Raw genomic sequence first — 53,440 nt, forward strand, 5'->3', positions numbered from 1 at the left:
TTATTGTTCAATTCTTTGTACTTCATTTTGCCTAATTCTGTATTTATATTCTTCCATTTTCGCCGCTCATCCATTTTTGTAATCATCTCATCCGTGATCCATGGTTTCCTAGTCCTTTTAGCGTTAACGGTTCCAATAGTGTCTTTTGCGGCTTTAGACAACCCTTTCTTCATCATTTCCCATTTTTTTTCTATAGTACTAAGCCCTTTACCATCCTCCATGATTTTCTCTACCGCCTGTTTGTATTCCTTCCTTTTCAACCCATTTAATGCTTCTACATTCCATTTTCTAATTCGCCGCCCCTGCCTTATCTTTTTGAAACGTACGCTACATTTCATAACAACTAAATTGTGGTCTGAGTCCGCATCCGCTCCCGGGAAGCTGTGGGAATTTATCACACTGTTCCTAAACCTGTGTCTAACCAGGATATAATCTAGCTGATATCTTCCTGAGTCACCTGGCATTTTCCATGTATACCTGCGTCTTTTGTGGTGTCTAAACCAAGTGTTGGTGATGACTAACCCCTGTCTTCTGCAGAACTCAACTGCTCTCTCACCGCGGTCATTCCTCGTGCCTAAACCGTAGTCACCCACCTCATCACCATCTCTTCCTTCGCCTATCGTCGCATTCCAATCCCCCATCACTATCAAATGTTTCCCTGCAGGAACACACGCGATCATGTCCTTTAACTGATCGTATATCCTATCGACCTCTTCTTCCTTATGGTTGCTCGGTGGCATGTATACCTGAATAATAACTAAGTTAGTCGGTTCTGCTTTTATCTCCACTAGTAGTATTCTATCCGTTACCTACTCTATGTTGACTACGCTTCTTCCTACCTCTTCATTTAATACTATGGCAACCCCTCGGTGGCTCTCGTCCCCACCGCTGTATATTATTCTGTACTTATCACTCCAGTAGTCCCCGCTATCTTTCCATCTCACCTCGCATAGACCTAAAATATCTATATTTCCCCTTTCCATCTCTCGCTTAACATTCTCCAATTTCCCTGTCCTCATCATTGTCCTAACATTCCACGTTCCTATTCTAACTAATTTGGTCTTCTTCTCCTGAATCTTCTGTCCTGCTGCTGCTGGTTTTCCCTTGCAAGGGTTTCGTGGGATGACGACCGCGGAAGCCTTGCCTCCCCCGCTGCCGGGCACGACACACGGCCGATTGGGCCGAGCCCCGTGGTTGCCAGGACTCAAAATATCTCTATTGTCCATCATATTTTCTTGGGAATGATAATTGAGGTGGTTTCCCGTTGCCTTCCTCAATAGTGTTTTTAACGTGACACCAATACTTACTGGCCGCCCTACTGGGGTCAGACGCCATTGCAGCCGCCTCACTGAGGAACAGACGCTGCGTGGACTACCTTTCGTCTGGCTCCTAACCTTCGACCTATCTGGCATGGGTGACCCTACCAGGAGCAATTATTATTACTCCCGCCAGTACAGCTCTAGGGGTCATCGGAACGCACAAGCCCTTCCACCACGTCAAGGTTGTAGTCTGGGGAGGCATACATATAAGCAATGGAAAAGCTACTCGTGGTAAAATCAATTGTCACTTCCGTGCCTTGGTGTATATAGGATTGAACTTTTATATATTTCCAATTTTTTACCCTACACATGAATTTTTTTATTTTCCACCGACTGACAGCGCACGCATTTCATCATTGGCCTTTCCATCTATTGCATACTCAATGTAAATGATTTGCGGATATCATCAAGAAACAACGTTCCGCTCTACACTGTCCAATGTCTTTTCAAACTAAGTTCACAATACTCTTTCTTGAACTTTCCAAGTACGAGTAGTTGCTGCAATGCTAATTGATGATGTGCACACCCTACGTCAATGAACAATTATCTTATCTGGCTCAAAACCATGTGAACTCCAATGTTTTCCGTCCTCTTGCTATTAATTTTGTAATTTGTTATTGCATTATTTCAGTCTTTTGGTACCACTAATGTTTGCAAACAGCGGTTAAACCATCCACAGCTCAGAATAATGGTAACTTTTACCCGCACTGCCGTACATCACTGAAAATGCCATATACGCCTACATCTTTCTTTGTTTACATTTTCACTATTTCTGCAATCTCATACTGATATAAAGCCCAGCATGGATTTCGGTCGCCTAATTCATTTAGAGTAATTTCATACTCAGAGCCACTATTATAGAAATACACGATATCTTTCATCAGTCTCCTACCCCGCAGTCATCCAAGGAATTTCATGCCTTCGTTCAGTTCAGTAATTCTTTCTTTGATTTGTTATTTTTATTTTTATGTATGTTATTCAAATTAATAATTAAATAAGACGCTTTGATCTTATAAAGAAATCGTTTTAGTTAGACTAGGAGTATTTTTAAGCAAATCTAATCGACTTTTTGTGAATTACTAGTGAAACTTCTGGCGGTCAAAGGAATGAATTCCAGCAGTTAATGTAATCTTAATTTCGATGGCTATTTCTTGCATTTTTTTCGTGCATACTCTCCTGTTCCAGGGACGTATCGGAAGCAACACGATGGAATTCTTTGCCCTTGATGATATCCTTAGTTTATGAACTCCTCTGGAAAAAAATATGCTTTAATATTGGACGCCTCTACTTTCCACCATCCTCTTTGCATGACCAAGCCAGTGTGGCACACTTCTTTCATAATTGTCTTTTACCGGTGACCCACTCATTCCTCATTTTATTTCCAATTTTTACCGGAAAGTCTTCAAAGTTTCTCAACTCGCGTCATTTAATCGATGGAAATGCTATTTAATAAATGACTGATAGGGAACTGTTCATACTAAAACATCATCATTGTGGACTTCTTGGTAAATCAAAAAAAATATATATGAGGAAGATTAAGTCATTTTTATTCTGCTGATCGACGACAAATCTTCCAGTTTTCTTTGGAATCCTGAAACTTTTTTGGAGTTCAGTCTTTTTACAGTAAAATATCGTATTGCATGCATTTCTTTCACTTAGAGTTAGGTTTAACAGGTTGAGTTAGCCGTTCCACTTTAAAGAAAACACCCAATTTTCGTGTGAGCAAATTTTGTTACTTCTCTTAAACTATCAGTCCTTATCAAGAAGAAGAAGCTTTCATTAAGAAAATCATGAGAATTCATAAGAGGCTTTACAGAGGATGCACTTGGTCTGGATTTATATATTAGAATAATTAGCCTACCTTGAATCGAATTCTTAGCACTAAAATTGTTCAACCCTATGCCTGCGAACTTGTCTTCAAATCATGCCTATAATTCGAGTACCTGTACTCCAATGAGCCTTTAGAAAATATGAAATCAGTTCATCCCAATGGAAATTTTCTTTTTACCTAATTCCAGTTTTAGCATTTGTACTAGCATAATAAAAAACATTACATCATGTGTCAAATTGTATCGTAATACATTAAATGTTTACTCTACCTCAGTATTGGTACTAAGCGGGCATTGCATCATGAAATGATATATTTGTGTTGTTATTTTTTCCATTGCATTACAATATTTTTATGACGAAATTAGCAGTCAGTAGCAGGTGAATGAAATAATTCCATTAATCCTAATTAGTTTTATTTACACAAGTTAATTAAGATTTTTTGAAAAATCGGCAATGCACCGGCAGTTGTGTGCCTGCTGTGTTTTTTTTATCCAGAAATGTCAAAGAGAAATGTTATTTGTATGTGATTGGGACTCATTTATAATATGCTGCAAGCATATAGGATACTCACAAAGATGGATTAATTGCCGAATTTGATCGCGTGCAGCGTAGAGGAGCTAGGTTTGTAAAACGTTATGGTAAACGTAGTAACGTATCCAAAAAGTTACAAGCAGCACAGCTAGGCAGGGAATCACTCGCGGAGCGAAGTTTAAATTACAGATTTAATATCTTGCAGGAGGAGATCATGTTAGTAAAATTAGAGAGATTAAGTGTAGAAAAGATTAGAGAGATTTAAGATGTAATTTTTTCCCCGAAAGATAGGGGATCATAATAGCTTTGTTCGACCGCGTTAGAGTCATGTTTGGGTAAAATTATTCTGGTGTCTATCCACCCCCTGCCACACCCCCAAGGGGGTGGCTTGCAGAGTATACAAATAAATAAAAAAAACCTTAAATGGGACACTCGGCAAATATCTGAGTGTAAATATCGTTTGCCTTGACCGGGGTGCAGGACAGGGGGAATATTTTTTACACTCTGAAATTGTTGCGTTGTCATGCACATTTAGCGGATAACTCCGTTAAAATGTACTGTCACGGCGTCTTCCCCAGTTTCTTGGATATTCGGTTATAGTTTCCCTTACCTCCTCTCTTTGAAACGTGTTGTGTAGCGGGAGAGAATTTACGTTGAAGTTTTCACACCACATAAAACCTTACAGCATATTAATTGCACCATTAATTATTTTCCCATCCATGGATTTCTAACTATTTTTGCACATCTTGATTTACATTTTGTCTTCAACTATGGATCAAAGGGAAGTGATTATTGGGTAATTCGTTATTGTCTGATGTACTGTGAACTTCGAAATTTTTCGAAAACCAACTCTGCGTTTATAATTATACATTTTCAAGAGTAGTAGTTACGCATCGTCCACAGTCGTAGAAGAAAATTAGAAGAATAAAATGCCTATATGGCAAATAAATCATGTGGAGCTCAAGTTCCAATAAAATATGAAATAAGAATAAGAATTTGCGAATCATCAATTTGACAAGAGAAATTAAACAAAGAAATAAGTGCATTATCGACTGCTTATTGCGACTAACACGTCTTTCAAATCAAGTTTCCTTTGACAAATTCCGAAGAAACTGCGGGAGATGCCGCAACAGTAACTTTTAACGGAGTCATCCGCTAATGTGCATTTTAATGCAACAATTTCAGAGCGTAAAAATCATTCGCCTTGACTGGGACTCGAACCCAGATCCCTCAATATCCGGTCGAGTGCTTTAGCCACTTAAGCTACCGAGGCGTCCTCTTAAACTCTGAAATTTTGGGGCTTTTAAAGGAACTAGATGTTATGACGAAATACCGTACATACAATGTCACATGCATTCGTAGTCGTGCGCGAGGCGCCACTGTCCACGAGGTTAAAAGCCAACTTTAAACACGTATGGTGTTTTCCCTTTGACAAATTCCGAAGAAACTGCGGGAGATGCCGCAACAGTAACTTTTAACGGAGTCATCCGCTAATGTGCATTTTAATGCAACAATTTCAGAGCGTAAAAATCATTCGCCTTGACTGGGACTCGAACCCAGATCCCTCAATATCCGGTCGAGTGCTTTAGCCACTTAAGCTACCGAGGCGTCCTCTTAAACTCTGAAATTTTGGGGCTTTTAAAGGAACTAGATGTTATGACGAAATACCGTACATACAATGTCACATGCATTCGTAGTCGTGCGCGAGGCGCCACTGTCCACGAGGTTAAAAGCCAACTTTAAACACGTATGGTGTTTTCCCGGAATTTGTCAAAGGGAAAACACCATACGTGTTTAAAGTTGGCTTTTAACCTCGTGGACAATGGCGCCTCGCGCACGACTACGAATGCATGTGACATTGTATGTACGGTATTTCGTCATAACATCTAGTTCCTTTAAAAGCCCCAAAATTTCAGAGTTTAAGAGGACGCCTCGGTAGCTTAAGTGGCTAAAGCACTCGACCGGATATTGAGGGATCTGGGTTCGAGTCCCAGTCAAGGCGAATGATTTTTACGCTCTGAAATTGTTGCATTAAAATGCACATTAGCGGATGACTCCGTTAAAAGTTACTGTTGCGGCATCTCCCGCAGTTTCTTCGGAATTTGTCAAAGGGAAAACACCATACGTGTTTAAAGTTGGCTTTTAACCTCGTGGACAGTGGCGCCTCGCGCACGACTACGAATGCATGTGACATTGTATGTACGGTATTTCGTCATAACATCTAGTTCCTTTAAAAGCCCCAAAATTTCAGAGTTTAAGAGGACGCCTCGGTAGCTTAAGTGGCTAAAGCACTCGACCGGATATTGAGGGATCTGGGTTCGAGTCCCAGTCAAGGCGAATGATTTTTACGCTCTGAAATTGTTGCAAGTTTCCTTTGTTTAATGGTCAAAGATGGTCTACCATGGTATTTCATGTGGTTCAAAATGTCATGCGAACTTCATGTCATGCCTCTCCATAATCGACTTTCTAAAATCTCGTCACATCTTAGCAGTAAAATGAAGGAAACGATGTGCTTTTAGGTTTAAATGGATTTTATTGACATATTTACAATAAATAATTTCCAAAATACACTTAATGGACGCTGTGGTTCACGTTTCTGGGCGCTCAACCGATGATTTTGGTGTGGAAGGGTGAGGCGTAGGCTAGGGGCTGGTGGTAGGCTAGGGGCTGGTGGTAGGCGATGGGCTGGTGGTAGGCGACGGGGTGCGCGACGGCGACCGGGGCGGCCACCTTGGCGACCACGGTCTTGGCGGCGGCTTCGTTGCGGACGACGGCGTTGAATCCGTTGAGTGGGTCGGCGGTGTAGTCGACCACTCGGCGGGTGCCGTCGGCCTCCACGAAGTTGTAGCTTCCCTTGACGACGTCTCCGTCGCGGGTCTCGGACGCTCCCTTGGAGTCTCCGGTCAGGGCGTCCTGGACGTCATAGGAGTAGCTGTATTGAGGGTTGGGGTCGTAGTCGGTGTCGATGACTGTGCCGATGGCACCAGCGCTGGCGACGGCCACCAAAGCGGCGAGGATGAAGAGCTGCAAAAAAATTACCATTAATGGTACCGCATTAATGATTGAAATGTCTGAAGATGGAAATCAGTGTTTGGCGTTGTCGTTTGGGATAATAAAATTTGATTGGAAGTGACAATAGGATGTTAATAAATCTATATGTGTATGTCATGTTGCAAAGATATGCCATGTAAGTTTCGATAATTGTTAGTAGATATCAATTCCTGTGTCAACTAGTGCTGTGCTCTGGGTGATGCTGCTTGTTCGAATGTCGTGAGTGAAATAAAACTGAAACTTTATTCCAGGGCAATTTTTTGTTACTCAGGACTCAGTGTCTGACATGATACTTCATCGAAACCTGGTTTTGGGATTTTGAATTTTTATTAGAACGTTCTTTATTTTAGTATTGCTAACCATTCATGTCCATGCTACTTTTCCTATTTCTATCGTATGTAAACATAAAAAGGTAGCTCTTAAGTTCTAATCATACCAGCATTATATAGCCAAAGTTTAGATGTTATTAAAATCAAAATAGCCAAAAAAGGGGTAACAGAAAAATTAAAAATAAATTATTCTTAAATAATGGGAGCTCTATTGTAGTAAACAGTAAAATGCATTCGGAGATATTACTCTTGCGATTGAAACATTAAAATAACGAGTGTCCATGTGCAAATCAAAGGGAAATGAATATTTTTTACATTTTGAATTAGAAACCAGTTAGACAGATTTATCTGATTAGCTGATTTATCTGATCTTCAGTACTGACTCCTTGAAGCGTTTTTTATACATTTATGTTTTTGTTCAGGTCTGGAACGAAATTATTTGTTCAGAATACCTATTAAAATGGTGCATACGAATTTCGAGAAACTTGAAAATTCGAGTGAAATAGATAAAAATGGACATCGTTGAACAGGAAAAACAAATAATGAGAAGAATAAAATTATATTGATGAGTGGAGATGATTTTCGTGGTAATCATTCAATTAAGTCAGAATTTAGCCGAAATCCTTGATACGCTCTTTCTTTAGAACATGATTCAATAAAAAAGTGTCTGTACAATTATTATTATTTCCAATTCACTGCGTAATAGATAATGTTCCTATTCGTGTATATTTTCTCTATAGTTGTCCTAAATATTTGCGTCAAAAGCACAAGCAAATTGTTTTCAGCGAGAAAACACAGATTATCTTTAATTGTTTGGCTACAAGAGAATAAAGGACAACTTTTTTAATATTCTCTTTTAGTTAGATATGTACGCGTATTAACACGGGACACGTGTAACAAATGTCGCCTAAACTGCTCACCAAGCGAGTCGCGACGTATAGACGCTCTCCACCGTCTTAGTCTTCAGTTCAGTCCAAAGAAACTAAGGGAGATTCCGCAACAGTAACTTAAAACGGAGTCATCCGCTAATTTGCATCTCAATGCAACAATTTCAGAGTGAAAAATCATTCGCCCTGACCGGGATCCGAACCCGGATCCCTCAATGGCCGGCCGAGTGCATTAGCTAGTTAAGCTATCGAGGCGTCCTCTTAAATTCTGAAATTTCGGACGTAGAGGGATCCGGGTTCGACTCCCGGTCAAGGCGAATGATTTTTACACTCTGAAATTGTGGCATTCAGTTCAGTCGTTTAGGAGTTTATCTTTCGTTTCAATATGCTAATTCTGTCTGACCGAAATAACTGCATTAGTTATTTTAACACCTTTGGACTACACAAGTTGCAGTGAAATTACGCGAAATTGTTAACGTTTCACTAAGAGACCATTGGTCAGAATTCATTCCTCATTAATTGCGCACCGTGTGTCGCCTGGCAGATTCCTTTTTTTAGTTCGAATGACCAGCTATAGGTTTCATACGGTCCCTTTAAATTCGAAACAACGCATGAGTGGGAAATTCGCTCACAGCTATGAGGAAACTGCCTTATGTTCCACCTACCTTAAATGCCATGTCGTTCGATGAGGTTCTCCGGTGAGATTCTGATGCTCCTTGCCCTCCTTCCTCCAGCTTTTATACTGGATTTGCGCGAACCCACACCTCTTACCTTCTGACCAGCCTGTTGTGATGTAATGAAGATTCATGAATGTTGGGAATTTTATGTCCCCAATTGAATTTCGGTCACCGGTCATTTAATGGGCGGGGTTTGTCTCGAGAGAGTCAACTTTTTTGCATTATGCATGATCAACTAATTTCGGACGGCGTCAATAGTAGGGCTCTTAGGTGACAACCTAATGTTTTGTTACAATTCGTTACGTTCATCAAATTTTCAACTGATTGGCTTTAAATTGATAGTTCCTTGGTAGCTCCAAATTGTTTTCCCCATTACTTTTCAGGATGTCACTACTCATATTTATCTGGTAATAGAATTAAGCATTTTGATTCCACTACGTCTAGGTTCATATTGTCATACCATATTAAGTTTATGAAATGAATCAATATCTGCCCGCGCTTACCGATTTCAGACTTTATTTATTATTTATTTTATTCTTTTGATGTTTTCTCCGGAAGTTTCATAGCAAACATCATTATTGTGGTGCAGAGTAATGAAAAATACTAATTGATAACTACTTTTTATTATCTGTATCCAGTTAATTATGTTATTAGTGAAAGAATTCGTCTCTGACCTGTTATTTATTTGCCTTCTTATTTACTGTGAATGTATACGCTTGAGGGCAGAAGAATTTAGGAGTCAATGAATGCAACACTAAGTTATTGTAGCCCTGAGTCCTTTGTCGGTTATTCTATCATACAGATTAGTTTGTGCATGAATAATGTGTCCATTGCTTAGTCATATGTCATTTCGTTGTAATTTATTCCGGTTTCATCTTTCGTCAATGATGCCAACAGTTATTGGGATTATTCATTGAAAACAGAAGTCGCGTGCGCCTTTTGGAAAAAGGTGAGTATATTTGTCAGAGTAGTCAGGTTTTTAAAGAATGGATGATAATTTTAAGAAAAGCGACCAAGTCATTAACTTTATCTTAGTGAAGTTCTCGTCTACGGATTCCAGGTTTGTATTCCTTCTGATGGACCGAGTAATGCGATACTCGGTCCATCCGATACCCAATACCCAAATACTCGCCCCAGAAAACCTAGTTTATGGTTTTTAACAATAATTGATGATTTATAAACTGGAGCCCTCTGCTAGGGAAGGTAGAAATATTTTCCAATGTTGTGTTGAATATTAATGAGACCATTAATTTCTCGTACGTTTTTTTTCATTTTTGTTAGCCTGCGGAGTTGCTTCAATGAAGTCCATCAACGTGAAAGAAAAGTGATAATGCGGGTTAGACATTTTATTGAAATAAAATTCCGAATTGACTGGTCCAGTCGGCAGGTAACCCAGGAATGTGAGGTCAATTTTGTCCGACAGTGCGTATAAAACAGGCAAACATAAATTTTTGTGAAGATGTTTTACTTGATGTCGTGAACATCGCATAAAATGTTCGCAGGTCACCCGTACCGACGCCTCCGGTTTTTTCTATCTTCTGAACAAGTCCCATTATCCCGAAAAGTAGCGTAGCATTATTAAAGTTCTCCCCGACTGAAATATGACTCCGTTTATTACCAAAAGGCCTTAATATGGGTGAAATTATTTTAAGAAGCAAAATTATGGGAGAAACGTTTACTTAATTTTGTTTGGTCGTCGAGCGGGACTTCATCTACCCCCCGGCAGTTATGAAATGTGAGTTTGAAAAGCCAACCTAAAATAAATCTAAGGAGGTGATAAAGGTCAGCAACTAACGTGAGATGTAACTTTGTTTTAATTTCTGTCATCCTTATTTTTACCAGAGATTTAGGTGTTAACGCAGATGCATATATTTTACCGTTTATCTGCATATGCATGGTATAGTTACGAGGACGTCGATGATAAAAAAGGAGCTGGATTGTTTAGGATCCTATCATTCATTAAGTAGTTCATTCATAGCCATCATTATGGGCCCTCTTCCCCATCAACTAGCTTCGCAAGTTTCTCCTTCGCCCCTCTCCTCTTCGTCTCAGAATTAGGTTATTTTTGGGTATCCCAGCTTAACCAGTATCTTTAAATGCGATGTGGCGACATACGAAGTGTAACTGAACCGGTCCGATTCCTCTCGCCCGTGGTCTGAATATCACCCTTGATATGCACGGCTCGTCGCGTCGCCAGTGACCTTCCAAAACTCTATATTTTTTCTGCTTCCCATTCAAAATGAGTCCCTTTATGTATATAATTTGGAATGCCTTTCTCTTGATACTGTCCCTGTGATTCTGATACAAATTCTTTGTCATTTTTTCATTCTATGGACTCCAGTATGACAATTTTATAATGCCTTTTCATGGAGACAAGATACATTAATTTTTCTCTAGTGAGGCTAATAATGCTATCCCTGTAATTCGGGTATGTAGTGTATTTCTCTTTTTGTTATGTTTTAAACTCTAGTATGGCAGATTTTTCATGCTAATTAATTTTTTCTCAAATTACATAAATGTCGTTGTAAATTGCTCGACATTAGGTGTACAATTATATGTTACGGCATACCATTCACGTAAGCTAAAGGATAACGGATAATGTTCTAATGACTTCTTAACTACATTATCCTCGTAGCGTTATCCTTAAAAGCATCTGGTTTATATTTATTTACCAGAATTCTGTAAGTGAATATTAATAAATTAATAAGCCTGTATTATTTTAGTAGCTCGGCAAAAGAAGTGCAAATAGCTTCGCAGTATTCTGCTTTATCCATTTTAGCCTTGCGCATGATTTATAAATTACTTTCTTATGAGTAGTTAATAATGATTTGACTTATAAAAATTAATCAGGACCGGGGATAACATCAGAATGTGAATTATGTGTTAAGTGAATTCTCAGAATTTCTTCAGAGTCTACTAAATTAATATTTAGCGGGGAATAAGCGTAGTTTTTGTCCTGCTAAAATTGGTAGTAGTTAGGTAAATGACAAAATTGGAAAATAATGAGGATAGATGGAGGGAATATGGCTAACTTATAATCAAAAGTAATTAAATTACGACAATTTTACTAACACTCAGCCAATAATCCTGAAAAATAGCTGCTAGTTGTGCTGCTAGCATAACTCTTCCCGCTCTTCAGGTATAACGTATTGTTTTTCGATATACTTTCTCATAAGGGGTCATCACGTGCAATACTTATGTAGATTGAAGTGAAAATATGGTATGATAACAGCAAATTAATGTCTTAATTTATTTCTACTTAAATTTAATAACTAGTGAAATAAATTCATGAAATGAGATGTAATAATCATGAACTATATCAAATAAATGCGTAGTTGAAACTTTGTACAGCTAAATACCACCTTAGTGAATATTTATGATTTGATCACTTCATCATGCTGAAATATACTTCTAAGGATCGCGGAGGTGCATTTGCTGTTATTGTGCACTAACATACAATGACTAGGTACAAGACTATTAAATACTGTAGGTTGGTAAGGTCACGGCCTCTCATGGGCCAGACGTGAACCGGGAATATATGGAAAAGCTAGCAGAACATAAGAATTTATTAAAATGATATAGAGAAATATAGCGAGAGGGTAAAATATATATATTAGGTTTGGCTAATTTGGCCTCACTTAGAATGTGGTACCAGTGCGTTACATATGATTCTCACGAAATCGATGTGATTGCCGTAATATATCGTGTGCAGTGAAGAGGGGTTATATATATATGGCTATACGTTGTTACCATAAAATTTGTAATATACTTAGATCATTAGAAGATGTACATATGTTGGGAATCATTCATGGATTTTAGAATAATTTGCAGATTAAATCTTATGCATGAATTGGCTGTAGGTTTCATTTGTGATGATGCTAAAAATGTATTTACGCGTACTAGACTAATCGTATGGAGATAAGAAAGGCAATGGAATAAAATGAGGGAGGTCTGCTGTAGGAGACGAGTATAGAATATTATTTTTTAATACGAAAGAGAAAATATAAATGACAACGAAGGCGCTAAGGATACTACCTGCATTTTTATGCAAAGTACTAGTTTCGTGCCTCACAGTTCGCTGCGCCACCATTTTTTATCGAACTTTTATTTTATTGATCAATTACTAGTGCTCCTCCATCTCGCTTGCGTAGGAAAGTATGAAAAACTTCTATACTACAATGAATGATAGCTGTTGTGGTGATTATTTCCAAGGTTTTATATATTTTATATTTTTATTATTAAATAACGAATAGGGAACATTTATTTTGATGTCAGCTAAAATTGTAGATTTAATCTGGTGCATGACTTGGTGCTCGGTCTCTTCCGTGATGTCAATGATGATGATATTAGATGTCACATGCCTGGTGTGGAATCACCCTTTCGTGTTTTGCGGCACGTGGTGTATGCAAATGGACAGCAGCATGATATTTTTTCTCAGCATTTGGTTTTGATGGGTAAAATGCGGAAATTACAAAATTTGAACGAAGAAATGATTACGGAATACTAAAACTTGAAGGTCGTTGACACTGTTGAACGAATTCCTAGGCATATATTTTTTAGCATGTCAAGGGCGCTGAAAATTTTAACATACATTCATAGCTCCAATAGTATGCATTTATGATGGACGGTGGATTTTGATGCCAAGTCCTTTTAATTGTAAGTAATTTTGTACAACGTTAGGCGAGATTATATCAATAAAATTAGAGTGATTAAGTGTGGAATAGATTTAAGATGTCATTTTTTTCCGCGAACAATGAGGGATCAGAATAGCATTGTCCGAGCGCGGTAGGGGTCTAAATATTCGGGGAAGAATTAGTCTGTTGTGTAATTAGCCCCTGCCACACACTAGCAGTGGTTTCCAGGGTCTTAAAATATTAAAATAAATAACATTCCTACCTTACGTTAACGACATTGACTCTGTAGTCACTAGTAAGATACCTTTATTTGCCGCCGTGTTGTTTACCGAGATATCCGTAATCCTTAGGACAAAGCAGCTTTCTCTGATGATCTAAATGCTATCAAACGCTGGTGTAATGCATGGCAATAAGAATTAAACATAAAAAGGTGCGTATTGGAAAATTTTGGAAAAGTAGCAATTCCCTCCTGAACGCATGCGGCATCGGTAACACCTATTTCCCTCGCAGCCATTTCGTGCAAGGTTATGGAACACATAGTTGCTAGTTCGATCGTGAGACACCTCGATAATCAGAATTTTTGGTGAAAAATCAGCATCGGTTTTCGAAGAGGTAGATCCTGCGAGACACAACTTGTACTTTTGTGTTCATGATATTATTATTTCGGGAGGGAGTAATGATCCAGTGGACGCGATTTTTCTACATTGTAAGAAAACCTTCGAAAATGTACCTCACAGTTAACTACTAACAAAGCTATAAGCGGTATGGTATGGATAAAAATATCCGGGGTGGAATTAGTGGGATCAAAGACTTTCTGGATGTTCAGATACAAAGAGTAGTCATAGATGGAGTTAGCTAAAATGCAGTAGAAGTTACTTCAGGTGTTCCCCATGGAAGTGTTTTCGGACCTCTTTTTTTCTACTTTACGTAAACGACATCGACTCCGTAGAGACTAGTAACATACGTTTATTTGCCGACGATGCAGTGGTATACCGTGAAATCCGTGATCCTGAGGACACAGCAGCTTTGTAAGATGACCATAATGCTATACAATACTGGTTCGACACCTGGCAATTAGAATTAAACTTAAAAAGGTGCGTAGTCATTAATATTTGGAGAAAGAGCAATTCCCACCCGAACGCCTACTGTGTTGGGAACACCGTAATGGAATGTGTAGACTCAATTAAATACCTAAGTGTCACCCTTACTCACGATCCCTCCTGGGCCACACGCATATGGAAAGTATGTGGACAAGGTAACAAAAGATTAGGATTTATTAGAAGAGTACTGGTGGGTGAATGTGATGAAAAGGTCAATGAGAAATGTTATGTCGTTGGTTCGGCCTCATTTAGAATATGCTGCAATTATATCGGATCCTCACGACGTTGGATTGATTGCCGAATTGAATCACGTGCATCGTAGAGGAGCTAGCTTCTCAAAACGTTGTTATGATAAACTTAGTTGCGTATCGAAAATATTAGAGCAGCTTGGCTGGGAATCACTCACGGAGCGAAGGTTGAATTACAGATTAAATTCGAAGGATGTTTCTTTAGCAGTGATGTTAAAAATGTATTATTACCCCGAGCTTACTACGGTAGGAGAGATCATGTGAATAATATTAGAGAGATTATGTGTAGAACGCATAGAATGAACATGTCATTTTTTCCACGAACGATAGGTGATCACACTAACATTGTTCGACCGCGGTATATATACATACATACATAAATACACTTTGAAAACCCATAATAGTGTGTAGTTGTGAGCATTATCTTGGAGGTAAACTTCATTTCCGATATTATTTATAAATGTATTTGACGTTCGGAACATAGATACACTAATAATGAGCGTAATTCTGTTTTTAGGTTTGAATGGATTTTATTGACATATTTAAAATAAATAATCTCCAAAATACACTTAATCCACGCTGAGGTTCACTTTTCTGGGCGCTCAACCGATGATTTTGGTGTGGAAGGGTGAGGCGTAGGCTAGGGGCTGGTGGTAGGCTAGGGGCTGGTGGTAGGCGATGGGCTGGTGGTAGGCGACGGGGTGCGCGACGGCGACCGGGGCGGCCACCTTGGCGACCACGGTCTTGGCGGCGGCTTCGTTGCGGACGACGGCGTTGAATCCGTTGAGTGGGTCGGCGGTGTAGTCGACCACTCGGCGGGTGCCGTCGGCCTCCACGAAGTTGTAGCTTCCCTTGACGACGTCTCCGTCGCGGGTCTCGGACGCTCCCTTGGAGTCTCCGGTCAGGGCGTCCTGGACGTCATAGGAGTAGCTGTAGTGAGGGTTGGGGTCGTAGTCGGTGTCGATGACTGTGCCGATGGCACCAGCGCTGGCGACGGCCACCAAAGCGGCGAGGACGATGAACTGTAATATAAAGGAGTGAAATCATTTTTAGGGTATGAGTGCAGGAGTTTATCTAATGCAAATCTCCTCTTTCTCTTGTATCTTCGCTAATCTTTAGAAAAGGTTGAATATTTAGTGCTATATCATTATTAATCGTTTCCAAAATAATTTTTCGATGGATATCAATTTCAAAAAAATGTATTTACAACTTTTTATTGCTGGATTACTATTCGAAACCAAATCTTTTCAACGTTTTCTTAACATTATATTTTGTATGATAATTAATTATTTTACTGCCTAATGATTTAAGCTTTACTAATTGATAAGCATTTATTATATAATATTTTATCTCCATGGTAATCTATCTTTAATATTGTGGTGAAATATAAATATCCATAGATCTTGGAAGTATCACATGATGGGCTCCACTTTTGTATGATATCTGGTTTTAATATTTGTGAGTCCTTGCTGACTATTTACTATTTTATTAAATCTTTAAATTTTAATTCGAACGTTCTTGTCCGTCTCAACCTAATAGCGTATTATCGTTATATCCTAATTATTATTAATGTGATTGAAGTGGAAAAGGCTTACCTTGATTGCCATTTCTTGTGGTTTGTGCTTCTGAAGCTCTTATGATCCTGTATGCAGAAATATCAAGCTATATATACCTCATAAAATTCATCGGCCAAACTCTCTTCTTTCTTTTTCTTTTCAACAAAAAATTCTTACGAAATAATTGTTATTCAAAGAACGAGACTTCTTTTAAAAAATACACCTCTGACCGATGCTCCGATCAGCCGACGCCCTCTTAATCCCACGAAAATTGGCGAGGGCGTGATGAATTCCGCTCCTATTAGGTCGCCATAGGCTCATCCACCAGGCGTCCTTGTCACTTATGTCGAGAAAGGGTATCTCTCCCAAAAGAAATAAACAGGTTTCATCACACGAGTCCATATTGGAACTGAAATCATAGGACCGGATAAATTGGTTTAATTGGTTGCCTTTATACGATTTTATTTCGTGTCACCCTCTACTCTCAGTGAAGCCAGCAACTTCAAACGTTTGCCTGCATTGCGTCATAACTGCATGAAACATAAAATAAAAAATTGAGATGAATTCCGCTTAAAATAGAAACTGATTTGAAACATCATAAAGATGGGACTATATGGCAGCTTTAATTTGACTACAAAAGGATAATGGTCCTTAATCTTGGTCAACGGTTTCAAGAATCGTTAAAGATATGTGTGCTACACAAAATGTAGTTGAGGGGGGGTGGGAAATATTCATGACATACTATATGTTGGAATGGTACTTGTAGAATTAAATTCCAAATTGACCGCAGCTCTCATTTCGCATAAAATGTCAGAATTAAAAAAGGCCGCGTTTTATTTTGTTATTATTTTCAAAGTGGCCTCTTTCTTATTTCAAAGGTGCCTCTTCATGATAATTATATACATGAAATGGACAGAATGACAAACTCTGTCGTAGGTGTTTTGCATTGATGTTCAAATGGTTTTTTTGGAAAAATGAATTACCTAATCTCTGTGACATATGCAGGCACGTAGACACCTCGGAAGTAAAAAGAGCAAAATTAAGGTAAGGTATTAGGCATTCGTAATTCAAAATTTTTGGTTTCAACAGTCATACTTTTAAAAATTATAATGATTCATAAAGGTACCATTATTTTTTGTTAACGTACATGAGATGATTCAAAATAATAAAAAATCAGTTTAAATTATTTTTGAATTTAGAAATATATCATGAGACAACTTTTTTTTCGAAGTATCGAAGAAAAAGTAAAATAAAGAAATGTGTAGAGAAAGCATGGTAGATTATACAAATAGGATACGCACTTCAACTTAAGACATTATAAAACTTACTGAAATAGGAAATGGATTTGATGCCTATTCCAAAATGATTCACTGTTTCCTAAATGATTTATGTTAATAGTGGTGCTAGTGGTAATAGTGGTAAGAGAATCTTGCGCAGTAATAATTCTCTTCTTGTTTCCCCTATTAGTTAGGGTTTTGACTTCGCATGAATTAAATTATGCTTGGTGTAACGAAATAATCAATAATTTAATGTGTGTTAAAATGAAACAAAGTTCTTAAATTGATATTTCCACATGTACACACTACCCCTCTAGCCACAAGGGCATGTGACGGGGATGATAGGGTACCAGCCATGCGTGCAGCTTTATCAGTTCATGCATACACTTAAATGCATGTTAACTCATGGACGAAAAGTGAAGTTGAAAAGTTTTAACTGTGGAAAATTGCAACGAAGTTTTCATTATTAACTCATGGAAAACTACTCTCGTGCAAATGCACGCTTATACTCGTATACATTATGCAATAATTGTTGCGTTTAAGCAAATAATCAAATTTTACTAATCAAGTTAAGTTGTTTTTTATTGAACAAGAACTTGAATTTCTTTTACGGTGTCTATCTCTCTTATTTTATCCGGTAGTCGAATCTTACCATATCTGTAGTTTGTTGGCTTAATTAATGCATCCGTGTCGTGATAAAACTCAGGTGCTCTGTACCTTTATAAAAGGAAGTCTTCCCTGTTATTTTCGAAAATTACGAGGCTCCCACTATAATCCATCAATTATGCCCGGGACGGCTACTCCCTTTTCGTAATAATTTTAACAAACAACGGTTTTTCTCTGAACTTCATGTAAACCTTTAATCAACCCTTTTTTTTTCTCTACGATCCCAGATATTTGCCGGGTATTCTAAATCTGGTCCAACTAAAGCAAAGTAACGCTTCTCCCTTACTTTCTCCTTTTATTTTCCTTTATACCCTTCTGATGTAACCTAGCTTCTTGAAGGGTGGCAGGGGATCGAGATGGTGCGGGGGCTAACGTACTGGCTTCCCACCCTGAGGGCGCGGGTTCAAATCCCGGCGGTGTTGAATATTTTTCAGAGGTATCTCGATCCCTACTTGAGGTGCTTTGTGGAGGGCACTTTGAGTGAGTACGCCGTCCGTCGGATGGGACGTTAAACTGCGGACCCCTTGGCGCCTTTCGTAAAGAGCAGGCTAATGCCGACGCCGGGTTTCTCTCCACCCTTCATCCTTTCCTGTCCATCCCCTATGGCGCAAATGACCTTAGCTGTCGGTCGCCTCCCCTTAAAACTACTACTACTTGAAGGGTGGCCCGCATATTCTTTTAATGTGTGTATCCCATGAAATGTTTGATGTCAGTGTTACACCAAACTGACTTGACCTGTTCTGAAATGAAGAACTCGGTCCCTGCTATTTAGGAATTTACGTCTATGCATGTGCTTCCTTTTATTTCAATATTTCGGTAATATACATTTTCTGATCTTTAATTATAACCCCTATTTGACTTGTTTCGCTGTTTTATATTAGTTTCATTCATGACCGTTTTTGATTTACAACCGCAATCTCATCCAGGTACATTATTATTCCATAATGATATTATGTAAGAAAACCGATGTTAAATTTATAAATTCGGATCTTCATTAGATAGGCGAAGATTACATCTACACGCATTTAATTTTTTCTCGGCCGAATAGTTGGTTTTATGACTCCACATGACTCAAATGATGCTGGGGGTTACGCAATACTCAATAATTTTATAATTTTTGTGTTCAACTTTCAATACTTGTATCGACTCACATCTTTGGAGGAAAGTCAGAACGACTATAATTTTATATTACAGTAGGCATAATTTCTTCGTGATCTTTTCATGCGTTTTTGTTGAGCGATGATGTTGGGGAAGAAGATTCAAAATAAAATAAAATGTCTTCCTTTCACATTTTTCCCTCGTGTCTTGACTTTATTTACTTTTATATTATATTTGTGATCCAGTTATTCTTTTGTTCCACTTAGATTATCCATTAGTTGTACTCTATACAGCCAAGGATACATTATTATTATGAATTATGTCATGGGGACAAAGACAAAGATATTTTCGTTTTTCTTTTACATTATTTTACGTACATCTTTTTGCATCAACTTGGAAGTTCGACTGCGGACAGAAATATTCATAATTTGTTGGCAACAAACGTATCCGAAACAGCCCGAAATATACTCATTAAGGAATCAGTGATCACATAGTAGTAAACGCTAAATTTTCCCTATACGCTATCGGAATAAGGAGCTGGAAAGAAATATTTACTTTTTTGAAGAAGAGGATCGCAATGGCTTAAAGTGCGTGTTACAGTGGAGTTAACGTGTAACTTATAGAGAGGTAGCACCGAGCTATTGAGGATGCGTGGAATCACTTTCTTCCATGCGTGGAAGACAGCAAGCGCTCAGCTGTCGAAAGGTTTATTCCAAGTATATTTATAAAAGATACCATGGAACTTAGTCAGTTCAACTTTGAAGTTATAAAGTCGTTGTTATGTCAGAAGCTGTCAAACAAGGGTGAAGAAAACACTCGGAGTGATATTTCTTGCGACTATGGAATGAGATATTCACGATTATAAGATATCTTGGGCGAATACAAGTAAGGATTTCAAAAAGCGTGAAGTGTATTACTCGCATACGGAAAAGAAAAGCTGATAATTTAAATGATAAAACAAAAGCATATTGATCCTATTTCAAGGAGGTTCATGGGTATAAGTCAAGAGTTTCAGAGTTCAAAAAAGGCCCACCTATAAAATTCCTAGTTTCAAGTGGTTTCACCAAATTAATACTGAATGTCTCCAATAGCTTACCTAATCCTCTCCGTCAACTAATGATAGAATTTGAATTTTGCGTAGTGGAATAAACGTTTGCTGAAAAACATTAGCCCAAAAAAATCTCAGGGCCATATCTAATAACAGCTTGCACATTTTAGAAACTACAGAGAATGCTGTAGAATCGGAAATTGCGTCATATCTAGGTATCATATTTAAGAAGTCCCTTAAAAGTCTAATTCCCGATGCCGGGAAAACGGCTTATGTTACGCCCATATTTAAAAGTGGAACAGGAAGGAACTTAGTTAGTACAGACCTATCTTCTTCGCATCCATGTGATACAAATTCATGGAGCATGCAATTTTTAATTCGATAATGAAGCAGTTCGTTGGTCAAGCGTTTTTGATGAAACACCAGCGCTGATTCCTCGAGGGTATATCCTGCGAGACATGACTAGATGGCGTTACATGTTGCTCTGATGTAGTAGAAACCACTTCAGTTGTTTTCCAGAAAAGTGTCCTCCGATCTCATGTTCCTTCTTTACGCTAACGTCATTTACTTCGTGGCTAATAGTAACAGGTGCTGATGTGCCGCCGACAAAGTAGTTTACGGAGATATGCGTGTCCCAAGGATAAAGTAACTTTACCAGATGACCCTCATGCAACTCAAAGTTGGTGTGACACAGGGAAATTCGAGTTAAATTTAATAAGGTGTGTAGTAATGAATTCTTGGGGTAGGATTATTTCCCTCCCAGTCTGGTGCGTTAGAAAATGAAATAAAAAGAATAGATTCGGGTAAATACAAAGCTGTCATTCTTTGTTACCACTCCTTAAATCAATCGGGATTTTTAGATGAGCTTTAGGAAGATATGGCGATAAGAATGCAGAGTAGTGTTCCCTTCGCTTTTATGGCCTTAATTAGGAAATGCTGCTGGTACATGTACATGAGTCTGCATGCTCGTATGTGAGATTCCCATGAAGTTGAATTGATTGCCACATTAGATCGCGTGCAGCGTAGAGGAGCTACCTTCGTAAACCTTTCGTATGGTAAACATAGTGCAATATCTAGATTACTATGGGAACTAAACTGGAAATCGCTCATGGAGGGAATATTAAAATGTAGATTAAATCTCTTGAATACATTGAAAACCGTTCTCTTACATTATGATGCTGACGTTAACTGTATTATTAGCCCCATCGCACTACGGGAGGAGAAATAACGACAATGATACTAGAGCCCAATGGTCGATTCGATAAATTTGTGAATACATTTATCCCAAGAAATTAAACGGATCAGAATAACTGATGACAGGCACGCTGTGGGGAAAAAATATTTTTCTTTTCAAATATGAGTTGCCTGGTATGTTGTCTTCATTTCATCTAATATTAGTTTATTGTCTTTCTTATTACTAAAAACTCCTCTCTTATGCGTGGAGAAGTATATTTCACTTAGATACCACAGTGCATGTATCTGTAGTTATCATGATCTGCATTATTTGCATTATTTTAATTTGTTTGTGACTAAAAATTGAGAAAAACTTCAATTTTGACGTTGAATGCCTGGTGTTGAATCACCCTCTTCATCAAACTCCAGCGGTAGCTTGCAGGATATCATGGAGATGTAGTTATCGTATTAATTTATTGTCCAATTGTATAAAATCATATACACAACATTCAAATGGAAAGTGGCCAAAATGATTTTCACTCCCATTCATAAATGTGAGATATCTTTTTGGAATGTTGTTAATAGCCGCTATTTGCAAAAGATTAGTCCAGAAGTGAAGACCAAAGAAATTTGATCGTCATTAGCGTAATAATATATAATTTGGTGTTTTTTTCTTGACAATAGTTATGCAAGCATGGAATACGCAGAGATTTGAACATTAATTCCGTTATAGGTGGAAATAAAGAGTGATAAATATTGAATAGCTTTCCTTTTAATGAAGGGAAACACTATTTTAATATGATTTCTATCCCGGAAAAATGCAAAATACATATATTAGCTCTATTTGGTAAAATATTCTTGTGGTACACGTTAAAAAAATCTGGTTGTTTCCTTCACAATTTAGTTAAATACATACACAGGTCGGCATTTTCATAAAAAACATTCAGCTTAACATCCTCACTTTTATTGAATTTGGAAATGGATGTTATCTCAGCGGGAATGAGTTCTACTAGTGATAGTTTTCAACCCATGACAGTATGCAGCCCACCCATATCACCGGTCAGTAATATATAATAAAAATCTTTTTTTATAAGAAAGTATAGTAGACCAGGTTTTGTCGTAAAAAAGGGATTTTACGGCTTTACTCAGAAATGGTAGGCTCATACTTCTGCAAAACATCATCTATATGCACAATAATGTGGTGTGCCGTGGTAGTTCAGTGGTTAGAACACTAGGTTAGCGAGCGGAGGACTCGAGTTCGATTCCGGGTGACCCCCCTGGGCTTTCCCATCCTCACCCAAGATCTGCGATGTTCCTGATGAATCCCAGGTGGTATAGGAAGAATAACTAACTGGTTTCCCAACCCTGGTGTCTGAATTTCTCATGCCAAATAAGGCTTAGTGGGAGGTGATATCTAATCTTACTGAACAAATCAACCTTTAAGTTAAATTTGTCAAACTTTGAAACAGTGAAAATTAAGTTTTCTTTGACAGATAAAAATACATTTGTAATAAAAAAATAATGAGTACTTGGACCCGCCTATATTTAGTCGTTAAAAGATATAGGTTCTGTGTTTAATAGATTTGCTAAAAATATTGTTCTGGTTGATTCTCATCTTAAGCTATAATAATATCAATTGATTTCTCAGCCAAAGCCCGAAAATACGCCTGTGTATGGGACATGATTGTACGAGGATAAGTCAATAAAAAAGTCGCATGCGTCAGTAAGACAAACGCAGAAGCTGTGATGAACATTTCATTGAGAACGCTATGAACATCCACCGTACAGTCCCGACTTAGCTCCGAGTTATTTTCATCTCTTCGAATCCCTAAGAGGTCATTTGATCGGACGACGTAAGTAAAATGATGTTTTCATAGTCCAAGAGGTTACTTGTTGGCTGTGACAGTAAACAAAATACTTCTTCGCTGGTGGCTGTCAAGGACTCCTAAAGAGATGGGATTAGTATCTGATTATACAAGTTAAATATGTAGATAAGTGAAATAAATTTCTGAGAGAGACGTAAATTAATATTGCCTTTATCCTATTTTGCGAGTTATTTATTTACTTACCCTCGTAGATGTAATCTGTAAGTCTAGAAAGGTACCTAATATTCATCAAAATATTCAGCTTAGTGGCCGAATATTTTGTATGATTCGATGGTATTTTTCAGTGTCTTAAACACAGCTACCGACCGAGGTTAATAGAGTAGGTCACCTTAAGAAAGCCTTACTTGTAAAACATAGACTCGTATTAATTTGAGGATCAATGAGAGAACGGTATTCCGAATATGAGGAAAGCTAAGAGTAGATAACTTCGGATGGTCAAATGGAAGGTAGCGCTGCTGCACAAAATTAAGGTAGAGGTATAAAAGGATTGGAGGAAAATACAAAGCTTATATTAATTGCATAAGTTATTTATTTAGAGCAGTCAATAAATACAGTTGAACAACGAAGCTTGCATTTGTTGTCGATTCCCATGAACATATCTGCTGGAACAAAGCGAGTCTTTAAATATTACATTCACAAGGCACCATTTACTACAAAACTTGCGCTTGGCGCATGAAATTGAAGGAAATAATAGCGGTTAAACATGCAAAAATTGGGCATATTTGCATATTTCAGGTGATGAATAATACCTACTTTGATGTTCGGGTAGTAGAAATAGAGGACTTGGACAACGCATTGTTTGGGAAGCCCATAAGGTTGTCTAGTAAGATAAGACTATCGGTCTGTTCCGGCAGATTCGCAGGAGGAATGAAGATGACTAGGCGTAGACAATTTTTTGGTGGACGGGGGCAACGGCCAGGGTGGATGGTTGGTAGGAAAAGTGGGAGGTGCTGTAAGAGAGGGGAGAGGAGACCACTTTGGTGAGTGCGGGGGCGGCGAGGACCTTGGCGACGGGGGCGTGATAGGCGATGGGGGCGTGGTAAGCTAGGGGAGCGTGGTAGACTGCGGCTACTTTAGCGGGCTGGGGGGCAGGGGCCTTGGGTGGCTCGGGGGCCTTGGCCTTGGGCTGGGGGATGACAATGTCGGTGGGTTCCATGTTGACGACAGCGTTGAATCCGTTGACGTCGTCGGCGGTGTACTCGACCGTGCGCTTAACGCCATCGGGGTCCACGACGCTGTAGCTTCCCTTCACGACTCCGTTCTCGAGGCTTTGGCTCTGGGTCTTGGTGTCACCGGTCTCGGCGTCCTTAACATCGTAGGAGAAGTTGTAAGATGGGTTGGGGTCGATCTCGTCGTCCTCCTCGGCGGCCTTGGGGGCTGGCTGGGGTTTGGCGGGTGCCGGGGCTGGTGCGGCTTTGGCGACCACGGCGATAGGTGCGTGGTAGGCGATCGGTGAGTGGTAGGCAAGGGGGGTGTGGTAGGCGACAGGGCTGCCGATGTAACCTGCGCTGGCAACTGCCACGAGGGCGGCGAGGGCAAAAAGCTGAAAGAGACAAAATCATTGTCATTCTCTCTATAATATGGATGATTAATTAATAAAATACTAATTATCGATTGATTAAAATTAATTTATTTTATGGGCATTATTTTAAGCGTGGTAATGCATCTACAAGATGCATTACCCCGCTATCGCTGATTATCGTTCTCGTCATTACCGCCGATTGATGCGTAATGAAGTATGAATGAATCTTCTTTAGAGAAAATTTCATCTATCGCTGATATTGAAACATGAACCGTTTTTCTCAGACGTGATTCTTTGGCGCATGCAAGCGTACTGTTTCATCGAGTGTCAGTCGAGCACCATTATAATGATGAAGTAAAGGTTTCTATAGTGTCCTATGGATATCAACTCTATAATCAAAGAATCCAGGTTTTAGTTCTGTTTACAGGGTTATCTCCAATCTGCATTTGGTAATAAATAGATTTTTTTCAGCTATGAATTCTTCGTATGGGTCAAGTATTTTGACGGTAGTATGTTGAAATGATTTTCCAAAGTAAGACTCAACATTTCCAAGTTTTTAAAACATCTTGATCATTTCATTTCAATAGTGAATTGACGCAAATTGTGACAAACGTAGTCTTGAAGTATTTTTTTTTTACCGAAACGGTCCGGTGAATTTATTAAGATTTCTCAGGATCTTTGAGTTGATCCCTCTTTGCGGTTTGTTATAATCGGCACTCACCTTAAGTGACATGTTGGTCTGGTTTGCGTTCCTGTCTCAGAAGGATCTGTCTTCTTGATCCTTTGGGTCATCCTTTTATACCCATCCGGGCATATTTTTTTTCTTTCGGTGGCTGGCCTCCACCCTGTCGCCACGACCCCCCCTCTCCTTGGGGTCCTCCTCCCAAACTTACTCCCCGTACTCTCCTTTCATTTTTTTTCATTTTCTTTTCGTTTCGCAACACCGTACGGATGCATTTTCCCCAACTCGTTCGTCTATGGCCCCGGCGATCTACATACCGCCCTCGACTCCTCCCGAAAGCACACTGACCTTCGCCCAACTTCGAGAGCACATCTTGTTTTCATCTCCTCACCATTCGTGACATTTAGACTCGCCGTGTTTTTTTAAAAGTCATAAATCCTTGGTTTATAATTCTTGCTCTACATGTGTTCCCACTGAATTACGTATTCCACGAGATGTTGAGATTTTTTCCCCAGTTACAAGTCCGGTTTCCATCCCGAGTGATTATGCTAATTCTGCAGGGTCTGTGTGCTGCCGACGGGTTTCATGGAATGGAGCCATTTAAGATTGATGAGCAGTGTTACGTTAGTCATCTTTGCAGTGCCATCATATTGCTGTGATAGGCGTTACTGCCTGTGATATTGATTTGCATTCATCTCATCATTGGTTTGTTGCGTCAATGTGAGAATGTGATGTGAAGATGAGAAGTGATAAAATAGCCTGTGGTGGTGCTGTGAAACTTTAATTTGTTTTATTTTATCAATGCAAACTTTTTTTAAAAATTGTGTTTTTTAAAAATTAAAAAGAAATATTTGATTACATGCATGCTTGGTTTAAAAAATATATGGTGGAACATAAAAGAGTATATTTAGTCAAATTAAAGGCCAACTCTGCACTTTACTGTTATTATAATGCTAAGTGTGAGAAAACGGGAATTTGAATCTGTTGGCTTCGCAGTATTTTTTTATGGGAACAAATTTTAATAACTTTATTGGTGATGAAAATTCAACCCTGTTACTTCTTTTTCAGGAAAGATTTCTGTTGTTCTGATTTGTTTTCGCGTTGAAAGTGATCCTCTCGTGCTTATTTTTAACATGTTACTGGGTATTTGAATTTCATATAATTTCTCAGCTGAAGGTTCTTTTTTTGCTACTTCACCCATACCTTTTATGCAAAAAGAGTTTTAAAAAATACGAGGAAGGATATTTCTCTATGTGATGACTATGAAATGTTCATGATGATAGAAAATCCTTTATACTTGCTTTGGTCGAAGACTTTAAATTCAATCTCGTCAAGTTTACCAGTTCATATACGCCCGCAATACGACCTGATAGTCGCTCACAGTGTGCCGTATTGCTATTATTTTTTCAAACTGCCTGACGTTGGCAAGTGATGTTATTTTAGTCAATGTAAGCGTATATTGTTAGGGTAAATCATAGATAAAGGAGAGTAGTTGCGTTGCGTAAAGTATTTACCCATATTTCTCCTTTTTACATGGGTTTGTAGCCGTCTCGTCCTTCGTCTCGTCGCAGCAGACAACGTTAAACGCCCAAATTATTTGATTTAGGAGACTTCTTTTCTTTCAATATTCTCTTCGACAATATCTAATTCTTCCCGACTTCCCTTTCCTAATTTCTCCCGCGACTTCCTCTCTTCAATTCATCATTCACGAATAGTCGCTTGCGTGTTCTTTTGTCCCTGGCACTCCTGCCACATATTAATCATCACGAGAAATTTCGGCAATATTTACCTGAGAGTATCGACGTTTGTTCCTTCCTCTTTCATTCTATTCTTTGTGATCTCTTTAATCAGTATTATGATTCGACTCTCATCTATTCTCTCAAAATGCCTGAGCCATCAAAATATTTATCTTTCTCCTTAGTTTTTTTACAGCAATTATGGATTATGATGCTTGAACATGGAGTGAATCGACGTGTCATAGTTAATATCTTGCAAATTATTAATTCACTTACTCATTGGTTTACCTTTCCACAATTAGTACTAAAACTAGCAAGTATAAAAAGAAACGGTTGAATGAGAAAGGAAAATACGATTGTTCTCTGCATGAGACATTCCATTGTGAGGGAAAAACGGTCGAAGTTGCACTTTGGAATCATTTATAAGCGCACTGTGGCAATAAAATGGTGTGGGAACATAGAAAGTGAGATGTGAAAAAGGTCCTCAACCCATCACAGGGTTAAGTTAATTTTGTGGAAAAAATAACGATAGTTCAGAGTGTTCATAAAAACAGTTTATTTATATTACAATTGCAAAAGTAAGGAACTTTATGAACAAAAATTAAACTATTGAAATGGAGACATTCAGATTGCATTTGGGTGAAACAATCACTGGTAACATTCAAGTGTTTACGTAAAAAAGACATGTTCCTGTGCAGAACACCCATAATATACGAAATAACTTGAAAAAACCTCGCCGAAATCAATCTTTCATCTTTTTAGGTTACAGGGCAGGTCCTTAAGTGGATTCGGTCGTCCTTAAATCCTCCAGTTTCGAGCAGCAGGCTGTCCTCGACCGTAGGTGTCGCGTGTATTCTGGTCTGGTTAGACGATCTCTGAAAAAACTTATAAGGGAATGACAGTCAAACTCAAGGGCTCCGCGAGTCCAAGGGCTTGAGGGTATCAACCAACCATAAGATATGCTTGTAATTTTGTCATTTTGTCATGTCTGTTTTTTATTCATTGGGCAAAATTGAAATTGTTCAGTTTTCGATTTTTTAACGAACAAATAAAACTGGTTAGTTGATAATATCATTTACGTATGTATGGCTTTTGTGATTACTCTGGAATGGGTTTGAGATCAGGTTAGGGAAGACTACTTCCGAGTAAGACTACGGAAAGACTGTATTTGCTATATATATATATATATATATATATATATATATATATATATATATATATATATATATATATATATATATATATATATCTGTGTTACGTCTACGAAAGCATATATATATATATATATATATATATATATATATATATATATATATATATATATATATATATATACAAAAATATCACAATCAATGGAAAAGGAAAGGGATATAGGAAGGAAAATAGTTTGGTGGCCACTTTCTTTCAGAAAAGATAACTACTTAAGGCAAATAGTACATGTACAGTCAAGACAAGGGAGCGATTCATTAATCCTCATATATGTGGTCTAATATTCCATTATTGTATGAAGTCGGCAATATGGCAGAGAAATTAAGATTAATGGCAGTAGAATTTTTATTTACGAAAAAATGATGAAAATAAAATAGATATACCATATACAGGGTAACAAAGGAGTGCTGCGAACTGCGGGGAAGCAAGATGTTCATAGAAAGCACTCGAAAGAAAAATAAGAAGGCTAGTTGGGAGAATCTTAGGTAAAAAAGGTTGATTAAAACCATGATCAAAGGAAACATGTGGAAAACGAATTTCATAGGAAGAATAACAATGAGCAACGTGCGAGAAGGAATAAAGGGAAAATATCAGTGTAAGCAGCCACTAGGTAATGAAGAGATTGCCCGGAAACATAGTGTTGTCGAAAAGTAGGATCCGCCCAATTTTCGGATTTTGAAACCCATGATAATGAAGATTAAAAAATTACATAACTTCTCAGTATTGTACACTAAATGCCAGAAAACTGAAACGTATGGTCGGCCTATAGGTTTCTCTGGGACCTAAAGATAAACATGTAAAGCGAGGGAATTAGTAATCAAACTTCAACATTGGAAGATAGTCATTAACCGATATTAGATATGTCATCATAGTTAGGAAAAAAACACGGTTCTGTTTGATTGAGCTTTATTTATATAAATAAATGATCAGTACATCGCTTCCAGGGTTCGTAGGCTGGATAAATAGGTAGAGTATAAGGTCCCAGCGCTGGTCCTAGTAGATGATCTTGTGGTGGACGGGTGCTCCCAGGCCGTATGTGGACGTGGTGTAGGAGATCTTGGCCACGGGGGCGGACAGGACCTTAGTGACGGGGGCGTGGTAGGCAAGGGGAGCAGCGTGGTAGGCAAGGGGAGAGGCCTTGTAGGCGAGGGGAGCGGCGTGGTAGGCAAGGGAGGCAAGGGGAGAGGCCTGGTAGGCGAAGGGAGCGGCGTGGTAGGCGATGGGAGAGGCACGGTAGAAGGCGGGGGCGACGATGGCCTTAGTGGCGACAGGGGCGGCGGGCTTCACGGGCTCTGGAGCGGGGGCCTCCTCCTTGGGTGGCTCGGGGGCCTTGGCCTTAGGTGCGGGAATGACGACGTTGCTGGGCTCCATGTTGACGACGGCGTTGAATCCGTTGACAGCGTCGGCGGTGTACTCGACGGTGCGCTTAACGCCATCGGGGTCCACGACGCTGTAGCTTCCCTTCACGACTCCGTTCTCGAGGCTCTCGCTCTGGGTCTTGGTGTCTCCGGTCTCGGCATCGCTGACGTCGTAGGAGAAGTTGTAAGCGGGGTTGGGGTCGACTTCGTCGTCCTCGGCAGCGGGGGCGGCTTCCTTAGCGGGTGCGGGAGCTGGTGCGGGGGCCGCGGTGGTGGTGACCGGTGCTTCGGCCTTCGCCACGGCGAATGGAGCTTGGTAGGCGAGAGGAGAGTGGTAGGCGAGGGGAGCGTGGTAGGCTAAGGGGGCGTGGTAGGCGAGGGGCGAGCGGTAGGCAAGGGGGGAGCCGTAGTAGGCGGGTGCGGCGACCCTGGTGACTGTCGGTGCCAAGACGTGGCTGGTGGTGGCACTGATGACACCTCCTCCACCGATGAATCCGGCGTTGGCCACTGCCGCGAGGGCAGCGAGGGCGAAAAGCTAGCGAACGAAAATTATTGAAAGAATTATCATTTGAAAATAAAGTATTGTGAAATTAAATTTTTCTTTCTTTCTCTGATTCGTTAATTTTGAGCACATTAAATTACGTTTCCAGGTTCAATATTATCGCTCTTAAATTTGCTTGAATGTAATTCCTGAGAGCATTCTTCAGCTTGTCAGTGGATGGTGATTCGATAACCTCCAGTGGATTAATTGTGGAAATAGTTGAATTTTTTTTTACAAAGCAATAATTTTTTTAGTAGGTAAAAATCTAAGTGTGTGGGTATTCATTGCAATAAGAAATCAATTAGCTCACATTTTGATGTTTAATACATTAATCGAAAGAATGCTTAAGCAATGAAATGATCCCCTGAATCTTAAAAAAAATATGGTGCAGATCACATGTAACTATTGTGATTCAAGATATTAGCCAATAATCCTTTTTAAAATGATTCCTTTAACCCTGACTAGTTACTCCCAGTTGTTACATATAATCCTCTACTCACCGTAAAAGCCATGTTGTTCTACTTGGAAGATATCGTTCCACTGTCATATCGTCCCTTCGCCTGTGTTTATATACATGGGGGATCACCTCTCCTTCGTCTCCACCCTCTCCGAAAAAAATATTTTCTGCAACGCCCAATCACCCCCGTCCTATTCATTCCTCTTAATATTGAGACTGTTGTCCGATTTTCATCTGTTGCAATCACCCCCGTGACTTCTTTCGCTTTTATCCCCCACCGGTTTTGAATTTGCCCTGCCCAACACTTGTCCTTGATGCGATGGACATTAATTATCACTCCTGGCATCCGAGGACTCCCTACTATCTACCATTTGAACGAATTATTTGTTTTAATGTAAGCCACCTGCTCTTTTTGAATCCATTACAGATCCGCCTAGTAATCTGACTTTATACGAATTCACTTGAATGAGATCCCGCCATTGACTATTCCTTCCTAATAGTATTTCGGTGATATTGATTCCTTGCTAAGATTAGATTTTTCTAAGCTAAATGACACATCTAACATTTGTGAGTATTCCGTCATATACTGTATCTTTGTGTGTACATTTTTCGATCATATCCGACTCATCATCTATTAACATTTAAATTTTCCAAGTAAATTCAACAATATTGAGATTTTCAATTAACCAAATTCCAAAGAATCTATTTATGAAAACTTGGTAGTGAAATATTTCAAGGATGAGAATATTGCCAAAACCTTCCTGAAGGACGGATAGAATGACAAAATAGTTATTTCTGTGCCTTGCACTTGCTATTCCAGTGCCACATGTACATGTAATCACAGTGTAATGCACATGAACCATTTGTCGCTTATTTGATATTTATATATTTGAGGTTTCTATAACCTTGAGATATAATCATGTTCTAGTAGAATATTTCAACATTGTGTAAAAAATAACCCAGTTCAACTAATTTAATTTAATATGTCTCCCTTCATGTAAATACTATTTTTATTATACAATCTGATATTGAGATTAATTGTCGGAAAACTAAGTAGAACTGAATTATTTCTGGTGTTAAGTAGATTGATATTTCTACTTCATTGTACCAGCTATGTTTATAAGTATTTTTACTATAAAATGGTGATCGTTCAAATTTTCGAACATTCGATTTTAGCGTTTTGAAGTTCTGTTAAATGTTATTGTTAAAAACAGGTTAATGTAGTTCTGGTGCCGTCTGCAACCACACCCACGGGCATCTACACACATTGATATATTTGCTTTTTTAAGCTAGCATTATATTTTTATTTGCTTCATATTCCACCCAGAAACTTGCTCACTCGTTCCTCAAGACTCACCTGCACCTGTTCCTTCTTTTTAATCTCTTATGCATTCCTACCGTTCGTCAAAATTATTCTGCAAAACTACAGAATGTTATCCTCTTGCTCAGTTGCTTCTCCCTTTAAACCCACTACTCAGCTCCACTCATAACTCACCTTTCCGTATCGAGGCATATCCTTCCTTTTTTTGTTATTCTCAATAGTACGTTATCTCTGGTACAGTACTAAAGCTCTCCACCGCACCCTTAAGATCTTCGGACAGAAATTCTGCTTCTTTGACGGGCGGAAAATCCGTGCAGATAGTGTATATTCAAGCATAATACCTAATTTATTCTTGTAGTCAATTCTTATACTGTTAGTCCATAGACACATAGAGAAATCATGGTGAGATAAAGTAACCGTTTTTCACATGATACTTCACTTTCAGATCAGGACACAACCTCTTTTATACTAGTAGCTGTATCTTTGAACTTGGTATTTTTTAACAAAAAACGTTTTGCTATTTTCAAAAGTTACTTTAATAGCATTACACATCTCATTGGCACCATTTGCCCGCAATAGTCTCTAAGACTTTTTCCATTTACCCGGATGAAGGCATTCTTTTATGCCTTGTTAAATACCAGACATGTATCAAATCTAAGGCTGTGTTTTGGGAGAGCTAACTTTAGCAAAATTCAATAAAGGTAATATTTCAAAGTGCTAGTTTCCTAGGCGTTTTCAAAAGTGTTCAGTGAAGAAAGATAAATAATCAATTCGGTAATTGTGTAGGTTATTACCGCGCGGGGAAATTTCTGCATGTTTGTCCTTTCAATTGCTCTTCAAAAAGGTAAACGGATTTGAAATAAATAATGTGACGCGTAAGTAAAAATTGAAAGCTGTCCAAATATTTCAATTTACATCGTCAATGTCGGAGTGATGATATTTTTATATCGACTAATATTTTATTGAAAAGAATTCTTTTTTGATTACTGAAACATATTTACCAAAACATTCAACTCAAATTTGTTGAGAGCATTTCTGTTATGCGTCAATTTTCAATATTATTTAATGGCAGATATTTATAAATGGATTATGTCGTGATGCTTATTATGTTGAGAATACTTATTGCAAAATAAATATTGTTAGTAATAGGAGACAACTAATACGAAAATTGTATTGAGTGATTTTTGTTGTGCTACATAGTGTGAATATTCGATTATTTAGTTTTAATTGAGGTAATGAATTATTTCAAGATGCAAGAAGACTCTTTCCAAACTGTAGGAGGTGCCTATTTTCATTTGGTACTATGACTGTAAATAAAGAGTATTTTTGAGTAGTTATCACCAGGAAGATAGGATAAATTTATTAATCATAAAAGGGATAGTTATTCGTTTATGTATAATATTACTTTGTCTTTACACATTTTTTTAATTTTACATAAAAAAGTTTTCTTACGAGATTCAGTATTTCAGTATTCATAATATTTTGTAGTCTGAATTGACTGTGCTCGCAGTTTAATTTTATGACCATTTCGTAGGGAAGGGAGATATATATATATATATATATATATATATATATATATATATATATATATATATATATATATAATATTAATAATATTACCCGTTGTATCGGACACCATTTAAATTTAAAATATTCGGGAGGGTATTACATTCCATTATATTTAACGTGTACGGTATGTTGACTTCCGATATGTTTGATCTACCGGCATATCTGCTGATACAGACGATGGCTGACCAGAAAATAAGCTACGTTTCGGCCTAGCGTGGCGGTGGTTAGGGACAGAGCCACTATCTCAGTGTCTGAACGTCCCTACACCCAGTACGCATCCTGCTGTGGTAGTGTGCAGACTGTGGTTCTTCTAGTTTACTCACTGCGAACTGCGAAAATGTGCGCTGCAATAGAAAATCCCGCGAGTTGTGAAGTGCGATGTGATTGGGTTTTTACTGGCAAAAAAACACAAGACGATTGAAATTCGTAGGCAACTGCATGAAGTGTACGGAGATGGAATTATGAGTGAAGGCGGATTGAGGTAGTGATGCATTCAATTTAAAAATGGCCCCACCAATGTTCACGGCGAACACCGCCATGGCCTCATCACAGATGAACTGACAGTGAAAATCAATGAAAAAATTCGAGGAAATGGCCGATTGACGAGTGCAGATATCTCGCTGGATTTGGTTTGCAACAAAGCGCTTTGATAGTGACGCTTAATTGCATGATGGTGTAAGCAGGTGGTTAAAATGCAAGGCGGGATATGTCTTCAGAGATGGATTTGAAAATCTTATTCATCCTTATAATAAAGGCCTCAATTTGGGTGGCAACTATCAAAATAGTTTTCAAATGTGCCTTTGAAATGTATAGAATAAATCTTTGTCTTGTCCATAGGTTCATACAGGGTGTGTTCCAAAAGTAACGCTCTTATATATTTAAAGTAATTTATTGAACAGATTGGCAAAAACACTTAAAATTCTTCAAAGCACTGTCCTTGGGCCTCTGCACATTTTTTCCCGCGACTATGCCGTGACCGATAGGTGCCCTGAAAGGCATCTTGGGGGACCTCTCGCAAGGTCTTCGTCAAGGCCGATTGGATTTCTTCTATGGACGAAAAAGGTTTTCTTTTCAGGGCTGCCTTAATCCGAGGACAGAAAGAAGTGTGCTGGGGCGATGTCAGGACTATAGGAGGGTGGGGTAGCGTTGGAGCCTGGTGTTAGGCCAGGAACTCGCGGACCCGTAGCGCTTTGCGGCAAGGCGTGTTGTGGTGATGGAGTTGCCAGGTAGCGGCGATGTCTTTTCTCGTCCTGATGACCCTTTATCGGTGTCTTTCCAGCACATCTACGTGGTAGGCAGCGTTAACTGTCTATCCTTGAGGAAAAAACTCCTCATGGACAACTCCTTTACAGTCGGAAAAGACAATGAGCATTGTTTTCACTTTTGATTTGCTCATTCTTGGCTTTTTGGGCTTGGGGGACTGGTCGGTGTGGCACGCAGAGCTTTGGCGTTTTATTTCTGGGTCGTATTCAAAAACCCAGGTTTCATTACCAGGGATGACATTTTCCGAATAATCAGGTTCATTTTCAATACGTTGCAAAAGTTCACTTGAAATTTCCGCTTGGTTGGTCTTTCGTAAGACGGTCGGCGCGCAGAGGTTTACAATAACTGATGTCCTGCCGCTTCCACAGCTTCGAGAGCACTGAGACCAGTTCCGCGGCAAAACTTAGCGTTTACCCCCGCTCCTACTCCAAGTGGTTCGATCCCACTCCACGGGAAATTCAATTGCATTACTTTTGGAGCGTAACCTGTGCTTTATTTAAATACGTTAATTAGTTTCTAGACAGCCCTCTTATATGTTGTATTACTATTGGAATCTTATTTGGGACGCTATCTATGATGGTAATTATAAATTGTTGGTAACAAAATAGTACATCTTGAAAACGTCCAAAACTAACCCAATTATGCTTTTAAATTTGTTGGTATAAGTTAATTATTTATAATATATTAACTACTACGTAAATGTTTTAACTCCCATCGGAGACTTAATTTTGGCTATAAATTTTAAGGTAGTTGACACGTACTTGAAAAAATTAACCGATTTATGGAGGAAGCGCAGAACGAATTAGAGAATAGGTATTTTCTCTAAAATGTAAAGAATATGATAACTGCAGAATATGATAACTCGCATATCTGACGTAAGCCTACTTTTCTCGTTCTAAGTTGGCGCGCCTAGGTTTTTTGACTTAATTATAGTTATTCAGGTACAAAAGAATCGTTCCCTATTGAATCATTTTATATCATTGTATATTTATGAAAAGAGATGGAGAAACAAACTCAAAGTGGAAAAACGACCACAGTTTTAAAATAAAAATAAGAACGCAAAAAACAAATATAAAATATTGTTTTTTCAACCGAACTATTTTTCAATGGAACCAGCTGCCTAGAGGTTTGTTTGAGCCCTTTCCATCAAAGTTTAGGAGCTCTAAGAAGAATAAGTGCAAACCAGCCGTTGGGTGATAAACTTGTTTGATCACTGGTTATTATACCAATCTACCTAATAAAATATTGTTTGTAAGTGATGTGGATGGCGTAGGAAGTTGAGTTGAAAAAGTGAATGATTTGTAAACGGTGCGTGATTTTGAATTGAAGAGTGGATGATTATGGACAGAGAGCCGCGAAGGGCGGAGCGTTGTAGGTATGGTGTCAACCTAGACATAATGTGATGGTAAAGGTGCGGTGGGTAATCTTTAAGTGTCTTTGTACATAAGGGCATTTTGTCTCATATCTGTTCTTCTTGTGTATGTATGTACTCGTATGTGCATAGTTAGACTGATCGTTGCCACCAGGACGATTGCCTAATTGCAACGAGATTTATATAATAATAACGATATTGACGATGTGATAAAAATGGCAAAGAATTGCTTTGATTTTATGAAAAATGTGCGTAGATATTATGTCTGTCTAAGTATTTGTCGCTAAAGAAAGGATCTCACTGATATTTTTGCGCGACAAGTTCTATTGTTTAATTTAGTAACTTTGAATGCTACAAGAACAATGACATTAACATGATGAATAATTGTAATTTCCAAGTCCCGGTTAATGAGGCATTAATACTTCCTTCGGTAGAGTGCTAAAATTATTACTATTGAAGACCCTATTGTTGTAGTGACGTCGAAGGGTGAATGATTACGTCAAAATGATTCCGTAACAACTAAAACCATGAGGGAAAATTGAAAGTTGATATGTGATATCTTTGAAAGAAAAACACTAGGTAAAAATCAGGTTCTCTTTGATTTAGCTTTATTCATATAAATAAATGATCAGTACATCGGTTCCAGGGTTTGGAGGCTGGATAAATAGGTAGAATGTAGGGTTCCAGCCCTGGTTCTAGTAGATGATCTTGTGGTGGAGGGGTGCTCCCAGGCCGTATGTGGACGTGGTGTAGGAGACCTTGGCCACGGGGGCGGACAGGACCTTAGTGACGGGGGCGTGGTAGGCGAGGGGAGCAGCGTGGTAGGCAAGGGGTGAGGCCTGGTAGGCGAGGGGAGCGGCATGGTAGGCGATGGGAGAGGCACGGTAGAAGGCGGGGGCGACGATGGCCTTTGCGGCGACAGGGGCGGCGGGCTTCACGGGCTCTGGAGCGGGGGCCTCCTCCTTGGGTGGCTCGGGGGCCTTGGCCTTTGGTGCGGGAATGACGACGTTGCTGGGCTCCATGTTGACGACGGCGTTGAATCCGTTGACGGCGTCGGCGGTGTACTCGACGGTGCGCTTAACGCCATCGGGGTCCACGACGGTGTAGCTTCCCTTCACGACTCCGTTCTCGAGGCTCTCGCTCTGGGTCTTGGTGTCTCCGGTCTCGGCATCGCTGACGTCGTAGGAGAAGTTGTAAGCGGGGTTGGGGTCGACTTCGTCGTCCTCGGCGGCGGGGGCGGCTTCCTTAGCGGGTGCGGGAGCTGGTGCGGGGGCCGCGGTGGTGGTGGCCGGTGCTTCGGCCTTCGCCACGGCGAATGGAGCTTGGTAGGCCAGGGGAGTGTGGTAGGCTAGGGGAGCGTGGTAGGCGAGGGGCGAGTGGTAGGCAAGGGGGGAGCCGTAGTAAGCGGGTGCGGCGACCCTGGTGACTGTTGGTGCCAAGACGTGGCTGGTGGTGGCACTGATGACACCTCCTCCACCGATGAATCCGGCGTTGGCCACTGCCACGAGGGCGAGGACGAAAATCTACAGAAAGAAAATCATATCATATCATAGAAAAATGAAATGATGTACTATTTCAATCCAGTTTGGCATAGTTGCCGTTCGTAATTCGCAGTAATTCAAATCGTTGTCAAGAATGTAAGTTTCCAAATACGAGACATGGTTATTTCAGGATCATTACATCCAAGAAATGTTTAAAAATTATTTCTGGACGTTTACGAGGCAATAAAGCCAATGTGTCCAGTATTTGGATATGTTTCATAATTTTTCACCATCTTGGTAGTTCAATGATTGCTTAAAATTGCCCGTTCGCTTTACTCACCGTGACTGCCATGGTATACACTTGGAAGAAATTGTTCCACTGTTAAGTCTTCCCTTCGCCTTCTTTTTATATACATGGGGGGTATCCCCTCCCCTGTGTCTCACCCCACTCCGAAAAAAGTGTTCCGCCCCGCCCATTCACCCCCGCGTCTTTCATCTTCATCGGGATCTGAAGACTGTTGTCCGAATTTCATCTGTTGCAATCACCCCCTTGACTTCTTTCGCTTGTTTCTGCCACCGGTTTTAAAAATGACCTCCCCAATACTCGTCCTTGGTCCAATCGGTATTAGTTGTCGCATTTCGCGTCCGTGGCTCTCAATAATTCATCTTTATATGTCTTTCATTTAACCTCGGCTACAGTGATGGATTTTCCTCTCAGCCTTGCATTAAGTGGACGTGTCGCATTTTACATAAAATGAAATATATTTAATTTGGCACTTCCGTTGTAATTTTTATGCTTTCAACTCGCATTTGTAGTCTTCATATATTTAACCTTTGATTAAGACATATTTCCAAGATGCCCTAGTTTAATTTTTATTTGTAAATTATGTAAACTTCTTGAGTTAGCATGTTTGTTTTAAGCTCTACTTGCACTACTTTGCGCCTTATTTGCTTCATGTGCTTTGTATTATTTAATTGGCTCCTTATATTTTTAGATTTTTTAGGTATTACTTCATAGGAATTAGTTAATTGCTTACAATACCCTAGGGCATGTAGTTGTAACTGTAATTTTAATAAATATACGCACCCAGTTATTGCCGTTAATAAAAAGTTGCAGAACAATATATGCAGTATTTCCGATTACTACATTTTGTTGCTTTTCCCAAAATTTGTGTCGATTCTGATAAAAAATTCTGGCTCTAAGTAATTTCAGGAAACTAAATCTATTGAATTATTCATTTTCCCCTCTACTTTCTATCAGTATTTCAATTCTAAGATTAACTACTTGCACGCCTTAACATATTTGGGTGTAGCATCGTTCTTTTTACGTTTCAGGTATTTTTACCTTGGGCTTACTCCTTGTGCCTTCTCATCTCTTTTATCTCTCCATAGGAGTATTTATTATATCTAAATTTTTACGCAGTACTTTTAATATTTTTTTTTGTCTTGTCCCACTCCACATTTTCTTTCCATCCTCTTTGTACTTTTATCGATGCTACAATGGTAGGCTTAAATCTAATGCACACATGTTTGTAGACCGCAAACAAAATGATCTTTGAATGATGTCCTGGTGGCATATGGAATGATCATTTCTCCTAAACATGCATGCGCAGGTTTGAGGTCGTTTTATTCATCCTGAGTATTTCGATTAGAGGAAGTATGGAGACGTGTTCTAGTACTATGTCAATGCTAGTTAAACGGCGAACTGTTATCGAAATTTGACTGATGAAAAAGTGGTGACGGATGTGTTCATAGGTCTAATGTAAATCGATGGGTAGTAAATTTTCGTGGTCGCGAGTCTGGAAAAGCCATAATTTTGGATCAAACACGCAGCGGACGTCCGATCACTGCTATAGACGATAAACATCGCAAACTCGTCGAAGATTTCACACAAAATGACTGTCGAATCACTCAAAAGAGTATCGCAAACCATATTGGAATATCCAGAGAAGAGGTTTGTCGTGTTAAAGAAAACCTGGTGCCAATAATCTTGCAAAATGACAACGCTTGTCCATACATCTTGCGCACTCTGCATAACCTGAAATATGAATCTATTCCACATTCTCCTTTTTCCCCCGATTCTTTTCTTTAACTCAATGGACACCTCAAGGGTAATTATAACATCTCGGATGACGAGGTGAACGCAGCTGTCAAGCCCTGGACTGGGGAAAAGTCGGAAGAGTTTTTCAGTGACGGAATGAAATAACTTGTTACACGTTGCAAGAAATAGATAGATTTTGAAACTTAAGAGTTGTTCTTTGGCGTATTTTTGTCCGATCTTCCTCTTTGTTTTAGTTCGTGCTCTAAAAGCATGTGTGCACTACTTTTCAGCCTCCCCGCGTACTTATCTCTAATAACTTATTTTCCATTTGATCTTCAGCATCTGCATTCATCCTAAATATCTACGGCATCGGAGTGTTCTCATACATTTTCAAAAGTCCGTTACTCCGGTCTATGGAGGAAGTTTATGTGATGAGGGACTTCCTGGCTTCAGCTAGCTGCGCTTGGTATTCGTCAAGATATATCCATCCCTTTTGGAACTGCTCTTGAGAGAGTAGGGAGATTCCACTTTAGCTCTATTCTTATCTCTTAACAAAACACCTGAAAGGATCGCGGTGTCGTTAATGTGTCCTTTCTTAATTCTTGCATTTTGATGATTTAATACCATTGACAAACATTCTTCAAGAATGTATTATTAACCCTTCCATTCGTTTACTAAATGGTACCAGTGGACGTTGAATCCTTTTTTAATTTCTTTGTATTCTGTGCATACATATTCTATTATTATTATTGTGTCTGTTTATCTCATTCCGGCAACTTGATTTTCTTGAGTAGGCAGATTATTTTTCCGTCACTGTGATACATGTTTCTATCAGTAATATGTGCAGTTGTCCATTCGGAATTTTCAAAGGTCTCCCCCAAGTCCAAAACTGCCTTAAGCAAGGTCTTGTGGATTTTTGTAGTGTTTTTCTATCAACATCTTTAGATAGTGTATGACCATCCCCTATCCTGTATTCGTCCTAAATTCATAATGGCCTCCCGACCATCAGTCTTCAATATCTCTTATATTCGACTAATTCTTTGTCTTAGTTTGATGGATGTATAATATATTAAAGTCAAGTTTCTGTATGTCACACATCTCTCGCTTCCCGTTTTCTTCGATATTGCAATCATTAAAATGTAGTCGAATTCCTTCCACGAGTTTGCTTTTTCATTGTCGTCTCTGATTATTCGCAACGGGCTATCCTTGGCTTAACACCCAAGCACCGTGGTGATTTCTCCGCTAATTTTGTGTGCTCCGGGCGCCTTGAGTATTTCTTTAGGTCTTTCAATGCTCCGGCGATTTCACTCTTCACCTTACTAGGGCCATGGTCGCCCTCGTTCATTCTCATCTGCCATTCGGCCATCTTCCAAAGATTCCTGTCCTTGATACAGTTTTTCGATGTTCTCCCTCCATCCCTTTTCCGCGAATTTTTCTCTTAGCATGCTCCAATTTGCACCTTTGGCCTTTAGACATCTCTTTTACCTCTTACAAAAGTGGTTTTCCGTTAGCTGTTTCGGTGTTTTCGATATTCACCTTCCTACGTACCATTATCGTAGATGTTTATTTCGCTTTGGTCAAATTCCAGCATTTTTGATACATTATTTTCCTTCTTTACACTCCTTATATTAGTTGCGCTTTATAACGGGACTACTTTTCTTAAAATGACCAAACGACGTAGCGCACTTCTTTCATACTCTTTTACTACCGACGGAACAAATTCACTCTCTTTCATGGTCAACAATATTTCTACCAACCCTATCTCCTACGTGTTGACCGCTACGTCCGCAGTTTCCACATCTGTGTATTTACTCGTATATCGAAATTTAGCTTCCAAATTATACACTTGGAGGAGTACAGGTTGGCAAAATATAATTTTAATAGCCTTAAATTAATACTTTTTTATTAACTCCTCATTCTTTAAAAAAACGATGTATCCCTGCGTCTTATTTTTATCATAAATCCTACCATTTGTAACCAAAATCTTACAAATCAAACTTACGTGTAATATTCCGATTTTGCTTATATTTCTGCGTTAAAACCAATAATACATGAATTGATCCCTATTAAATTAATAAAACTCGTCTATTACGCGACATTTCAGGAATTTAAAATTAAATACTCTAATATCTAATACCTCACGTATCAGCTATTCAGTACCCTGATATGCAGACATTGGGCATCACTTTGAGTTTTATCTTTTCCTCAGTGAATGGGGTTATGTTTAAACTTATGTGTTCGATAGTTTCTGGCTCAGTTTTGTGGGAGTTCATGTTCCTTAAATGAAAAGCCCAATATTATTTTACTGTTCTTTAAATGAAGAACACAATGTATTTTTCCATTGTTCTCTAAGAACAGTTGGAAAGTTCATTGGGTTCTTCATTTAATGCTACTCTTCTCCTCATTTATAATACCCACCTCAATCATGTCATTATAGCCAACGATTAACGTGTAACAAATAATGATTACCTTGGACCTTTGATTTCACGCATCGTTTGAAACGGTTCTTTATTTGAAACCATTTGCATACGATTCCATTAATTTCTACGCTTTCCATTTCTTTCCTAATTCATTTTTGTAGCTATCAGGTCCTTGTCAGTGGCTCCATATTGCCGCAAAAGCGTCATGCTCTCTCTTTTTTGCCGAGTCAAATGTTTTCTGGTATAACATTCTGGTAGACCTAATTGGGAATTAAAAGGTTAATAATGTGAGAAAATTTTTGCAGCGCTCGTTGTTATACTATTTTTATGGTTTTATTTACCTCAGTATTGTACCTATTACAATTACGTCTTTGAAAATAATTTTATAGTATTTTAAAAATATATAAGGTTATGTCCATTCGAATGGTAATTATTTCCATAAATAGTTATTCAATGATGTGGCAAATGTTTTCAGCTTACACATGTCACATGTTTTTTTTTTTATAGTTTGGTTTAATAGAAAATATTAAATTGATTGTTTCATTAATCTTTAAGTTTCGCCGTGAAAGAATTGACAAAGTTTGGTGCAAGAAAAATTTGCCCAGTCTAACTTAACATTGACATCTGAAGAAGTTAATCTTTATCTAATATACGTCTGCCAAAAGGCAATAAGTAAGATTTCGCCCTGGTTTGCTTGGAATCTTTTGTTCACAGCCATTCCATCATGCTATTTTATTAAAGCAAATATCTTGGGGAAAACGATGCAAAGCAGCTTTAAAATATTTACTAAACATTTTTTTCTTGGAGCTTGTATTCAGCACATGTACTTATAATTTTGCTTCGGACTAATACATACATAAATTAGATTATTAAACATATTTTATCAATCTACTCCCTTTATTTAGCAATTTTTTCTTAAGCCAAATGTTTTTTTTGACATTTACTTCCTAATAACTGTTTGCTGGACTATTATAGTTACACTTCAAGCCTGTGAGTCGAATAATATTAAGAGCAGTTTCTCAAGATAATTTCACAACCCACCCCAAATTTCTTGATTCCAATACTTGAAGTTTTTCCTAACTTTTGCGTGGAGTAAAAAGTATCCATCATTTATATTCCTTATGATGGAGTCATTTGAAAAGTAAGATAACGTTGCTTTTAGTTCTTTTGGGCTCAGATGGAGTGAGCAGCTTGCCATCAATCATAATGCAAAAACCTCCAAGGTTTTAAAAAAAAATTTAATCTAATTATAAAATAGGTAGTGCTGAGAGATTTCTAGAATTAATGACCAATTATTACAGTAAGTATTATAAAAAATAAGGTTTAAATCATTGATTCTTAAATCGAATTTGATAGTCTTCATGACATAAAAGTTGATTCTACATTATTTATATTGCTTGGAAATAATATTTTTTAACTGACATATCCCTAATAACTTTTGAAAATTGAGAACACATGGAATCAAGGTAGAGATAAATGTATTTACGCATAGTATTCGTTGGCTCACTTAATGTAACGCAGAAGAATGAATATCACGAAAAAGGTTTGTAATTAGTTTTTAACAGTAATTTTTAAGATTTCAATATCTATATGCCTATTAAAGAGCTTAAGAATTACACATACTCTTGAGATTACTTTTGCCACAGAACATTTCCCTTTTACAGTTGATGTTGCTGGTATCACTTTTACCCCCGGGTTAACATGTAAACTATCGCCGTCATTGACCAAGCCATTGTATAGCTATTTAGGTTAATAATAAGTACGTCATCAGTGTTGTGTTAAAATTTACCATTTGGAATATTAAAAATACGCCCAAAAGGATGGAGTCACAGGGTGAAAGGTGGTATGAAGAATATTGAAATGAGGGAAAATTCAGGGTTAAAGTAAACATGATATCCACAATATGAAACAAAGGTTTTGTTTAACAGGGCTTTATTTACATAGATAAATGATCAGTTCAACGGTTGAGGGTACGGAGGCTGGATAAATAGTTAGAATATAGGGTTCCAGCCGTGGTTCTAGTAGATGATCTTGTGGTGGAGGGGTGCTCCCAGGCCGTATGTGGACGTGGTGTAGGAGATCTTGGCCACGGGGGCGGACAGGACCTTAGTGAGAGGGGCGTGGTAGGCGAGGGGAGCAGCGTGGTATGCAAGGGGAGCGGCGTGGTAGGCGATGGGAGAGGCGCGGTTAAGAATAACACATACTCTATAGACAACCTTTGCCACAGAAAAATTCCGTTTAACAGTTAATGTGTTAGATCCTCAATAGTGTTGCTGAAATTTCTCTTACCTCCGGTTTTATGCGTAAACTGTCGCCGTCATTGCCTAGCAATTGTATCGCTTTATAGGGTAATAAATACCCCATCGCGTGTTGTGTTAAAATTTATCATGTGGAATACTGAAAATACACCTGGAAGGATGGAGTCCTAGGGTAAAGGGTTGTATGAAGAACATTGCAATGACGGAAAATTTAGGGCTAAAGTTAACACGATATCCACAAGATATAACACAAGTTCTGTTTGGTAGAGCTTTATTTACATAGAAAAATAATCAGTTCATCGGTCGAGGGTTTGGAGGCGGGATAAATAGGTAGAGTGTAGGGTTTCCAGCCCTGGTTCTAGTAGATGATCTTGTGGTGGAGGGGTGCTCCCAGGCCGTATGTGGACGTGGTGTAGGAGATCTTGGCCACGGGGGCGGACAGGACCTTAGTGACGGGGGCGTGGTAGGCGAGGGGAGCGGCGTGGTAGGCAAGGGGAGAGGCCTGGTAGGCGAAGGGAGCGGCGTGGTAGGCGATGGGAGAAGCACGGTAGAAGGCGGGGGCGACGATGGCCTTTGCTGCGACAGGGGCGGCGGGCTTGACGGGCTCTGGAGCGGGGGCCTCCTCCTTGGGTGGCTCGGGGGCTTTGGCCTTTGGTGCGGGTATGACGACGTTGCTGGGCTCCATGTTGACGACGGCGTTGAATCCGTTGACGGCGTCGGCGGTGTACTCGACGGTGCGCTTAACGCCATCGGGGTCCACGACGGTGTAGCTTCCCTTCACGACTCCGTTCTCGAGGCTCTCGCTCTGGGTCTTGGTGTCTCCGGTCTCGGCATCGCTGACGTCGTAGGAGAAGTTGTAAGTGGGGTTGGGGTCGAATTCGTCGTCCTCGGCGGCGGGGGCGGCTTCCTTAGCGGGTGCGGGAGCTGGTTCGGGGGCCGCGGTGGTGGTGGCCGGTGCTTCGGCCTTCGCCACGGCGAATGGAGCTTGGTAGGCGAGGGGGGTGTGGTAGGCGAGGGGAGCGTGGTAGGCTAAGGGGGCGTGGTAGGCAAGGGGGGAGCCGTAGTAAGCGGGTGCGGTTGCAGTGATGACACGACCTCCACCGATGAATCCGGCGTTGGCCACTGCCACGAGGGCGAGGACGAAAATCTAGCGAAAGAAAAGTTGGAAGGAATCTTTAAAATAAATCAAATGGTTTTAATAAGCTGAAAATGCATTTCCCTATATAGGCTACCCTGACTATATATTGAGCATTTAAATGTTTCCTGTGTGTGATTAACCAAGAAGGAATATACCTAAGCGTCCATCGTAATAATATTTATTGGTAATTAGAGTTTGGTAAAGAAGGTACTGCAGGCTATATAAATGAAGTTTGAAATTGGCGGAACCAATTTTTTAGGGAAAGCAGTACTTTTAAAGTTAAGAGAAATTAAATGAGGGACTGATTCAATCCAGCTTGTCGTAGTTGTTGTTTCTAACTCGCAGGAATTTAAATCGTTTTCACGAAGTAAGTATCCAAATTCGAGGCATCTTATTCCGGGATCAGTACCTCCAGGAATTTTAAAAAACTCTGTCTGGACGCGTGCGAGTCCATAAAGCCAATGTGGCTGTTTATTTGGTTCTGATTCATTATCAGTCACCATTTTGGTAGTTAAATAAATTCTAATAGTTTCCCGTTCGCTTTACTCACCGTGACTGCCATGTTATCCACTTGGAAGAGTTTGTTCCACTATGCTGTCTACCCTTCGCCTTCTTTTATATACTTGTGGGTTATCCCCTCCCCTGTGTCTCCAACCTTTCTGGAAAAAATCTTCCGCCCCGCCCATTCACCCCCGCGTCTTTCATCTTCATCGGCATTTGAAGACTCCTATCCGAATTTCATCTTTTGCAATCTCCCCCGTGACGTCTTTCGCTTGTATGTTCCACCGGTTTTGAAAATGACCTCCCCAATACTCGTCCTTGGTCCAATCGGTATCAGTTGTCGCATTTGGCGTTCGTGACTCTCATTTATTCATCTTAATATATCTTTTAATTAACCTCGACTACAGTGGTTTATACACCTCACTGCCTTGCATTAGTGTTCTTGTCGTATTTTACGTGAAATGAAACATGTTTAATTTAATACTTCCGTTGTGTTTTTTATGCTTTCAACTCCCATGTATAGGTTTCATATTTTTCAGCGTTTAGTAAGAAATCATTCCAAGATACCAAATATGTTTTTTATTGTTTTAATGTCTTGATGGTATTTTTGAATCTCTACTATCACTAGTGTCACGCTTAATGTCCTAAATATGTACAGGGTTCGTCCGGAAAATAAGTGTACTGACTCCTGGGCTGGGCGCGCCGCTCCAGGCGCGCCCAGCACCGCTCTGACGGGCTGCGATTGGAGGGGGGTATGTTGGCAAGCGACGCTGAAAAAGGCAGTCGGCTCTGAGCTGTGGTGTAGTGAGGAGCTCTGTTAACGCGAACCTCCACGCTCGACCCACGTCACGGAACGCGATGCCGAAGTTTTTTGAGCAGCGTTATTCCATCAAATTTGCGGTAAAGCTTGGGAAATCGTCAACCGAAACTGTCGGTATGATTAACCAGGCTTACGGGGAGTCAGCCATGTCCAGAAACATGATGTTTCGGTGGCACAAAATGTTCGTGGAGGGCAAGAGGTCGACGACGAGTCTTCGTGAGGTTCCCGATGATGCCTTCGCGGGAGCGTTCCAGGAATGGGAACGCCGCTGGAACAAGTGTATCGACTCACAAGGGTCCTATTTTGAGGAATATTAGCTTAAGATATGTAGAAGTGTAATAATTTTTTTTTCCTGAGCTCAGTACACTTATTTTCCGGACGAACCCTGTATGTCTTAAGCTTTTAAGTATCCTGGTTTGATTAATTCCACTTGGCGATGCGAATATCTAATTTTTGCGAATACCTAATTCCATGCATTGTATTTTTAATTGGCTCTTTATATTTTTTGTTATTTTTAGATATAACATCGGAAGATTGGGAAGTATAAACTATTTCTCATAGCATGTATATGGTACAGTATTTAAAAAAATATTCGCACCCCGGTATGCCTTTTCATCTAGAGTACTTTATTCTCATACCGTATTTCCATCTGCTCTTCAACATCTGCTTTGATCCTTTTTTCTTAGGCACCTTAGTGTTCGCCTACATTTGTTATAGGTCTTGAATCGGGTCTATGGAAGAAGTTTATTCGATGATCGCCTTCCTTGCATCAGCTATCCGCGTTTGATATTCGCAAGGCATATCCGTCCCTTGTATAATTGAGTGTTAAGGGAGATTCAACTTATTCTCTATTGTTAACCTATAACAGAACGCCTAAAACGTTAGGGGTGCGGTTGATGTGTTTTAAAAAAATTCCTTAATTATGGTTTATGTAATTGATTATGTAATTAGATTGATTCAAATTCTTCAAGATTGGGTTAGTTACCGTTCCATGCGTTTTCTAAATGCTGCTTTTGGACGTTGAATCGTTTTTTATTTGCTTTGTATTATCTTTGATTTTTCTTGTATTTTTTTCTCATTCCGGCAACTTGATTTTTTTGAGAAGGCAGATTTTTCTTCCGTCGCTGTAATACATGTTTCTATTAGTAATATGTTCATTTTTCGTCTTGCAATTTTCAAAGGTGTTCCCCTATGTCCTAACATGCTTCCTGTCTTTTGTATTTTTGTGGTAATTTTTTGGTCATGTTTATGTTGGTAATTTTTTTTTCTATCAGCATATTTAGATATAGCAAGACCATCCCCTATCCATTGTTCGTCCTAAATTTCTAATGACCTTCCGACCATCAGTCTTCAATATCTCTTGTATTCGACTGATTCTTTTTGTTAGTATGATAAATGAACAAGATACTTAATTCAAGTTTTGGTGTGTCACACATCTCTCGATTCCCGTTTTCTTCGGTATTGCATTCATTAAAATGTAGTCGAAGTCCTTCCACGAGTTTGCTTTTTCATAGTTGTCTCTGATTATTCGGAACGGTCTTTCCTTGGCTTTCAAACCGAACATCGTGCTAATTAATTCTCCCCTAATTTTGTGTGCTCCGGGCGCCTTGTGTATTTCTTTAGGGATTTCATTGCTCCGGCGATTTCACTTCTCAAATAACTAGGGCCATGGTCGCCCGCGTCCATTCCCATCTGCCATTCGCCCATCTTCCAAATTTTCCTGTCCTTGGTTTAGTTTTTTGATATTTTCCTTTCATCCCTTTTCTTTGAATATTTCTCGTAGTATACTCAAATTTGCACCTTCGGCCTTTAGACATCTGTTTTTTCTCTCACAAAAGTGGTTTTCCATTAGCTGTTTCAGTGATTTCCATATTCACCTTCCTACGCACCATCATCGCATATTTATTTCGCTTTGGTCAAATTCCAGCATTTTTGATACATTCTTTTTCTTCCTGAGGCTCATGATATTAGTTGCCCCATGCGTTTTCGTCTTTTACCACTTTTCCCCGAGACAATGATAACTATTTTCTACTAACCTAAGCTTTACCTGCCTGGCACCTGTCCTTTATAACGTGACTACTTTTCTTAACTTGACCACACGACGCAGCGCATTTCTTTCATACACTTTTACTACCGGCGGAACAAATTCAATCTCTTTCATGGTCCACAATAATTCAAGCAATCCTCTATCCTACGTAATGACCGCAACATTCGCTGTTTCCAAATCTGTGTATATAATCGTAAACCGAAGTGTAACTTCCAAATTATACCCTTTGGAGTAGTAAAGGTTGGCACAATATAATTTTAATAGCCTTAAATTAATATTTTTGTTTTATTATCTCCTCATTCTTTAACAAACAGATTATCTATGTGAATCCTACATTTTGTTGCATAAGTCTCACAAATCTAACCTACATGTAATATTCCGATTTTTCTGATATTTCTGCGTTAAATACTAATATGCATGATTTGATTCCAATTAAATTAATAAAGCACGACTACTACGCGGAATTTTTTTAATTTAAGTTAAATGCTGTATTATCTAATACCTCACGTGTCATTACCCTGATATGCAGCTTTTGGGCATCACTTCCAGTTATGTCTCTTCTTCGGTAAATGGGATTATGTTTAAACTTATGTATTCGATGGTGTCTGACTCAGCTTTGTGGGAGTTCAGGTTCATTAAATGAAGAGGGCAACATTCTTTTACTGTTCTTTAAATGAAGAATATATATTTTTTCGTTATTCTCTGAGAGCAGTGGAGGAATACATTTTGTTCTTCATTTAATGTAAATCTTCTCCCAATTCACAATTCACTCCTAAATCATTGCATCGTAGCTAACCGATTCACGGATAACAAATAATATTTACTATAGCCGTTGAATTCACTCAACGTTTCAGAGAATTTTTTATTTGATATCATTTACAAAAACGTCGCGCTCTCTCTCGTATATTGAGTCAAATGTCTTCTGGAATAAAATGTTAATACTTTACCTAATTGGGAATCTAAAAGTTGAAGAAAGGGAGAAAAATTCATCCAAGCTCATTGTAATACTATTTTTAGGTTTTATTCACCTCAATATTGTAATTATGACAATTACTTCTTTGAAAATAATTTCATTGCATTCTTAAAGTTGAATACGTTATGTCCATTTGAATAATTATTATTTTCATTAATAGTTATATAAGTGTGTGTTAAACCTATTCAGGGTATCATACCTTGCATTTTGTTTTTTTGTATGCGTTAAAGAGAAATTATTTTTATTAATCTGTAAGTTTCAGCACTAAACCATTGACAAATTTTAGTCCAAGAATGTTTTTTCCAGTCTGAATGAACATTGAGATCTGCAGAAGTTTATCCATACCTAACGTTCTTATGCCCAAAGACATTAAGTAAATCCTCGCTCGTACTCTTTCGAGCTTCTTTAGCTTTATATTATTATTTTAAATCATTGGTATTCTGTGAATCCTTTGTTGACTACCATTTCATTGAAAGGCATACTATATTATTAAAGGGTATATTTTTCGGAATACGATGCCAGTCAACTTAAAATTGATTCATAAAAAATAAAGTTTTCCTTTATTCATGTATTTATGCTTTTGATTACTATTTGAGAAAAATGAGATTATTATTAATATTTAATCCAACTTCTCGCGTTTTTGTGACGAAATATTTTTAAATAAATGTTAGTTTTATCAACTCTATCTTAATACGAGGTTTGCTTATCATTTTGTCAGCCTAATGATAAATTGACTGTAGTTTATTGTTGACAATGGCTTTATTAATTTTCGAAGCATTCTCCGTGATAATCGATACACTTTTACATCCGCTCGAACCAGTTTTCCTAACTCTTTTTTCCTCCGATTGAGGTACCCCCAAAACATGTTTTTTAATGCATGAGTGGCTTCTTCAGACGCCGAAAATCGTTCGTTGCGTAATTTTTTTAACAAACGGGAATAAAAAGACGTCATTTGGTGGTGAAACAGGGCTATGCGGAGGATGAGCCATTATTTATATTGCTGGATACGCTTGCCACATGTCCAGTTATTCCAAAGAAAAAGGCGATCATTTGCTACGATGTGCTTTGTGCACGAATCACTTTTGTTGGATTTAGCTCGTTTTGGAAGACCGATACAGTGGATTGCTATTTTGTTTCGGGCCCAAACGCATATTTCCAAGATTCTTCACCTGTGTAGATTTATTTTTTTTTAAATACTACGGTGAGTCTCCTCCCCGCAGAGCAATAGTGTATTCCAGTAGCAACATACATAGTTATACAACACTGCTATATGCTGATTGAGGGGATACCTGCTCACGCTTAAATCCCCTTTTGTCTTCAATCGCCAAAGTTACTCGATGTGAGATTTTTAAACAGTTATTTACATAAACTCTCAATTATCCAAAACATACATAATAATAAATTTGGAATTACACACTTTTGGAATTTACACACATTTGGAATTACACACTTAACCATTCATACCTGTGTAGATGTTGTACACAGTTTTTCATGCACCGCGATTGTATTTGTTGAACATTCTTTTCACGAATTGGCACGAGCATCTTTTTGAGAATTCGCCAATTTATGAGGCATCCAATGCGTACAAATTTTTTTCGCAATTAAATGTTCATTCAATATCTTATTGATGCTCGTCATGCTTATCCTCAAGGATGCCTCAATCTCTCAATTGACCACATGACGATCTTCATTAACTAGTTCTTGCACAGCATCAATTTTTTCTGACAAAACAACTGATTTTGGACCACCTTCACAACCTTCGACTTTCGGCCATGATGGAATTCGTTATACCAGCGTTTCATTGTGGCAAAGGATGGGTCTCCATTGCCAAAAGTAAAAGATGCACTCCTGTGTAGATAATACTCTTTAAATGTCGTGCAAAACCATCGCACGAAAGTGTTCACAAGTTAACTCCATTTATTCGCTGACACAAAATTTTCGAGTCACCGTAAACAGCACACGTTATGATCAAACGACAAAATAATTTGGGTTAAGTCAGCGTTAAAAGGGCCAAACTTACAGATGGGAACTCCAGATGGCTCCTAAAGCACTTAGTGGTGTCAAAGCTCAAAATATAAATAGCAACCCTCGAAAGGGTTATCACGAATTTCTTGGATCATTTTCATGTCTTTGAGGTGAATGGTATTTGGGGCAATCTCAAATGATATTTTTATCTATTCATTCCAAATTTCTCTTTGCAATTCCTTGTTTTTATTTACTTTTCCGTGCAGTTGTATGAATCCATCATTTATCTTCCTCATGATGAAGTGATTTGAATTGTCACATAATGCTGTCATTTCGTTTTTGGACCAACATTCAGGAAGCACGTTGGCAAAAATCATAGGGCTAACTAATTCTAAGGTTTTAAAAATAATTTTGCTCATAATACGAGGGTCATCCGGAAAGTAGTACCCGTTCGTGCCGCATGAAGTGCTGACGACGCGAGTAGCCGCTGGACGAGGTCAGATAGCTTCAGTGGCTTGTCTGCCTTCTCTGAGCCAAGTTGCGTGACGCTAGCATTGCCTGTGTTGTTTCTGTGATTGTTTACAATGTTTAAAAAAATTGAGAACGCCGCCAGTTGTGAAGTGAGGGCAGTGATTAAATTCCTCAATGCAAGAAACGTTCGCCCATGTGATATTCATCGCCAATTAAAGGAGGTGTATGGAGACAATGTAATGGACGAGTCGTCTGTTCGGCGGTGGTGTCGCAACTTCAACATGGGGAGGGGGAACACACACGACGATGAGCGTTCGGGGAGACCGTCTGTCATTACAGACCAACTGGTGAGCTCAGTTGACGAATTCGTGAGGAACGATCGGCGCGTCACAATTGATGACATCTGTGAGCATTTTCCCAATGTTTCTCGAACAATTGTTCATTAAATTGTTAAACACCATCTGCATTATGCAAAAATTTGTGCAAGATGGGTCCCTCGCGTATCTCAATGAGCTGGCGGCGAAGGACTATGCAGCAGGAATACAGAAACTTGTCACACGTTATGACAAATGCCTTAATTTGCTTGGAGATTATGTTGAGAAGTAGTTTAAAGTATCCTCTTTCAAATAAAATTTTTTATGTTTGTTAATATTTACTTTTGTGTCTTTATTTCACGAACGGGTACTACTTTCCGGATGTTCCTCGTAAAACAGGTAGTGCTGAGAGATTTCTAGAATTAATGAGTAATTATAACAGTCAGTATAATTTGAAATCAGGTGTCAATTATTAGTTTTTGCGTGAATTTCTTTATCACGATGACTAAAAAATTTGATTCTACATTATTTATATTACTGTTCGGAAATAATATTTTTTTATTAACATATCCCTGATAACTTTTAAAAATAGAGAGCAAATGGAATTAAGGTATAAATACATTTATTTACGCATAATATTCGTTGGCTCCAGTAATGTAAGGCGTATGCTT

The 53,440-nt window shown here is 38.9% G+C and overlaps 3 protein-coding genes across 3 annotated transcripts; all 3 read right to left on the reverse strand.

Annotated features, from left to right (window-relative positions):
• Positions 1-6,284: 6,284 nt before the first annotated feature.
• Positions 6,285-8,624, reverse strand: LOC139688967 (larval cuticle protein A2B-like). The gene is made up of 2 exons (XM_071586279.1): positions 8,613-8,624; positions 6,285-6,704 (listed from the first exon to the last, which is right to left on the reverse strand). The coding sequence occupies exons 1-2, from the start codon at positions 8,622-8,624 to the stop codon at positions 6,285-6,287; spliced, it is 432 nt and encodes a 143-aa protein (XP_071442380.1).
• A 6,584-nt stretch (positions 8,625-15,208) lies between these two features.
• LOC139689125 (larval cuticle protein A2B-like) lies at positions 15,209-16,213 on the reverse strand. The gene is made up of 2 exons (XM_071586293.1): positions 16,202-16,213; positions 15,209-15,628 (listed from the first exon to the last, which is right to left on the reverse strand). The coding sequence occupies exons 1-2, from the start codon at positions 16,211-16,213 to the stop codon at positions 15,209-15,211; spliced, it is 432 nt and encodes a 143-aa protein (XP_071442394.1).
• A 28,685-nt stretch (positions 16,214-44,898) lies between these two features.
• LOC139689270 (cuticle protein 21-like) lies at positions 44,899-46,240 on the reverse strand. Its single transcript, XM_071586360.1, has 2 exons — positions 46,229-46,240; positions 44,899-45,687 (listed from the first exon to the last, which is right to left on the reverse strand). Exons 1-2 carry the CDS (start codon positions 46,238-46,240, stop codon positions 44,899-44,901), a joined length of 801 nt encoding a protein of 266 aa, XP_071442461.1.
• Between the last annotated feature and the right edge of the window lie 7,200 nt (positions 46,241-53,440).

This window comes from Hetaerina americana, unplaced genomic scaffold (assembly GCF_022747635.1).
Source record: "Hetaerina americana unplaced genomic scaffold, ioHetAmer1.1.p SCAF_1, whole genome shotgun sequence".
NCBI lineage: Eukaryota > Metazoa > Arthropoda > Insecta > Odonata > Calopterygidae > Hetaerina > Hetaerina americana.